A 71,757-nucleotide genomic window follows, 5' to 3' on the forward strand; every position below is an offset into this window, starting at 1 on the left:
TTTCCCTCGCGGCGCCCTGGACGCCGGCGGTTGAGCGCAGCGAGCGGGCGCGGAAGCCCTCGGGTGCCCGGCTTCTCGGCGGGCCCCGTTCCCTAGAGGGCTGCACCTGGGCTCACGGAGCCCCGGGCCTCCTAAGTTTACTTTCCTGGCTGGACGGAGGGTACCTTCACCCGCTGTTTTACCCCCCACCCCGGGGGCAGTCGTCGGATTTCTCCCGCACTCCTGCATTTTATGCCCGGGAATCACGTTGAGTCCTTACACCCAGTTTTGCGAAATTGTTTTCACTTTGGCGCCGCGGGCTCCGGGGGCGGGCGGGCGGGAGTCGCCACGTCCACCCTCGAAGAAAACAGGTTTCTCGCGTGCTGACCTCCCACCCTCCCTGGCAGGTGTGCGGGGCCTCCGGCCAGTTCGAGTTGGAGATCTTGTCCATGCAGAACGTGAATGGGGAGCTGCAGAACGGGAACTGCTGCGGCGGCACCCGAAACCCGGGGGACCGCAAGTGCGCCCGCGACGAGTGTGACACGTACTTCAAAGTGTGCCTCAAGGAGTACCAGTCCCGCGTCACCGCCGGGGGGCCCTGCAGCTTCGGCTCGGGGTCTACTCCTGTCATCGGGGGCAACACCTTCAACCTCAAGGCCAGTCGCGGCAACGAACGCAATCGCATCGTGCTGCCTTTCAGTTTCGCCTGGCCGGTGAGTGACGGACTCGGGGAGGGAGCCCCGGCACAGAAATGCACCCACGCCAGACTTTCCCTTACGAACGGGATTTAAAGACTTGAAGCTTGGCGCTAACCCGGGAAGTGTTTTGGGGTACGGGAATAGGAAGCTGAAATCGAGTAGTTAAATCTCGGCAGGCTGTATAGCTGCCGCCTTTTGCTAAGCGCACAAACGTGGGGACTTCAGAGGGCATTGTGGAGCAAAGTTCTGAGGAAGGCCTATTTAAACTTGCAACTGGAAGGCCCTAGAATAACCCACTCGAGCCAGGGAGGTCATTGTCGAGGATCTCGCAGCCTAACCAATTAAACCTGATGCGCTATGAAAGCGGACTCGTGCAGTTCTGGCCTTCTAACGCGGTCCAAATTGGCACCCTCCCCTTTCCCGTGAGAGGCGGGGATGCGGGTGTGTCCTTCCTGGAGGGTGTGGGGGAGTCCGTTTCCCGCTGCTCCCTAGAGATTTTGGTGCGTGTGGGAGAAAGCTCTGGCCAGGCCCGGGGGTGGCCGCTGTAGGGGGGTCTCCCGGACTTCGTCAGTTGTAGGCCCGGGAGCCTCCGCCCCCTGCCGGCCCCTTCCTGCCCTCGCCCCCGCGCGTTGTGGCCCTTGTGGCCTCACTTCCAGCGGTTCCCGGACCCTGGAACAGCTGTGTTTGCAAACTTCCCGGGAAGGGCGGGGGTGCGCCCTCGTCCGGCTGGCTTATGGTCCCCGCTAGCGTTCGGGGGTGTGCCAAGGCCTGGAAGGGACAGTCCACTGAAGCAGTCCTTGAGGATGCAAGTACTTGAGCCCCCCACCCCCATGCCACCCCGGCGGTGGGGCCCGTGCAGAGAAGCCCTTGCAACATCCCGAAATGGATAGGCAAAGATGAGTGCTGATTGCAGAACGGGAGAAAAGGGGAAAATGTTGGTGCCCTCTGCCCTGCTCCTGTCCAGGAGACAGGACTCCTTGCCAAGGCTGGAACTTGGCCCAGTCTGTGTTGGGAGGGTGGGTAGTGGGAGGGGGAGCGAGGTGCCTGGGGGTTGGGAGGAGGGATACTCTGCCACGTGCTCAGACGGGTACACTCTGCTGCCTCCTACCCGTGGGCTGGGGCTGTGATTCAGAACTCTGGGGGGGGAGTGGAGCGTGTCCACCTCCAGGTGTGTGTGAACCTTGGGACCCACGTTTTTGGGGACTGGCATTATAGAAAGTGCCTTCTGCCGTGGGTGGATGAGATAAGTCAGTTATCAGAAACCTGCCATTAAGGGGAGCTTATAAAAACTTGTGGTATATGGCGTTTTCTGCAAACCGAGAGCTGCTTCTGTTGTGGGATTTTTTTTTTCAGAGTGTTTATCTTTATGTTAATCCCCTATTAGGGAGAACTTTAAGCTAAAGAAGACTGCCCCTTAGTAATCTGGGCCCAGGTTGACAATGCACACTGATTGTCCTTGAACCGGTGTTTGGAGTTTAGGGGAAAGGGGCCTGCAGGTGATTCCATGCTGTGGAGAATCCCTCCAGAGCCCCTAGCTTTTCTCAAGACCATAAAAGGAATCTGATTAGTGATGTGGAAAAGCTGCAGGCCTAGCTGAAGTTCGCTTTGGAGCTTAGGGTCAGAGGATTGCTTGTTTGAAAACCAGGAGCCTTGCTCCCCTGGCTGACTTGGGAAAAGTGACCTAGAAGGTGTGTCCCCTTTTGACACTTGGCAGAGAGTCTTGGATGGGGACCCAGCGGAAGCAGCAACAGCAGCAGCGGCAGCGAGTGAGGGCAGGGAGACGATTGATTCGCTGGTGCTCTACTGTGGTTTCAAGCCCCAAGGGTCACCGACCATGAAATACTCTCAGCTTTTCTAGAATGGGAAGGTGGCTGGGGCTACATTAAGTGTGGTTTTTTTGAAGTTGGGCCAAATGCGTGTATCACTCATAAACACGTCTCCACCCTGCCACCCCAAAAAAGGCCTTCTGTGAAATATAAGCTTGACTTCCTGAGAGGAATTGTAGTTTAGGTGTATTGTTTTAGTTTATTTTCCCGAGTGTGGTTAGAGAAACACCACAGTCTGAAACTTTCAAGAATGACTCCAGGGTGAGTGTTAACTGAAGTGAAAGCACTTAGGTAGCTGACGGGCATTGAAGTAGACAGTGCGACTTCATTCAAGTGTGGCGATTAACTGTTCATAGGCATATCTATTTAAAACTGACTTCCTGGCTAGTTAGTAACTGAATTTGATTCAGAATTCAAGCTGTAACAAGGGGGATATGTGGTTTTTTTTAAAAAAAAAAAAACACGTAATCAGTTTGGACTTCAGTCACCTAAGCTACCAACGCTTAGTCACAGTTACATTTGTTTTTGCAAGGGCTCTCCCAAAATTGCTGACGGTTGATCTATAGTCTGGGGTGCAGGTCTGTTTGGAAGGTCTCGTAATTCCTGTCTTGGAATTATGGCCCCATTCAAACAACTGTCCGTGTTCTGGAGACGATCTCTTCCTCTCCAGAGGACCCAATAGTTGGGTGAGATATAGTTCACAGCCCAGTGCCCATATGAAAAGCTCTGTAGAGGTGAAGCTGCTGCTGAGTCGTTATGAGTATCACCTCCCTGGTTTCTACTGGCCAGTGCTAGGGTAATGTTCATCTAGTCCCTGTATCCTTGATACTCGGAGAAACATTTGACTTGAAGTAACTAGCCTGATGTATGATCCTCCAGTGGGGAAATCCCATGATGAGAACATAGATTGTGAGAGGCAGTTGGGCACAATTGGAAATGATTTGGGAATCATTACTGTAAGCTACTAAAATGTTTAACTTGCACCTTCCAGAATGTAGTGTTAAATTCCAGTAGTGCTTATTTATTAATAATATAATTAGCATTACCTGGATCCAAATGCTTTAAAAACTCCATTGCTTGATGTTAAAAAAAAAAAAACTATAATAATATTAGCAATAATAATCAAAACTCCATTGCTGATCCTGAGTAAAATAGATGTAGGGAAACAGTTGAGACCCCTAGTGTCTCAGCCTCCTAGCTAAATCCTTGTGACACTTATAGAAAGTTTCCTGATCAATTAACTTTTTTATGACAAGCCCAAGGAAATGTGACTTTTGCATACCAGGGTCATGACTTTGGCCCTCTTCACGCTTAAGACCAGGAGTTTGGATAATTCACCTGCCAGGAGGCTCATCATAGAATGTGCCTGGGGAGTCTTTGCTTTTATGCCTTCTGCTGGTTTCCTGGTCTCTGAGCCTCTGCAGGTGTGTGGACACATGGAAGACAGAGGGATAGACTTCTCATTTGAGCTTGTTCTTTTACGAAGCCAGTACGTGCAAGCCATGTGGTCTGCCTGCATGCAAACAAATAGCAAACGTGTATGCGCTCAGAGCAAGGGGCTTGCAGTGTAGAGAAATCATCCTTTGTCCTAAGATACCTACCTCAAACTAAAGCAATGAAATGATGTCTGTTTTGAAAGCGGGACTTGGATGTAGAACTGAGTTTGCATTGCTCTGTCTGCAGAATGGCTGCTCTCCAAATGGAATCCCTATTCAGGATAAACTTGACTTATAATATTCCAGGTGTCACCTTTGTGTTTCTTCCTCCTTGTTGTCTTGTTTCTTAGCAACTTTCCAAACTTCCAGGACTTACATGAGCTTGCAACCCACCAACCTCACACTCATAATTCTACAGAGACTTCAGACATTTAGAAAATGGGAAGCTTTTGGCATGGAGGTTGTTAGGGGAATTGGATGAGTAAGAGACAAAGGCAGTGACCTCTCTTACAGGCTCTTAGTTTTCTGGAAAACCATGGATTTGAATCCTGCTTATAGTCTTCACAGCAAGAAGCAATAAGAGACATTTTGGGTGGAAAGTATATGGGAAGTTTAGTGTGGAGGAAAAATGTTATTCATGAAAAGAGGAAGCCAGGCAACAGGAGTCTTCATGTTCCTGAGCTGAAAACAGGAATGCAGACAGAGGTCTTGGCTGGATTCATTAGTGGCCGTTGACCGATTGTAGAAGGCCCAAAACTTGGTTCCATTGTCAGGCTTTCAAGATTACAATATAAGAATGCATAATCCCTGGATGTGATGCAGTTAGCATGATAAATCCCTAACAGCTATCCCTGAGAATTCCGCCTTGATAATCAACTTCTAGAGACGTTTCCTATCCGCCCCCCACCCCACCCCACCCCACCAAGAACCACAGTTAGGTTCCCCATTCTTGAAATATTACAATTGGCTGCATCTTTTAAATATGTTAAAACTATTTAAAGCAAAACAAGCTAAATGTATTTTTCAGTTTTAGGATGCTTGGGAGGTGATGATTCTTGTGTTTTCTAGAATGGTAGTGGAGGTAGGGGAGGTTGTGAACTGGGCTCAGAAGTGGCCCATCCTTTTCTTAGAACTTTGACTTCCTTGCTGGCTCTGACCACTGTGTGGACTGCCTTGCCCACAGCCCTTGTTTTTAGGGTACTAGTGATATTTGTCACTAGTGCAGTACATGTTCGTGGAAGGAATTCCACAGTGTGGCTCCCAGTGGTTAAAAGTGGTATGCAAATAGTCAAACATTCAGAGCCCTCTACCAGCTAGGCCTAGTTTTTATGCTCTTTTGGTAAATAAGTAGAAAGGCTTCTTGTTCAGGCTTGCTCTGTGTGAACTGGACCGTTGTGCTTGGCTAGCTTCTTGGTATTCTATCTATTAACCTTGCCACCCTTTTGTAACTGGTGCATTTAATTATCAGTGGGATGCTTTTCAAACAGGTAAGGGTAATGATGGGAAAGGGGGTGGGGGCATCTCATTGAGTCTCAAATCTGGATATGAGCTTTGGGGCCCACTCCGTGAGTCTTTGAGGTGGGCTTTCATGAGAAAATCACCCTTTGTAACTAGATCGGACTCTATTGAAATGTCAAGCCCTGCTGACTAAATTGCTTTCTATGACTGAAGTCTCCCTAGCTTGGATGCTTTGGGGTAGCTGTCCCGTTTCTCAGGCCTTACCTTGCCAGAACTCTACCATCAGTGAATACTCAGTGCGAGTGCCCACACGTGAAATTTCTAAAGCCTGTTTTTTGTTGGTTTAACATGTTTTGTGACTGGAATATTTTATATTCTGGCCACCCAGACACAGGCAGGACAATAGTGTGGCCGAATTGACTGAAATGAGGATTACAGAGAATAATGAGGCCTCTCCAAAATCAATGCTAATACGGGCCAGCAACAGGAAGCGACAGTTGAGTCAGCAGAGTGCAGTGCCTCAGACAAACTCTGGGCTGACTGACTCCATACAATGGCCTCATGGGCACAGGGGGCATTCCCAGGGTGCCGTTCCTCGCCTGGCCTGTAGCAGCGGCCTGGGGTTTGGGACGCGGCTCGCGTGCCGTTTGGATGGCGGTTTGTTTGTGTCCGTCAGCCTGGCAAGAATGGAGGCAGCCGCTTCTCAGGACTTGGTTTGGCTGCCACTGTTGCCAGGAAAAGGAAGCTCCCAGTTGCCAACACAATTACCTTTGTTTCTTACATCCCCCTTCTTAATGTGGCAATTAAGTGCTTACCACTGTGCCCGGTGCCAAGGTAACCACCGTGGAGTGGGGTGCAGCCTTCCTGCAGCCTCGGCCCGGGATGCCTGGGGCTCTAGAAGCCAGGACCTCCATGTAGATGAAATTCCACAGAATTCCTCCCAAAGATCATTGTGAACACCAGCAGCTCCTCTTAGCTCTTGCAGGCGAACAGGATCAACCCCTGTGTTGTCAGATTTCCCTGGTGGGAAGGGACAGAAGTGATTCACTGTAAACCCAGACTCCAGAGAGCGACTCATCCTTCCTGCTTTGCCCCTGGGCTATGGTTCTGGAGAAATTTCAGGAAAAAAGTAAAGCCAGGTGACTCTTGTCAGTCCTGTTTTTATAGTTTGAAACCAAGAAAAATACAAGCATTTGCTATTTCTGGATTTTGTGTATGTGTGTGTTTCTCATTTTGAGTGAATGTTAAGTTGGAACACTTGCCCTCTCACCTTATCTCACACCCCTATCCAAGTCCTGGGGGTGGGGGGTGTGTATTTCATCCTGGAAGTTGGGGGGTCAAAATCTGCAATGGTTAATTGGGCGTGATGTGATCACAGCAGATTGCTGGTTTTGAGCTGGGTACCCCACTTTGATGGCATAAGGTATGCGTGGTCTGGATCTTGAGTTCTGGATGTAGATGCTGGGATACACAGAGGTCAAGCGTGGGCCTGGGAAAAATAAAGTTCCCTAGCAACTAATAATCATTGCCAAATTATCTTGATTGTTGATCTATATTGTGGGGATGGAGTGGGAGTATGAGTGCCACCTAATAGGAGCCTTGGAGGGAATCCTTTTCTCTGGAGGCTGGGTGGAGGAATCCTCCTGCCCCAGGAGGTGAGTCCTGGATGCATAATCCCATCTCTGAAGTAAAGGAGAGAAGAGTGGTTCAGGACTTCTTATTTTTATTGAGCCAGGCTTTGTCTCTTACACCACCTTTAGCCTCTCTGTCCCATGGAGAGGTCATTGGTGGAAATCAAGACATCCAAGATCCTGAGCTCTGTGTGTCAGCCTGTCCCTCAAGGTGGGGCAGTGTTGGTGAGCACCTTCAGAGCTTCCCAGCTCTTGGTGGAGATGGGCCTGCAGCCTTGTGCAAGACCAAAGGGTGCCTTCTTCCTGAAATCTTCAGCAGCATGAATACTGCCGTGCCAGCTCAGTCCCAAGATCCTTCCCTTTCCTTGGGGTTTGTGGGTGTTATGTGTTTAGAGCTTTTGCAAGTCTGTCAAAACTGTGGGTATCAATGCATTCAATCAGAGGATTAATTACACCAATATGTTAAAGAGCATGGGTCTCGACGTCACTGGTAAATGAAGGGCTTAATTATACAGAATCAGCTCCACATCTGGCCTTATTCTGACTGGACTCTTGCCTCCAATCAGTAGAGAAATATAATTTCTTGCTGCTCCCAGGGAAGAGTCCTGTAATTGGTAGGAAGACATAGGAAACTCAGAGGCTGTAAATAAGGTGTAACTTTCACTAATAAAATATTAACTATGACAACAATGAATGTGGACCTGTGGCCACTACCTGGAGAGGGCTGGGTACGTGCCCCGGCTTGCCTGGTTTTGCTTGCTTTTCTGAGTATTTTCCCACAGTTATCAGTGAACGAAATGGAATCCTACTCTGCTTTGAGTATGAAGCATATTTCGGCTGAATTCCAAGGCAGGATCTATCACAAGATATTTTTATATTCAGAGATGACCTGCTGTGTCGCTGTGAGGGGCAGTAAGCTCGCCTTGAGTTATGAATGAGGCTTTAAAAGAAATCATTTTTGCTTCTACCTTGAAGGTATCTTCTCCCTTGGTGACAGCGTGTTTTTGGCACTGTGGCATTATTTAACAACATGTGCCACTATTCCCCATGTATGATATCTCATGGTGGTAACATAAAAGGGTTCATGTGCTTCTTCCCTCCACCCCCACTCCGCCAAACATATTCTCCAGTGCAAAGACTGCAGAAAAGTTATTAAAATCCTGGCATTTGGGGAGACTGAACTCATTCTAAATTACAAATGAAGATTTGAGTAAATGCGGGAATTTGCTAATGGCTTGGATTTGGGGGGGGGCGGGGAGTAGAATTCTGAGATAAGGCTGCAAGATAAAAGGTGTCTTCGGTATAATAGCTGGCATCTGGCCAGTGTCCAGGGAATTTGTTTAGTTAGTGGACTCTGATTATTCCTGGAATGTTAGATCTTATTGACAGATAAGTTCATCAATAAATGCAAGCCGTGGGCGTGCACCATTTCTCCCTTTTGTGCTTTCATCCCTGGAGTCTTCCCCCCAGCCACCCCTAAGTTAGGTTGCTGCTTTGTTTTAGGAGTCCCTTTGCACCTACCCCTCCTGCTTCCTAGAGTCACCTGATACTTGTGGGAGCCGAGATGGTCTCACACAGACAGGGCTTTCAAAGGGGGACTGAAAAGGAAAAGGGGGCCTCCCTGGGGACAACCCCACCCGGGCCCAAAGTGTAACCTTAGCAATACCCGGCTCTCCTCACTAGAACAGGGACCCCCCTGCCTCCCCCTTCCACATACAGATACCTGGTAAGGTCAACTAGGAATAAATGCTTTGTGTTCCTCATGCACTGGGTCAGATACATAAAAAAAAGTTTGGAAAAACTATATGCTGAGTGTTCACCTATAGGGACATGCCTTTTGCCATGTCAGCTTTGGGGCGCCTGCCCGATGACCACAGTGGATCCCTCCAAGCAAAAGGAGGCAACCTGGGGGGTGAGGGGTTGAAAGCACTAGGCTTGGATTCAGATGCCTAAGACTGCCTTTGACAGCAAATAGACTTCATCTTGACTATGTGGTTTCACAAGGATGTGGAAGTGGGGGAGCAAGAAAGTATGACAGTAGAGAGCTGGCCTCTATTTCTGAATACTAAGCTGCTGTTTATCTGTTGCAGAGGTCCTACACTTTGCTTGTGGAGGCGTGGGATTCCAGTAATGATACAGTCCGTAAGTATCCAGCAATGGACTTCTCTCTAAATGGGTGTCTCCAAAGGCACAGTGCTTGGCATACCATACCTGTTCAGAGGTGGATCTGTCTCCTAGGTGCTTTACCACCCCCTGCTGTGTGCCCCAGCACCGCCCACTTAACCCCCTTCCAGGCTAATTCTCAGGGAAGCTTTTCCCAGGAACTTCCCCCTAGAATTTTAGCTGGGACTATTAAGTGTCAAGGACAGAGTCCCAGTTAACTCAGTCCCTGAATATAGGACCTAGATCTTTATCTTTCGGATAGAGATCTTAATGGTTTTACAACTTTAAAACCTTGTAGTCCACTAAAGGATCAAAGTGGTGACTTTTTAAAAGTCCATTTAAATTTTAAGTGAGTATTTAATCTCTCATCAGAAAGATAAAGCCCAAAAAGGTGGCATTGGGCTCTTTGAAAGATCTACCTTGAATTTCACTTGTGAGCAGCAGGCAGGTGAGCTCCAGCTGGCCTGGGGTTCCCACACTGTGCTTGACAAACCTTCCATTGAAGTGCAGCGCCAGAGCCTCTCTGGCCTTCTGAAAGATGACGCTGTTTTGAATGCAGGTTGCTTTTCAGATCTGCTGGGGTGGGTTTAGATGAGGAAGCTGCAGGATGTACCTGGAAGGACAGCTGTCTGGCTCTTTCGTTGTAACTTGACGTTTTCCCTCGCTGGCTGAAATGGCTAGGTTTCTTTTGACCAGCAGGATCTGGGCTGTGGTTATCAGACAGCTTGATTCACGCTGAAATCTGCTCAGGGGAAGTGTTGAGCCAAATTTTTATCTCCGTCCTCTATTCTTCTGAGTGTCTTACCCCTTCAGTTTCTCTGCCTCACTGTCCCTTTGTATTTTTACTTTTCTCACCTTGCTTTTTCCTACTGAATGGAAAGTGCTGCATGTCACAGTGGCCATGGTGAGGCAGGTAGGTGCTGGTGGGTTCTTTTCTGGCTGTGGCTGACTTGTTGCCCACCTCCCCAGATAGCCACACAATCTCTGCTGAGCTCTGCTGTGCCAGACTCCAGGCCATTTGGGTCTGTCTTCATCTGAAGTCCAGATCCTGTGAACTTCTCCCAGAGGGGGCACCCCTGTCCTGCTCTGCGTGTGAGTGTGACTAACCTTGACTGTGACTGATCCCAGTTGGGTTTACAGATCCCTGATTGTTCTACCCTTTCTCCCCTGCCACAAACCTTGGGGATTGTGTGAGCGTTTTGTCACTCTGACCTGCTTACAATGGTAACTAAGCATTGGGGAGGTGGGGGTGGAAGAGGGAGAAATAGGTGCTTAGATATTCTGGTGTGGGCATGGCTTTCTGCTTCCACTCCCTTTTAGAGCTTCAGACAGTCTGTGGGTGAACATATCTGAAGTTGATCCTGGCCCATGCTCAGGGCTAGGTCAGGATGCTGGTTGGGTCAGGATATTTGGTAGGGATATGACAGCAGCTTTTAGCACCTGCAGGGCCTGTACTGGGCCTTCGGTCACCCCAGAGGTAAGATCGTTGAATTTGGTGCCTATCCAGAGCTGCTCATAGTTGTTTGCAATTTTTAAGATTTATTTATTTATGAATACAAGAACCAGAGTATAGTCCAGAGGTGTGGGAAGGTGAGAGGATTCAGAGACAGAGTGAGGAGCAGAACAAGCAGATCTACTGAAATACATTGCTGAGGGGAGCAGCAGGTGAGACGGGAGAGGTCTGCTGCGCCATGTGGGTCAGCTCCCTGGCCAGGGATTGAACTCATGCTGCAGTGACTGCAGGTAGCTTCGAAGTGCTGAGACTTAACCCCTGGTGCCACCAAGGAGGCCCCAGTTGTTTGCATTTTGGAGTTTCTCCATTTGGGGGCTTTTAGGGGTGTGGCGGAATCACTGCTAAAACACAAAAATGACTGGGATGGAAATAAAAGGCTTTCAGGCCTCTGTTATTGAAAAGGACTTATTACCACAAAGTCACAGCATCCCTCTTTCAGGTTATTGCAGTTCACTGTGTGAACCCCAATGAGGAGGGGTGGGGATTGGCTGGGAGTGGTCCATACACTTGCTTCTTCAGCCCCTCTTTTGCAGTGTTTCCCAGGTATCTTGAATTCAACATGTTCAAAACCAAATTTGTTATTTTCCATCTGTAAGAGTAGTCTCCTGCCTGGGATCCATTCTAGAACACTCCGTATCATAAAATAGAAATCCAGAAGTCACTCTCAGTGTATCTCCATTTCTCAAATCTCCAGTTTCATTAGAGCCCATCACCTTCCACCATCATCCTACTGCTCCCTGGGTCAAGTCTCCAGCTGCGCATGTCTGAATTTCCCTGGTAGCCACACTGGGCTCTCCCACTGTACTCTGGTCCACCTCCAGTGCTTCCTCTATCCTGACCTTTGGTCTTTCAGAGCACAAGATTTGATTGTCACCTTTACTAATGGCCATTCGGTTCCTTCCTGTTCTCTGCTCAGACCTTTGACCCCCTCCCCGCCCCCCACTAAAGGTCTCATCCAACCTAACCTAACCTGCTCTGTCTTACAAACCCTATTGTCCATCTCTTCTGTATTCTAGTCAAACCCCACCTGTCACATTCTGTTCTCAGATGCACCTTTCTTTCCTGCCTCAGGGCCTTTGGAAATGCTGCTCACTCAGCCTGCGTATTCTTCCCTCTCTGTCTCTCCCAAGGGGCTGTATTCCGTGAAGGCAGAAGCCTGGGAAGTGTAACAACCCAAATGGAGTTGGCTGTTCTTTGGGGCCCACTCCTGGCTTCAGCTTAAAGGCAGAGTCCTGTGTTTTAGGACAGAATTCCTTTTCGTGCCAGCTCTGTGGTGGACCCTCAGGAACAGAGCCTGCCTCAGGGGAAGTTGGGTGCTGTTCAGATATTAGAAAATGGTGTCAGGCAGCTCTCCTGTTATCATCCACCCTGAGGTCACTTTTCTTACCGCTCAGGACTACAGTGTGTTAGGATCCACATTTTTTGTGTTGAGCTCAGGAGCTATGCACACACAAACAGGCATAAAACCAGGTTTCCTCAGAGTTTTGCCTTCTTGGCTAAGGCTCCTGTCTGGATTGTGCGTTGGTGTGGTCTCATGTTATGCTCAGACTCGCCTCTCATCACCTCCGCTGCCTGTAAAGAGGCTGTTGTGGGTACTTGGTGCTCCATTTTCATGCATTGGAAGATTGCAGGAAGGCTTGTGATATCCTTTCCACTCACAAAACTGGACCTTCAGGTGAACTACCTCAGATCCATTTATGATGCTTTAGTACATTAGGTCATGAAATTCAGGTGATAGCAGTTTAGGAGAACTAGGCAGGAGACTTGCTCTGTAACTCAGATGGCAGAGAGCGCATCACACTCAATTCTGACTCTTGCCTCTGAGGAAAAGTCTGTCATGCAGGTGTGAAACTAGTTGTCTGGATCTGTTAGCCCCATCAAGCATTCTGAAATGATTGTCTTCACAGCATTTCCTGGAAACAAGTAGAAAGTGTACTAAGCTCCTGAAAATTGCCTGTCCATCTGCACCTTTAGGATTGCCCTGGACCTTGTCTGAATTGTTTGTTGTTGACACCTTCTTGAGAGAAGTTGGAAGCCTTTGAGCCCTGGCTAGCGTGTCTAAATCATTCCTTTATTAAGAGCTCATAATCACATGGTAATAACCCACTACACTCTTTAATGAACCAACAGAACAAACACAGTTAATGGAGGGACATTTTTGTCATTCTTTGGCCTGTGTTTATTTGCAAAACTGAAGTTAAAGTGTTACCCACAAGTGGTTCTGTGCTTGTTTTGGGGTGCAAGTCTGTAGGTATGCGGACTTGTTCAAGGCTTGTCTTGCCCACACGACAGTTAAACCCAGAGGGTGAATTGTTGGGGCAATGTTGGAAGTGGAACGTGGATGAAGCCACCTAGAGTCCTCCTCTCCTGGTCACTGAGAGGGTTTGCAAAACCTTGTAAAGGAGCACAGGCCCTGGGCCTAGAAAAACAGGAGTGTGGGTGGGTAAGAATCACAAAGACATGGCGAGTTAGTCCTAACACATTCTCTCCAAGGTGGCCTTGAATTTGACAAGGTGGTGAAGGGTTGGTGCTGGCAGGTTTAAGAAAACAAACACAAAACAAGTTGGGTGCTGACTTAGTGCCTTCCTTCCTTCTCACATCTCTCCCCTTACCCTGGCACCTGTGTTTGGAGCTATTTTTGTACCTGTCATTTCTCTTAGACGAGATTATAAGTGACCTCAGTGCAGGGACCACTTCTTCCTCCTGGAGAGACACTTGAGCTCTGCACATGTTTGTTGTCTTCAGAAAACCCCTCAGTTGATCCATCTCTAAACTGGGATGAACTTCCCGCCCACCTTCTGGGCAAAGGTAAAATGCCTCAGGTTGGCAGCAGGGCTATTTCAATGCCAACTTAAAAGGGGGCCAGAAATACTTGGCTTCTCATGAAAATTTGGAAGTAGACAGAGCTTTCCAAAGTAAGACACAGAATCCTAAAGCTGCAATTGAGAGATTATTAACCTTTATGTCAAATAGTGAAATTTCTTCCAGAATAACATCCCATAGCAGCTACTTTCTATAATATGTGAAGAGCTTCAGCAAATCAGTATGACCAATGATGTCATAGAAAAGTTGGCAAAGGAGAGAAATAGATTACAGTTGCCAGGAACAGATACAATGGTTTTATAAACGTGTGAAACGGTGCGCACCATCACTTAATTAAATGCTAATTAAAATAAGAGATACTTTACCTTAATCAGACAAAGATCAGAGAGTTTAATAGTATACGATGTCGGCACTGCTGTTGGGAAATAGTTTCCTGTGCTGGTGGGAGGACAAATTGATAGACTCCATTGGTGACGGTGTGGGGTAGTCTGGACAGAAATGAGTGGGCTGTGCACTTTCTCTTTGACTCAGCACTTCCACCTCTAAGATTTCTTATTGCCAGAACCACACACATGGGCAGGTGTGTTCAGAGATGTCTGTTGTGACTTTGCTTAATAGTGAAAGGACAAAAACTTAAATGCACATGCAAGGAACTAGGTAAATTATCACATTGTATTTCTAGACGATAAAATACTATACAGCCATTAAAAAGGTTAAATAGGTGCTAGTGGTGATTGCTTCATGGTAAGTGGGCGAACTTTTCACTTTCTGCCCATTTTTACTGTTGGATTCTGTGCCCTATGCATCTGTGGTGATTAAAAATAGACAAAATGTCTTAATGTGAACGTTAATTAGGGTTTTGTTTTGTTTTTGCCTCTAGAACCCGACAGCATTATTGAAAAAGCTTCTCATTCAGGCATGATTAATCCCAGCCGGCAGTGGCAGACACTGAAGCAGAACACAGGGGTTGCCCACTTTGAGTATCAGATCCGTGTGACCTGCGATGACTATTACTATGGATTTGGCTGCAATAAGTTCTGCCGACCCAGAGATGACTTCTTTGGACACTATGCCTGTGACCAGAATGGCAACAAAACTTGCATGGAAGGTTGGATGGACCCAGAATGTAACAAAGGTGTGTGAGCATATGCCAGGCAGGTCATTCAGCTCCTAGTGGCAGTTATTTCAGGTGTCAAATTTTCACTCCAGCTGCAGTTAGGTGGCCTATTGCTCTCCCAGGTGAGGTGAGGCTTTGGCTATTTTATAGATCTGAAGCATGGAGTTGGTGAGGGTAGAGACTATGTTGGTGTCCCCATAGCGAGCTGCTATGTTCTGGATGCTAAAAGCTCACAGCCACTCCTGCAACATTGTCCTGATGGAACAGACACCTCCCCATGCTCCACCTCTAGCTTACTGTCTGTAAGTGACCAGCACAGGGGTACAAAGGCCAGCCCCTCTGCTTTAAGTCTGAGCTCCAGTTCAGCTCCAGACCCTCCTCTATGATCAGATTGAAGCCAGCTTCTGAAAGCTGAGACCAAGTCCTTGCTCAGCAACTTCCTCTGGTCCATCTGTGGACCTCAAACCCTTTCTCTGACACCTAATTCCCTTCTCAGAGTCTTCCTCTGCAGGAACCCGACCTAAAGTTGAGGTCAGGTGGGACTGGGTTAGCCCAGCCACTATCTGAGCAGGATGCTTCTGTAGGAAGTGAGAGCCCTAAGCTCAGGGCAGCTTTGTGGGCCATGGCATTATGTGTGAGTAGAGAACCTACCTTCTCATACTCCAAAATAGATGCTTTTAGATGTACTCTACTCTCCATACACTTCTAGAATTCAGCAATTCTAATTCATAGCAACTTAATGGGTCATTCTACTTAACCATATAATAGGCCCTCACAAACTTTAATGTACTCTGCTTTGCATTATTGGGTTAATCCTTTCAAGATAAATTCAAAGAATAAGTTTCTGAGCTCTGTGGAGTGGGGCAAAGGGAGAGAATTTTACAGGTCTCCTGGGCAATTCTGTTTCTTAATTAGAGAAGGGTTTAAAAGAATGGCAATCCTTAGATTCAAATGACACAACAGACACTGGAAGCAGTCAGTGTCTTAAAAATTAGCAACAATTACTTAGACTTTTAATATAATGTTTGGTATTTTCATGTCTTTAAATTTTTAGCAAAGGAAGCAGAAATACTTGCAAGGCTGCTTTGGAAAAGTACTGCCAGATCTGGCTGCAGGATTAACCTGCCAAATGAATCCAGCCTGGTTGGCTTTGTTAGTCCCCTGGTATTTCTGAGACATCAGGCATGGGGTGGGGGGTGCAGTTTAAGGAGGCTGGGGCTCATCTGAATGTGCCCTCCTGTGACAGAGTGGGTGAGATGGGAAAGGATTACACCTCTTTCTTCCTTTTGGTGAGGGTGGGAATTGACAGAGGTCAGGCTGGCTATTGTTTAGAAAGACTGGATGAAGAGGCCCTTCCCCCAGGGACTTGCCTGCATTTTGTCCCCAAACAGTATCATGTTTTGAGGCTCTGCTAGCATGACCTTGATTTTAAAGCTGGATTTGTTATTTGGGCAACTCCCATCTTTCTCTTCTAACAATGAACTGGATATGAGATCTCTTAAAATCATGGATTTTGTAGGCTTAATGTGCTAGGCCATTCTCATGATGGGCCAGTTCCAAGAAACTGGCAGAGTGCTGATGTATCCTTCTGTTTCTTACAGCTATTTGCCGACAGGGCTGTAGTCCCAAGCACGGGTCTTGCAAACTCCCCGGTGACTGCAGGTAAATCAATAAATCATTTCTTTTTTAAATTTTGCTGATTACTCCCTTAACGTAAGAGGGGTCTGACTTTACTGTGCCTGCTCCACTTTTCCTTTGGAGGACAAGAAAACGTTAAAAAAAAAACCTCAAGTAGGCACATCCGAAGCTTATTGAATTAAACCAGCTGTCCAGTGGAATGCACACACTTCGCTCTTGGAAAAAAAAAAACTTATGGGCATTGTCAGTGACTTCATGTATTAACTGTTCTGTAAATTGATAACACTTTTTATAATCTTCCTCTTAAAGGGCTAATGGACTCAGTGGAGGGAGGTGGGTTGGTTTCTTTTGGTCTCCCCCTCCCATGCCTGGTTTTCCGGCTCCCAGCCCTCCCCCATGGTTCCCATCAATAGGCGAAAGTGGAGCATTCTTTAGAATGGGATTAGTGCAATCTCCTGGCCCCTTTGCTGGCGGGAGCCAGGCCGGTGCTGAGAGGTTAATGGCTGTGTTGGAATCTTGTCAGTGAGGCCTGATGAATGTAGACTTTGCTGTGCCCTTTGAAGTCTGTTCTTTTATGGTCCGGGACAATGTGTAAGCAGGGCAGGATGGGGACCTACGACATCGTCACCAGTGCAGTTTTGGGAACTTCTTGAAATGTACATTATGCCAATTTGAGAAGGGCTTGTTTCAGGAAATACTGTTGGTGTGAGGCATTTTTGACACAGTCTTACTCTTTACGCTTCCTCCTCCCACATTTTAAGGATTAACGGGTTTAATGTGACACTGAATGGGTCCTTTGGGCTTGTCACTGTTGCCCCAAAAGGTCCTTTGGTTTGAGCCAGGGGAAGGTAAGGACACATAGTCTAAAACTAGTGCATCTGAAATCAACCTGGTGACTGGGCGCTCTGCACAGAGCAGACTGACTGCAGAGGCCTGGGCTGTGGATCAGTGCCTGCCTTTCCAACAGACTCTCGGCAGTGCAGCAGCTGCTGGCCCGACCGAACTTGCAGAATCACTGTCCACAAAACTCAGCACCGAAAGTGTAATCTCCCCCAATCCACTGGAAACTGTCAAAATGCAGATTCCTGGATCTGGCTCAAGAATCTGTATTTTGACAAACCTCCCACATGATGCTGTTGCTCGGTAGGTAAATTCTGAATATTGCTGCCATATGGAGGATTATCTGTAGCTTTACCTTTCCAGACCCATCACCCCATCTGTTCCCTCTTGTGCCACCAGGAGCCCTAAATTCTGAGGCTTGGTGCTATAGTGGGAATCAAGGCAGCAGGAAGTAAAATAAAAGAGCTTGTCCTTAAGCTATCCCCTGCTACCCTTCAGAATGAGTTTAATTCCTGGAAGACTGAGGGGACTGCATTGGTGTCAGCTGACTACTGCTCACCAGCATTGCTGTCAAGTTTGAGCCGGAATCCACCCTGCCTTAACTCTTCCTAATTAAGGGTGTTCTGGACACAGTCAGATCTGCAGTGCTATTAGCCACTCTGGGCCTGCTCCGAACTCTGATGAGTATCAGCAGAGGCCAACCTCGATTTCTGCTACTGTCATCAGAATAAACACATTGCTGCGCAGGGGAGGGCTGTCCCAGCCAGAACAACAGGCTTTGTTTCCAGAATTTAGCCCTTTCTCTTTCGAAGTCTCACCTCCCACTCCCTGCCCAGACACGCACTGATGCCCTTATTTACTTAAGGTGCCACTTTCCCACACATCATTTGCATCGTCTCCCAACCCATCTTGCCTGCCTGCCTTGAAAAATCAAAACAGAACCTTCTAGCTAAGGAAGTTCAGCTAGTGTCCTGCTCCAGAAATAGTTGAATGGCAAGCTACCTGCAAGTTGTCCTTTGGATTATGTATTACAGAGGTATTGTTTTTTTGTTTTTCTTTTTTTCTTTCCACATGAGAAAACTTTGCTGGTTTTGTTGTTCTCTGATAGACTTAGATTCCTTTTTCTGGGTGCACATGCTTGCTTTATTGCAAGCCTGCCAATAATATCAAACTTAATTATGAATCATCATATGAGGAAAGTCTCTTCAATTTCTCATGAGAACCTTAATCATATATTATTAAACTGGGATAACTTTGTGGATGCCTCTTTTAGGGTCAGTATTTTTATTTGTTTTCTTTTGAAGTCATCTGTGGCCTCTTGTGGTTCCTTTTTTATGCTTGGGGATTCAGCTCTCATTAATTAAGAGGGGAGGTTGGGTCCTCAGCTGCCTCTTCTTGCTTTTATTAGGCAAATTGAAGAGGTGTAGGGATCCTTAATTTGGAAGGGAATAAGAAGACTGTAAGAATATTGCTGTTTCCAAGTCAGTTCCCTTTTTCAAGCTGAGAATATTGGTCTTTACAGAATGGATTCCTCCTCCCAACTGCCCACTAACTTGATTGTCCATTTTTTTGAAAGATTCTAGCAGATAATTTTATTCTTATTTTACACCATTAAGTAGTCACTTGTCATTCAGACTGATGTTCCAGCTTATGTGTACCGAGTCCTGATTAACTCACAGCACACCTTCTGGTGGTTTCTTGTGTTTGGGTGTGGATGCCTTGTTTTCAGAAGTTAGGAATGGTTAGTCAGTATTCTCAGGGGTTAGGTGGATTGTCAGTTGTGGGTGATTAGCTATTAGCTAGATCCCTGTAATTTTCCCATGACAGGCTAGCCTGTCTCCAGCTCTCTGGAAACCAAAGCCTTTCCTCTTTGGGGGGGTGCCTCTTTTCCAGAATTACAGCTGGGTAATGGGGTGTCCATGTCTTGCCAGGCCTGGTTCCTCACTCACCTCACCTTCATCCCATCCCATCCCCACCCCACCCACCCCTGTTTGTTAAAACTTGATTCTTGAGAAGGCAGTTAAAGTTTCAGAGGGCTTGAAACTTGAGGGGAACGTGCTTGAGACCCTGCCCTCTCTCCTACCCAGGTGAAGGTTTATGTTTGTGTTTTTGTTTGGGGATCAAAGGCACCATTTGGCTTCTAAAGAGTCCAGATTAATGAGGCGCTTATGAAGGAAACTTGACTCCCTTCCCCAGTACTAGATAAACTGAGTTGACCTTTTTTTTTTTTTTTTTTTTGCAAAGTGAGAAATAACTATAAAATACATTAGCATGAACAGCCAGAGTCGTGGGTCATAAATTATGTGTAGAATTGGTTCCCAGTGCATTGCTTTCCTCCCTCCCTGCACAAGTGGCGATAGAGATCCTTCCCTTTTCTTTGCCAAAAAGAGGATGGTCCCTCCTCCCAGGCCCTCACCAAGTCCCCCCTGGCTGATTTCATAAAGCCTCATCTTGAGGCCATTTCCTGCTGCACTTGGTGTCTGGTTGCATCTTTGTGTGCTGGGGTCATGACTTGCTGTGCAGACAAAGAGTTGGGTTGAGCTGCTGTGTAAAAATTGTCGAAAGTGCCGCATTTGTGACTTTCACATGGCTATTGTCACCAAGTGTCCTTTCCGATTCCCTGTAGTCTGCCTTCCGAGGCCCTGGGGTTGATTTATTCCACACCCCCACCCTCGGCTCTTTGGTGTGAGCCTGAGAAGAGTTCTCTTGAGAGCCTGAGAGCTCGGTGCTGGCCTCTTCCCAAACAGCTCTCCTTGGGAGTCACTTGGGAGGGGACCTTGGCCTGATGATGAAAATGTTTGTTTAGCGGGAGCCCCCAGACAAACCTAGGGAGCCTGCCATCCTGTCACCAAAAAGCAGAATAGGCCTGGACTTTGCCTTCTTCCCTTTTAATGGCACAGATGTCCCCGAAGCTGCTAGGCACTAAAGGAGGTTGTGCTGTCTGTCCCCAGGTGCCAGTACGGCTGGCAGGGTCTGTACTGTGACAAGTGCATCCCGCACCCAGGCTGTGTCCACGGCACCTGCAATGAGCCCTGGCAATGCCTCTGTGAGACCAACTGGGGCGGGCAGCTCTGTGACAAAGGTAGGGCCTGGGATGTGCTGGGCAGGGGGTAGGCGACGGGATGGGGCAGTGAGAGGTTTGGGGAGCTGAGTGGTTTTCATTTGGGGTTTGCTTATATTTATTTTTCATGTTTTTTTAATATAATTTATTTTTTAAACATCATTTTGTGCCTTTTTCCATCTCAGTTGTAATCCCCGTGGGCTTCCCATCACCAAAGCACCCGTGTGCCATCACCATAGTCCAATGTACTCCTCCCCCCCTCCCATTTTTTATCCCCTTCCCCACCCCACCCCTGTAAATTGTCTCTGGTATATAGTTGTTCATTATTATTTTTTTCCCTTGGCACTTTATGCTCCTGCTGTGAGTGAAACCATCTGGTATTTTTCTTTTTCCTTCTGGCTTATTTCACTAAGCATGATCTTTTCCAGCTCCATCCATGTTGCTGCAAAAGGCATGAGTTTATCTTTTTTTTTTTTTTTTGGTTGCTGAGTAATATTCCATTGTGTATATGGACCACATCTTTTTTATGGATTTACTTACATTTATTTTTGCAAGAACTTTTATTCTTAATCTGTCTGCATGCATCTTTTAACACTATAGTATTTGGGGGGTGGTGGCCTAGACATGCAGCAGGTGTGCGGTCTTTCTGGGCTTCTCTGAATGACTTCTCTGGGGTCTTTTTGGCAGATCTCAATTACTGTGGAACACATCAGCCTTGTCTCAATGGGGGAACTTGTAGCAACACCGGTCCTGACAAATACCAGTGTTCCTGCCCTGAGGGCTATTCAGGACCAAACTGTGAAATTGGTAAGTGGTCCAGGGGAATAAGATGCCTTCAAGTTTTCTGTACATTCAGCTTAGAAACATTTAGGACTCAAAATATCCTGTAGAGTTGATATTTCTGCAGTTCCTCTAGACCTCCTTTGAGATCCTTCAGGTTTGTGGGTAATGCCGACTAGTGTATGGAAGGTGATACCGTCAGGTGCCATCTGATACCATGGCAGCAGCTTTGGGGTGTCTTGGAATGTGGCTGGAGACAGTTTAGCAAGAAAGAGGACTTCCTTTCTTCCCCAGATGCAGCAGGGCAATATCACATGCTTTTATTTTGTGAAACCAGTTGGAGCTGGTGGCCCATGTATGGGATGGGCTTAGGGGGACGGTGCTCTGGGGAGAGGGAGTAGACAGCATAAAGCAGGCAGACTTGCTGACTGGCATCTGGGTGTTTTGCAGCGGAGCACGCGTGCCTCTCTGATCCCTGCCACAATCGAGGCAGCTGCAAGGAGACCTCTCTGGGGTTTGAGTGTGAATGTTCTCCAGGCTGGACAGGCCCCACATGCTCCACAAGTAAGTCTGGGTTGCCCTGGGCCCGAGGTGGAGGCTTTGTGTCTCAGAATACAGGGCTGCAGCAGACATGTGTTCCACATCGGCCTCAGTGGCAGTTTGTTAGGGAGAGACTGTATGCAGGGCATACAGACTGTATGTTACAGGGCAGGGAGAGAAGGGCACCCCTGAACCCTCAAACCTGCCTACTCTAAATAGGTTCTGCCATCTGCAAGATAAGACATAAGAGGTTTAATGGAAAGGAATGTTAATACAATGAGTGTGCAATACAGAAAAGACAAAGAATATAGGTTCTAAATCAAACACCCAAAGTTACCCATCCCCTCGTAGGTAAAAGTCCACCCAAAAGGGACTGACTGGCCCAAAGCAAAGCCTGAAAGCCCGCCACAAGGCTAAAGCACCTTCTGGCGGGGACCTATAGGAAAGAGTCAGAAATGGCCAGACAAGTCTGGGAGGAAAAGAGCAAAATCAAAATCAAGATAAACACTGCCACAGTCAACCTCCCCCAGGGCCCTCACCCACATCTGTTTCAACCAGTCCAGGGCCAACAAGCAAGCACAGTTTCTTCACATGTCTCTCTGGCCCACGTTTCCCCCTCAGGTCATCTTCTGGCTCTCCATCCTGCTTCTTTCTTCCTCAGTCTCCTCTCCAGATTCCTCTCTTTTCCAATCAGTTCCACCCTCCTTCTGGGTGGTGCAGGGAACCTGGAACCTCCTGTTTTCCTGGGGACCACCCTGTTATAATTAGTCTGGCTTTGGGGGCAGGGGGCCATCTGAGTTGACCTTGTGGCCTTTGAACTTAAGTCTCCTGGTATCCCTGTCTGACCGCAGTGTTAGCTTTGTGTCTGCTCCGGGAAGAGACTTACTCATGAAACAGCATGTCCTTTGCCTGTGCCCCCTGGGTGTGTCTCTTCTGAATCCATCACGGTGCTTCTCGCAACCATGAAGGGCTGGCTGCAGGGGACATTGGCACTGCTGAGTTTTGTCTTGAGAGTTGGGAGCCCTGAAAGAGTGACTGTGAGGTCTGTTTGCCATCCAGAACATCCTGAGTGCTTCTCAAGTCTTTGGGCCTCATAGATTCCCTTCAGAACTGGGAAGTCCATATTGTTTCACAAGCCGGGTTTCTGAGGTGCTGTCAGGCCTGAGAACCGCTGTTGTCAGCACTCCAGGAGCCGTGCGGGGTGTGGTGCAGGGTGTGCTTTCTGGGGTCAGATTGCCTGGGTTGGCACCAGGGCCTTCTTCACACCCAACTTGTGGGACTCTGGCCCTGTAATCCCCCACCCAGACCAGAGTTGTGAAGACTGCGACTGGCTTCTCCTAAGTGGGCACTTAGTTAATTGGAAAGCCGTTGTAGGGGTGGGGGATGGGAACTCTGTTATTTTGGGAAAACTGTGAGCAAATGACAATAAGGTTTTCTGCTTGGAAAGATCTATTTTCCTTCCTGTTTATTAGCCAGCGAGAGACTTTTTCTTTAAAAGAAAGTAGAGAGAGGTGTGCCAGGTTACCAGAGGGCCGATGCCCCGGGTATCCAGCTGTCCCTCCCCACCCGCTTAGGTCGGGATTAAATGAACTGGGGCAGTGGGGGATTTGAAGCTAAAATCGGACCTCATCGTCACTGTGGCAACCACTAGAGCAGGTGTCTGGCTCTTAAGGGAAGGCCCTTCATGGGAGGGGTGGGTGGTATTAACTGATCTAATTGTCAAGCAGAATGAGATGAAATTGCCAACCTGCTCCCCTTTTTGTCAAACAGACATCGATGACTGTACTCCAAATAACTGTTCCCACGGGGGCACCTGCCAGGACTTGGTGAACGGATTTAAGTGCGTGTGTCCACCCCAGTGGACTGGCAAGACATGCCAGTTAGGTAAGAGTCCTGCTGCCATGGAGGGCCTTGATAGAGCTGCTAAGGAGGATGAGTGTGGGAGCAGTGGCGTGAGTGAGTTTGCCATCACCCGAAGAAGCAATTTATTATGGCGAGTCCAGCAGGTCTGGGAGAAATAACTCAAAATGCAAATGCACTGGCTCTCAGGCTCGGTGGGAAAGTCGTGGGATTCCTTGAACCATGTCAATCGTCTGTCCAAGGAGCGTTCAGCTGGGTTCCAAACGGGAATGATCTCTTGAGGAATGAGCTGTCTGCATTCTTTTTGCCACATTTAAATCCCAGCAACTAGGCGGTGTGTTGTTGTGCACAGAAATGCCTGACTGGTGGCTTTTGGCTACTCTGTCCGGGCGCTCCTTGTTAACCAGCAGCCGGAAAGTTATCAATTAGCATTCCTTATTGGATAATAGCTAGGGAGAGGGATCAGATGTTCCACGAACAGGGAACCTAGTATCTCTTACTTAGCCAGCCAGCTTATTAAAATGTCTCATTTCAGACAAAAACTCTTATTAGTATGGTATTTGGGAAGGGAGAAGGGAAAATGGGGGGTGGGGGACAGAATTCTTTCTCAATGCTCATCCTTTTCTTTCAGATGCAAATGAATGTGAGGCCAAACCCTGTGTAAATGCCAAATCCTGTAAGAATCTGATTGCCAGCTACTACTGCGATTGCCTCCCAGGCTGGATGGGTCAGAACTGTGACATAAGTGAGTGACCGTTTTGATTGTGATTTTCATGAAACTTGGGGTGTTGAAAGGCAGGCTCCACTTCTGCCTTGACAGTAGGAGGAAAATGTTCTGGAGGGAATGTTTTTGGAGAGGGAGTGATCAAGGGAGAAATGAAAACATATACTTTATCACGCTCATTAGCTGGTAAAACGGCCATATTCTGATAAGGTGCTAAAACAATGATGTGAAGTTTCACTGGCTTGATCTGGATGAATTAGGGAGGGTTCCCACCCAGCTTAATAACCTTATCTCACAGGAAGCACACAGGAAATCTGATTTGAAGCTTTTATCTGTTCTGGGCTGAGAAGGCTTTTCAATTAAGCCCAATTTCAATGTAAATTGCCTCTTTAATATGATGACTTGTTTATTTTTTAGATATTAATGACTGCCTTGGCCAGTGTCAGAATGACGCCTCCTGTCGGGTATGTAAATCTTTGCTTAAATCAAAACCTTAAAGATTGACAACAAATCTTTAGATGTGTGTGACCTGGGAGAGCTCTGTCCCTGCAAGATTTAAAAGTGCAGGTGAAAAATGAGTTTCTGGAAATGTCATTCAAGTACATGTGGCCCAGCCTCCTGGGAGTCACGTTGAAGACATGCGTGGAGAAATTCCTCTTTAACACATTTCAAGAGCTTGGCCTTTGACTGGTTCAGTGAATCAGCTGACCCATAACCTGCTAAACTGCTGAAGATCTGTCTTTGTGGAATACATGGAAAAAAATGCATGTGTTTCTCCCCCCTCCTTCTTCTCCTCCAGGATTTGGTTAATGGTTATCGCTGTATCTGTCCACCTGGCTATGCAGGTGATCACTGTGAGAGAGACATCAATGAATGCGCCAGCAACCCCTGTTTGAATGGGGGTCACTGTCAGAATGAAATCAACAGATTCCAGTGTCTGTGTCCCACTGGTTTCTCTGGAAGCCTCTGTCAGGTGAGTGGCGCTAGAACCTCTGAAGGCCAAGTTATTACAGTGAATATTCCTCCTCCTGCTCCCCCCACTCCCTGCTCCCCACCTCTGACTCTGACTGCGACTCTATGAAATCTGTTAACCTTCTATTGACCAGAGATGCTGCTAAACAAGTGCTCATGGGAGGAGATCGAGGAGTGATTTTTCTTATTCCCCAAGTGTCAGTAGCCTGTCAATTTGATTTTGTGTCCATCGTGTCCTCTGTTTGGGCTCAGTCCCACTCTCTCCTGTCTTTTCAAGTGCTTCCTGGGCAGTCTATAGGACAGAACTGAGTATCATGCAGGGTGTTCTGAGAGAAGCCGATGAAGGCCTCAGTCCAGTGCCTGCTGCCCCAGGGATGTTCAGATCACACCTAGGTTTCACTTTGTTTCCTTTCCCCCTTCCCTGCCACTGGTCTTTGCAGTTGGACATAGATTATTGCGAGCCCAACCCCTGCCAGAATGGCGCCCAGTGCTACAACCGTGCCAGCGACTATTTCTGCAAGTGTCCGGAGGACTATGAAGGCAAAAACTGCTCCCACCTTAAAGACCACTGCCGCACGACCCCCTGCGAAGGTACCTTCCTGCCACCAACCCCTCCCCCACCCCCACCCCGGTCCTGCCTTGCTCCTCCTTTCCCATCAGTCACTGCCCCAGGACAGTCTCAGAAATAGTCTGAGGTGAGGAGGTGGGAAGCCAAGACAGTCTCTTTAGGCCTTCCTGCCGGGAACCTCATGTACGAGTAGGAGAGAATGTGAGGCCACGTTAGCATTCCCTGTATTGGGGTGGGCAGACGCACGTAGCTGAGAAAAGTTCCTCAGTGTACCAGTCAGCAGAACCACTGTCGTGGACACAGCCACAGGAAGGTTCTGTGTCTGCACCGTTGGGTTCCATGACTGGACTTGGGTATAACCACTGAGTGGTTAGAACAGGAGTAGTGCAACTAGAAACGTACTTTAATTTCAGTTCCCTTAAATAACCACCTTTGGCTGCTCTGTGAGGAGCACAGTCTTACAGTTCCCTAAGTTCTTCCTTCCATCTTGCTTCAGTACAAGGAAATACAAGCTGGTTCTTCTTCCTTAGCAAGTGTCCACTAAATTGTGGCAGTGTCCAGGCTAGGACAAAAGGGGACCACAAACACCTAGGCTTCTTGGCTCCATAGGGAGAACATGTTGGGGAACTTTTTCTCTCCCCACCTGAGTCCAGCCTTACCTGTCAGTGTGCGTGGCCTTGCAGGGCCTCTTGACTTCACCCCCATTAGCCGGGGGAGTCTGACTCCAGAAAGCAGGCGTGGTGTGCCCAGCTCCTTGGCTTAGGGGAGACATGTCATGTGGGTCTGTGGCTGTGATCTTACCCTAGTCTGTCTTCCAGTGATTGACAGCTGTACAGTGGCCATGGCTTCCAATGACACGCCGGAAGGGGTGCGGTATATTTCCTCGAATGTCTGCGGTCCCCATGGGAAATGCAAGAGTCAGTCGGGAGGCAAATTCACCTGTGACTGTAACAAAGGCTTCACTGGAACATACTGCCATGAAAGTAAGACCCCTCGCTGGGGAATGGGGCGTGGTGCCCGGTCCTGCTTCTCTCCAACTCGGGGAACGTTTGAGTTTTAAGTCATTTCCTCTGAGACTAGTGAGTGTTTACCACTACATCTAGGATCTAAGCCTGAGGTTCTGCTGAATTTTTGAAATCACTGCTGCCTCTTAGCCAGGAGGTTATTTTTAGAATGTTCTAGAATCCTAATAGTTTGGGTGACCCTGCTTTCATAGGGGTTTCTTCCTCAGCCCCTCCAAATCTCTTCATGTAGGAGGGCATGAGATAAAATAGGACAAGACATTCTCTGGAGGACCCTGTGTAGAAAGACAGTTTGACAGTGGAGTCGTTGAGGGGCTGTTGATTTCCTCAGGAGGCAGCTGAGAAGCCCCAGAATAGTGACTGGCTTTAGCATTTCTTGTCCATCATTTACCTGTTGCTGTTTGTCTTCCTTCACAGATATCAATGACTGTGAGAGCAACCCCTGTAAAAATGGTGGCACTTGCATCGACGGTGTCAACTCCTACAAGTGTATTTGTAGTGACGGCTGGGAGGGAGCCTGCTGCGAAACCAGTGAGTCTGGGTCCTGGGACCGATGCCTCTGGGATGCAGGGGGTGACGTGGGAGAATCGCGCGTCAGCGTGGGCAGTCTGTCTTTTTTAATATGAGCCTCTGGAACTAGATCCCAGAGGGTGCTGCAGTGGGCCAGCTGGGCCATGTCTCACTTGCATTTGTTATAGCTGATGGCCTCAGCAGACAGGGACATGTGCGAATGCTCTATAGAATTAGACTGTTCAGTTAGGATAAGACCTATACTTGCTTGAAGGAAAGTAGTCATCTTTCCGTTCTGATTGCAACTCTGATGTAATTTCTGTGGGAGTAACTTCCCTGCCTAACTAGGGCATGAACAGTGACCTGGGTGGGGTCACGTCTGCTCCTGGAGAAAGGTGCCTGTTCAGCTGGGCTGCTCACTGGTGCTGGGCTATAGGTAGGGGCAATGGGGTTGAAGGTGGTGTGAGTGGGCCTGGAGGGCCTCAGCCCCATATCCTCTCTTCAATTCTAGACATTAATGACTGCAGCCACAATCCCTGCCACAACGGGGGCTCCTGTCGTGACCTGGTCAACGATTTCTACTGTGACTGTAAAAACGGGTGGAAAGGAAAGACCTGCCATTCGCGTAAGTGGTAGCTGGTGGGGACCCTGTCTTTGGATCCCTGTCCTTCTCCCTTTGGTGAGGGGGGCTCACACGGGATTTTCTTCCTTCAGGCGATAGCCAGTGTGACGAGGCCACATGCAACAATGGTGGCACGTGCTATGACGAAGGGGACGCTTTCAAGTGCATGTGTCCTGGAGGCTGGGAAGGAACCACCTGCAACATAGGTAACCTGCTTCAGGGGGGGCTCACGGGGGGACATGTGCACCTCGCAGCTGGGATGCTCTGAGTTTGGGTCTTCCCCCTCCACATTCCCTTGGGATCCTCACGGGGGTGTTCTCTTGTCTTGCAGCCAGAAACAGTAGCTGCTTGCCCAACCCCTGCCATAACGGGGGCACCTGTGTGGTCAACGGGGAGACCTTCACGTGTGTCTGCAAAGAGGGCTGGGAGGGGCCCATCTGTACTCAGAGTGAGTGTCCTTGTCCAGCCTCCCCACAGCTCACGCCCCTGCCCCCACCCCGCTCGCTTGTGAGGCTGCAGGAGCATATCCTGAAACCCTCGGGGACTTGCACTGGAAACCAGAAGCTGCGCTGTTTGATGTCTGCTTCTGCATCACCTGGGTCTGCCCTAATGACTTGATGGGAGGCAGCTCTGACCTAGGCATGAGAAAGTCGCAATGAGATAAGTGGAGACAGATGGCGTCTCCATTCCCAGCTCTGGTCTGACCAGCAGCCTGTCTCCTTCCATTCTCACACCCCTTTCCCACCCCTAGCAGGGCCCCTTCCTGTGTACATGTGTCCCATGGCAAATGGAACAAAGTGGTGCAGGCCTGGTTCCAATTGAGCAGAGGTCTTGGTGCACATTTGGCTGGTGTTAACAGCTTTATCATTTGGGTATTATGGAAATAAGTAGTGGTGTTTCTTAGGGCGGAGACTGCTCGCCTTGTGGAAGGTCTTGCTATTAAATTCTTTTTCCTTGGCAGATACCAATGACTGCAGTCCTCATCCCTGGTAAGCACAACCACCCTTTAAACCGGTACTTGTCTGTTACATGCGTGGGCATCGCGCAGGGAACTTTTTTTAAATGCAGCTCGATTTAGGAGGTTGGGATGGGGCTGCAGACCCTGCCTTTCTAACAAGCTCCCAGGTGATGCCAATCCTGCTGGTCCATAGACCACACTTTAATTAGCCAGGTTGTGTCTTCATTTAGAGCAGAGATTCTCAACCTTGGCAGTGCATGAGAATCACCTGGGGAGCTTTTAAAAGTCCCAGTTCCTGGGCTGCAATGGAGACCTGTGAAATTAGACTCTCCAGGGTTGGGACCCAGGCCATAGTGTGTGCGGCCAGGGGTGAGAGCCAGCGACAGTCACTGCGGTGGATGTCTGTGATTAGCTGGCAGCCAGAGCGAAGGATCGGGAGGTTGGTAACCAAGGTCTTTGCTTGCTTCTCAGTTACAACAGTGGCACATGCGTTGATGGAGACAACTGGTACCGGTGTGAATGTGCCCCGGGTTTTGCTGGACCCGACTGCAGAATAAGTAAGAGCGGCCCCCGGCTAGTTCACCCTGCTCCCATTTTCCCCAGCAGCCTTAGATATTTCACCTTTAAAACAGTTACGGCCACAGTTCCTTAGAGCCTTGACAACTAATCTTCCCCTCTAGCTGACATTAAGGTGCCCCTCAGTGGACCTGGAGGTACCTGCTGTTCCTTCCCTGGGTGGCACAGCCCTCCCTGTTCTAGAGAACAGCGCACCAGCCACACATTTTGATGATTAATCTACTCAGAGGCCCCTAAGGAAACTGTTTTTTGTTGTTGTTGTTTGTTTTTTTCCCTGTGACTAACATGAAATTATGGGCAAATAGATATTAACCACAACTATGCTGGTACAGGACAGAGCTAACGCGAATGGAAAGGGGGGTGAGGGCTGTGGTTTCCAGAGGCTCCTGCAGGCCTTGGAAAAATGATTAAAACAGAAAGGGGGTGGGCGAAGGCAATGCAGTTTTTCAGTCCTTATTCTTTATTTTGAGCTGCCTTTTTTACATGCCCTTTTATGAAGGGAAAAACAAAAGGTGCTAGGATAGTTGGGTTTGTTATTCTTCTCACCAGATTATTTAAAAATTTCCTGATGCCTGAGGTTCCCAGTCTGAGATTGACTGGGCTTGAGCTCTAGCTGGGCATGCACTCTGTGTGTTCCATGTTGCTAAATCAGGTCTTGGCTGACTGCGGCCAGGGGCCAGTTCTGGCCCACTGCCTGTTTTGTAAAGTTCTGTTGGCATACAGCCACCCTTGTAGATGTGCTGTATGGTTGTTTTCATCCTGTGATAATAGAGTTGGGTGGTCAAGATGGGACAACATGGCCTCCACAGTCTAAATGAAATATTTACCATCTGACCCTTTTTCAGAAACTGTGCAGGCCCTTGCTCTAAATCGGAGAAAAAGAAAACTTATTTCACTGCTGCCTCCTGAAATAGCTCTCAGCTGTTTCAGGAGTTAGGCTAATGCTGGTCTTTAGGGGCAGTGACTTGGAGTGGCCTTGGGAGCACTGATCTGTTTGAATGCTGGTTGTATGACAGACTGATCAGCTTTTCTATTGTTACTTCAGTAAACAGAAGAACATTGCAACCTCCCATTGGAGCTTAAACTTGAACCCTGTTTCTCCTAGATATCAACGAATGCCAGTCTTCACCTTGTGCCTTCGGGGCAACCTGTGTGGATGAAATCAATGGTTACCGGTGTGTCTGCCCACTGGGGCTCAGTGGTGCCAAGTGCCAGGAAGGTATGCAGGTCTGGCCTCAGCTGCACGTGTCCTGCAGACCACGCAGGCACTGAAGCTGCCATTTTGAAGGTTTATGAGTTGCTGCTGTGCTCGGAGAGCAGGTGGAGGGGACAGTGGGGAAAGGGAGATTTGAAGGATCTCCTAAACACAGGGCAGTTGTTGGTTTTCCTCTGGCAGCCAACCTCAATTCTGAGAACTCCTATCACTCCCCCTGACATCACATTGGCTGAAGCAGGTCATGTGGCACAAGCAGAGGGGAGGGAAGGCCACTTGCCCATCGTGGGAGTAACTCCTGCCACGTGTCCCGGGGCACGGTGTAATCATTTCCTAACAGGGAGGGAGTGAAGACTTGAGATAGGAAAGGAAACTCCTTCCGCTCAGCGTTCTCCACCTTTCAGTTTCAGGGAGATCTTGCATCACCATGGGGAGCGTGATTCCAGATGGGGCCAAGTGGGACGATGACTGCAATACCTGCCAGTGCCTGAATGGAAGGATCGCCTGCTCCAAGGTAGGGCGGCGGGGCCACTGCAGGCCCCGTGTGTTCTGGAGCCGCTGTGGAGCGTTTCTCCTGAGCTTCCCACCGCCATCTCTCCCCCAGGTCTGGTGTGGCCCTCGGCCTTGCCTTCTGCACAAAGGGCACAGCGAGTGCCCCGGTGGGCAGAGTTGCATCCCCATCCTGGACGACCAGTGTTTCGTCCGTCCCTGCACTGGTGTGGGCGAATGTCGGTCTTCCAGCCTCCAGCCAGTGAAGACCAGGTGTGCGTCTGACCCCTACTACCAGGATAACTGTGCAAACATCACATTCACCTTCAACAAAGAGATGATGTCACCGGTACGGCGCAACACCTTTTTCAGTTGGGGGAGGTGTCTGCTTGGGCTGAGCTGGGGTGTCATAAGCCAGGATCTCGTTCTCCTTCGCCCAAGCAGATTTTGAATGTAGCCTAACTGCCAAGCAAATATCAGCCTTCTTTTCATTCTCCCAACATCTTACATGTGTTTTGATTTTAAATATCATTTTAGGGTCTCACCACAGAGCACATTTGTAGTGAATTGAGGAATTTGAACATTTTGAAGAACGTTTCTGCAGAATACTCAATCTACATAGCTTGTGAGCCTTCTCCTTCTGCGAACAATGAAATACATGTGGCCATTGTAAGTATAAGACCTTTCGCACTTGATTGCAAGATAGTTAACAAGGCAGTGTCCAGAAGGTGCCCGGGTGTGGAAAGCCAGTGTTATGTGCACTTGAAATGCAGTCCAGTCATCCAGAAAAAAATCTACTGTTGACTGTTCCTTGGCTCTCTCGTCTGACGAGTCTTCTTCTTCCAGTCTGCTGAAGACATACGGGATGAGGGGAACCCTATCAAGGACATCACTGACAAAATTATAGATCTTGTCAGTAAACGTGACGGGAACAGCTCACTTATCGCTGCTGTCGCAGAAGTGAGAGTTCAGAGACGTCCTCTGAAGAACAGAACGGGTAGGTGTCTGGTGGGATTTTTGTCCTTCCAGTGATGACTGTCACGTGGATCTTCCACCCTCTGGTAAAACCACCATGTGGGAGTTAGCCCGAGGTTTGTTCCTCAGGGAGCCTCCCACTTCACTGCTGTGTGAGACCCGAGCCAGCTGCCTTGACCAAGACCATGTGGGCAGGTGCAGAATCTGCCTTGACTTTTTCCCACACCAACAAGCTGTGCTCCAGTGAGCAGGGGCCCCTGAAGAAAATTCAGTGATTCCAGATCAGTTTCTAGATCTGAGTGAGCCCAGGACTGTGCCAAGAGGTCCTGGTGTGCTTAAAGGCGCTATTCTAAGTGTCCATCCTGAGACATTGATTTGATAGGTGCCTTGCAGGCCCTGCAGAATGTCCATCTCCAGCACCATTATTCCAGCTGGGTGCGTATGAATGTGTGGCATTTGCTGTCCACGCTTGGATCGTGTTTCTGATAATTCTGAAAACACGATTCTGTAATGAGCTGATTCTGTAATGAGCTGCCTAAGTAGACAGACTCCCCTTGACTGAACCAGATTCTGCTCTCCCCACACAGAGCTGCAGCCCTGCCTGTCTCCAGGGATAGACTGGCAGGTTCTCCAAGGGCCCTGGTCCCAGCACTTGCTTATCTGTGAAGTGTGAAGTGACAATATGCAGCTGTGAAAAGGGACTTGTCCCCACCATGCCCCTTTTAGGGACTATAGACAGCACCACTCACTGTTGGAATTCTCTTATTCCCATGATTTTTTTTTTTTTTTTTTTTTTTTTGAGAGCTAATTGGTTTTGTGCTTGCCTTTCAGATTTCCTGGTTCCTCTGCTGAGCTCTGTCTTAACCGTGGCATGGATCTGTTGCCTGGTGACAGCCTTCTACTGGTGCGTGCGGAAACGGCGGAAGCCCAGCAGCCACGCTCGCTCAGCCTCCGAGGACAACACCACTAACAACGTGAGGGAGCAGCTGAACCAGATCAAAAACCCCATCGAGAAGCACGGGGCCAACACGGTCCCTGTCAAGGATTACGAGAACAAAAACTCCAAAATGTCGAAAATAAGGACACACAACTCCGAGGTGGAAGAGGACGACATGGATAAGCATCAGCAGAAAGCCCGGTTTGCCAAGCAGCCAGCATACACGCTGGTAGACAGAGAGGAGAAGCCCCCCAATGGCACGCCAGCAAAACACCCAAACTGGACAAACAAACAGGACAACAGAGACTTGGAAAGTGCCCAAAGCTTAAACCGGATGGAGTACATCGTATAGCAGACAGCAGGCGCTGCGCCACTAGGTAGAGTCCGAGGGCACTTGGGGCTTGTAGGTCTTTAAAACTGTTGTCATATTCCAGTCTGAGGCTGTTGACTAGAATCCCTGTGTTAATTTAAGTTTTGACAAGCTGGCTTACACTGGCAATGGTAGTTTCTGTGGTTGGCTGGGAAACCAAGTGCTGCGTCTCACAGCTATGCAAAAACCAGTCGAAAGTGCCATGGTGCACACTCGCTCCCTGCAGCCGACACATCTCGGATCAGGCTCCCAGGAGAATGCCCGGCCCCTAGGCCTTGAGCTTCCACTTCTGCCAGGTGTCCCGATGGTGATGCAGTCTTAGGATCATAGTTTTATTTATATTTATTGACTCTTGAGTTGTTTTTGTATATTGGTTTTATGATGACGTACAAGTAGTTCTGTATTTGAAAGTGCCTTTGCAGCTCAGAACCACAGCAACTATCAAATGAGTTTATTATTTATTTTTTTTATTGTATGTTGTTGTTGTTGGGGGAGGGGGGACTTTGATGTCAGCAGTTGCTGGTAAAATGAAGAATTTAAAGAGGAAAAATGTGTCAAAGGTAGAATTTTGTATAGTTATGTAAATAATTCTTTTTTATTAATCACTGTGTATATTTGATTTATTAACTTAATAATCAAGAGCCTTAAAAACATCATTCCTTTTTATTTATATGTATGTGTTTAGAATTGAAGGTTTTTGATAGCATTGTAAGCATATGCCTTTTTTTTTTTTTTGAACTTATTTTCTTATTACGTGTTGCCTATAAGCCAAAATTAAGGTGTTTGAAAATAGTTTAAGACAATATAGGATGGGCTTCTGTGCCTGGAAAACTGGTGGATTTTTTTTTTTTTTTGTACGACGTCAGATGTTTAAAACACCTTCAATAGCATCACTTTAAAACACGTTTTAAGGACTGACTGAGGCAGTTTGAGAATTAGTCTAGAACAAGTTGCTTTTTTTTTTTCTGCTTTAGACTTGAAAAGACAGGCAGGTGATTTGCTACACAGCATTTTAAGGGAACAAGTTGAGCTATGATTTACCGTAGCCAAAAATGAGTGGTTGAGTATCATTAAAATTACAAAATTGTGTGACGTGGGAAACACACTAATCTTATTTTGTAAATTCTGATTTCTTTTCACCATTCATATGTAATACTGAACCACTTGTAGATTTGATTTTTGTTATCTACTGCATTTAGGGAGTATTCTAATAAGCTAGTTGAATACTTGAACCGTAAAATGTCCAGTAAGATCACTGTTTAGATTTGCCATAGAGTACACTGCCTGCCTTAAGTGAGGAAATCAAAATGCTCTTATGAAGCTTAAGCTCAGAAAGGCTTATTATAAAACAGAGTAATTTCATTGGCTCACCATTGAGACCGTGAAGATACTTTGTATTGTCCTGTTAGTGTTATATGAACATAAAAATGCATCTTTGATGTGTTGTTCCTGGCAATAAATTTTGAAAAGTAATATTTATTAAATTTTTTGTATGAAAACACGGAACAGTGTGGCCTCTTCTGAGCTTATGTAGTTCTGTGGGGCTGTCTTAGGCCTCTGCCACCCCACTGCGTCTCTTCTGGTAATTGGGGGATGATAAATCGCCTGCTTGACAGGGGCACAGAGGAAGAACTAAAGCCTTTTCAGCCACAAAATTCATCTGAAGTTCTCAAAAAACCCAGGGGCTGCTGTGAAGCAGGCATGGGGAGAGCCCCATCTTGGGGGCCTTGATTCCTTGTTATTCAACAGCAAGTGTGAATAGGGCTTGAATAAACACCACTGGATTAATGGCCTGTAGTGTGGAGGTGAATTGTTTGTGAGCACTCACGGGAAATGCCCACCACACTAAAAGGGTTTTAAATAGTTTAGAATTGCTATTCTATGATTGATATTCCATGGATGAAGAGGGAGATTGAATGCTTTTTCTTTTTTTTTCCCCAACTACTTGGATTCATTTAATGTTCTGCCATCATTACAGGCCACACCCTCGTGGCTTTTGTACACACTTATACCTCCAGGGTGGTTTCCCCCTGACACAGGAGGTAGTTACCTACCAGGTTTGGGGGTCAGGGCCTATCTGCTCACCTCCTAGTTTCTAGGGAATGTTCCACTCCCAACCTTGAGGGGGCTAGGTGCCTGGCCTTCATGACAGTCCAGAGTCTGCTCCACAGACCTCACCCATAAAGGGCACAGGAGCTGGGTTTCCTCAATGGCTGCTCAGGCCAGGAAGCCAGCATGGCCCTGCCCCCACATGAGGGGGTGAAAGTTAAAGCCTTGCCTCTGGCACCTCTACAGGGAGGGATGAGCCCAGGACTCGCACAGGGACCACTGCCAGCAGCTGGGAGGAGCTGTGCGGAGTTTCTCTGTTGCAAAGCCAAAGCTTACCCTCCACAGAGCTGCCCCAGCGCTGTAAGTCAGGTCATCAATGCACCTTGTTTTCATGGTGTCATTCTAACTGGGAAGACAAACTTGGAATGGAGGAAAAACTGATGGGATGCTTTATCTTGGGAAATTCTACCAGGCTAGGGGCCATATTCTCTGACGAGCATGTTGTTTGGGAACAGATGGGTAGTGGGCCCAGTCTCCGTGGTTCCCTGAGCATGCGCGGTGGCCATTGAGAAAATGGCATCAGTAACAGTGTTTGGCTTAGTAGGCAGCCAGAAGGACCTGGGCAATGATGAGCCTGGATTTCTGGGACCTCTCCCTGCCATAGCCTGGCAACACTGACACTAATATCCACTTGTAGACAACTGTTTTCTGCAAGGTGGGGTCAGCGGGAGGAATGCACGGCTGACACAGACCCAACCAAGAAGGATGCAAACCCCATCTGCTTTAGTAGAATTCAAACCCCATTCCGAAGCGATACCTTGCTCCAGTGGCTTGCAAATTTGGATTCTGCGAGACCCCTGAATTCCTTGGCTAGTTGCCAAGTACTTTTGTGCCAAGCAAAGAAAAAGGCTTAATGAGCACTGGATTCTTTATTCCAGAAGAGATGTGATCTGAGATTCACATGTTGCTTTAAGGAGCCTCCCATCCAGGCCACTCTCAAGAGTGGGGAGGCAGATTAAGTTCTTATTCCTAAAAGGCAGTTTTCCCCATTCTCCAGGTAGAAATGAGGCGATTGAAGCCTTGGTTATCCTGGGTGTAGGAGAGCGGAAAAAGAGAAGGGCCTCTGTTTTCCTCAGTTGGGGAATATTCAGCTCATTTTAGGTGATCCCTCAAAGAAAAAATTGGCAGTCCAGAGACTTGGCCAACCAGAATCCCAATGTTAGAATATATCATGAAACTTCAGGAAGGAATTCACTCAAAGCCAGTGGCTTTAGGATGGGAAACTCCTGAAATTCTAGTTTTATACAATGTAGAATTGCATCCCAATTAAAGAGGGTATGTATATCTTTATTGGCTAAAGCCCGGATGAGATTACGGGATGAGCAGAAAGAAGCATAACTTGTGGCCAGGTTTCTCTTCAATGCAGATTCCCAGGTACAGCCCGAAGTTTCCCAGAAGGGGCCTGAGGAATCTGTAGTTTCAACAAGTTCTCCCTTCCCTCCCCAACTTCTGCACTGTAAAATTTGAGAACTCTACTAAAGTACAAGCTCTTCACTAATTACAATGTTTTTCCTCCTTGTTAAACTGAATTAAGTAGCCTGGAAGCCAGTTTGTTGCTAAATTACCACCTGACATCATTTTTTAAGTCAAATAATTACACTGCCCCTTGAGCAAGTTGTGGTCTAAGTGCTTCAGGTTTATTGGTTGATCTGAGGGGTCAGCAAGTCAAAGTTAACTTATTTGGTAATATTTCTTAGGTAGTGAGAGCCAGATTGTGGGTTTCCCACCTCTGGAAACAACTCACACCTGCCTATTTTAAAGTGCATAGGCAGCTAAAAATCAGTTGCCTTTAAAGAAAAAAAGCTGTACAGGCTTGCAGACCCTTGCAACTTGGGCTCAACTTGGGCCGAGTGATGTGCCATCATTTCCGCTTGGGCTGCCGATCTACTTGCGTCTACTGGGAATGAGAAACAGGAGTGGAGAGGTTCCTGGTCTGGGAAGACACATGCACATGGGTTATGGGAAGCCTCCTCCAGCTAATGTGTATTTATACTTTGTAAGCTCTGATTCATCCAAGCATTGGAACAGAAATCTGCTTCCTGAGGTTCTGTTTTTAAATAGATAGTTTGCAAAAACAACAATTATTTTTCTTAACATTTTTTTTCCACCCCACAAGCAGCTAAACTCAGGCTATGTCAGTCTCCAACAATGCAAACAGGCAGCTTGGTTGTCAGAGGTAGAAGGGTACCCGGAGGCAGTTCGGTAAGGTTTTGGCCCCAGAAGTCTTAAAAACAAAGTTGAGCAGCCATTAGGGCAATCTTGTTGCATCATTCAAATCCAGGAGATATTTCTGTGTCTATTAAAAAAACGATTTTTGTTTTGGGAACAACTGCCTTCCAATGGCGGCTACAACAAAAGAAAACCAAGTAGGGGTGATGCTGGCCAGACTAGGGGGTACCATTCGCTGGCAGCACAGGAGCCCTTGCAGCTGCATGGCACCCTCTGAGACGGTGTCCAAAAGGGCGTGGCTCCCTTGCTTTGGACACAAATTCTACCTGTATGACTTGCTTGTACATGCCAAGCACAACCTTTCTGGCTTAGAATGTGTTTCTTTCAAGTCCCAGGCAGCTTTTACAAGTCTTAAATTATGTATCATTATGCACAGGTCCAGTATTAACCTGTGATATGCAAGTCTGGAAAATTAAGTTGGAGAGTAAAGGCTCTTAAATCCAATAAGAGTCTCGAATTGGGGCTTGCCGGCTGTCTCCTCCACCCTTTTCCCCTCCCCCTGTAAATATCCACATCAGGGCACCCAAGGGTTGAATTATCCAGGGAGCAAAAGCAGATGCCAGCAACATGAAAGTAACAGCTTTGTTTTAAAGAGAAGCTCTGCTGGCAGGGCCAGTGGGGCTCCTGCAGAATCCCTGAGGGACCCACAGGTTTGCAGCTGGCTTCCTAATGATTACTCTGGCAACCCAATGGGCTGGCCCCCTCTCTGTTTGTACCTGAGGAGTCAAAAGCTGCTTTATTTCATACTTGCTGAGAAATGTGCAACTGATAAGTCTTCATCATGAGGCTCACAGAGTGTTCCTGTGATCAGAAACCTTACCGATGAAAGTTTTTGTAATTTTTTTTTTAACCAGAGGTGAAACTGAAGCCAAGAGAGGTTCAGGGACTTGTCTGAAGTCACTCACAGATTTAGCAAAAGACAGGACCAGAACAGAGTGCTCCTGCTTCCTGGGTGGCTGTGTTTTCTGCCTCTTCTGTTTTCTAGGTCATCTCCAGATCCTGGTTCAGATTTCTAAGGTGAAGAACTTGGGGGGGGGGTGTCAGCATTTAGTAAAAAGGGGGTGCAGATCCTCCAGGGAAGCTGTTAAGGCAGTGCTACTGATCTGACTTGTGCCTCCTCTGGGTTTTGCCTAGAGAGTAACATCTTGCTAAATCCAAGAGTAATAGGTGTTTTCCAAACCAGAGGCAGATTAAGCCCTGTCTCTTTGTAGGTGGTTCCTTTGTTCTTGGGCAGCTTCAGATTTCCTTCTTAGTTTCTGCTTCATAGAATTATAAAGTGAATCACAGGAAAAGAGGCTCAGAAAGGAAGTCCACAGTCCCTCTGCATGCTATTGCGCTCTGCACATGCGCACGCACGCACGCAAAGCGCTCGCTGGCACTTAGGAACCACAGTGCTACTCTGCATCGAAGGCAAGGCGCTTGGGAGGGGCCTGGCTAGTGTCAGGCAACTGCAATTATAATTAGCCCTCATCCCACATTCGCTCGCCACTCCCACACCCTGGGAGGCTACTTCCAGGTTATCACTGAGAAAAGTCACCTGGACATTGAGAAATAGTAAAGACCGAATTGCTTGAAGGTGATGAAGTTCGCCCTTTGTGCTGCAGGGCCAGCACAGACAGATCTGGAAGTTCCTGCAAGCGCCTGTGGGCAGCTCTACTTCCTCTAGCAACACCCCAAAAAGTCAACACCCCCTGCTTTCTCCCCACCCGCTGCTAAGGGATTAGGAATGTATCCACAAATCATCTTTAACCTGTTTGTCGTGTCAGAGTAGGCCAGAACTGTACATTATGCAAAAGTTTCCTACGTGCGGAAGTACCCAGGATAAAAGACTTGGAAAAATCCCATCTTAGAGACATACGTAAATCCTCCAAGTTTGGGGTACTATCAGATACTCTCAGGGGGCTTTCTCTTTGGAAGTGTTTTTTAAAAGAGAACTCAAGGCATAAAGCAGAAAGGACAAGCATAAATGTAAAGTCAGCTACAAGTTTGCACAAAACTAAGGAAAAAGTGTAAAGGAAAGGGAATGGGAAGGGGAGGATGGGCAGGGGGATCAGTATTCACCACCTCTGGTTTCCTTCACAATCACAGCCTGGAACATGAGTCCTCTATCCACTGCTCTGTAAAAGGAGGTTCTGCATCCACAAGGGCCTGACCAATTGCTTAGACACCTTTCCGGGTGCAAAGCCTGGCTATAGGCTGAGTTGGCAAAAGGGAACACTGTGGAGCCAGACTTCCTTGATTCTAAATACATCTTCTTCCCAATTTCTGGCATTGGTTTTTCACTCCCTGTGAGGCATCAAACTTAAACAAATGAGGCCCTAGAACAGAGTTTCTGAGCTTTGGGATTGGACCTACCTGGATTCTAGGCTGTGTCAATTTACCAACTTGGGAAAGTTTTTGAAATTCTTTGTCTTAGTTTCCTTTATCTGTGAAATGATGACAATAAATATGTGCCGTTAGCACGCATGAAAAAGCCAGTGGAAGAAAGATCACTCTGTTTTTTTCTAAGTAGTGATAATATACAGTGCCCATTAAAAGACTAGGGAAACCATATAGGTTTCAATGACAGTCTCCATTCTCACCCTTCACTTGGGCCCCTGTCAGACAAGAACTAAGGGCTGTCAGATGTGGGAGTAGATGGAATTCCAAGATGGCCCCAGAGATTCCTGGCCCTGGTTATTGGGCAAACACTAATTCAGGAACTGCTATGATGGGATTTTACAGATGTAATTAAAGTCCCAAATCAGTTGGCCTTAAAATATGGAGATTATTCAAGTGGGGCTGTGACTTAATCACAGGAGCTCTTTAAAAGCAGTTTTCTCATCTCTTATTATTAGGGAAATACAAATCAAAACACCAGCTGTCACCTCACACCTGTGAGAAGGGCTGTTACTCAAAAGATAAGAGACAAGTGTTAGAGAGGATGTGGAGAACCAGGACCTGTTGGTAGAAATCTAATTGATGGCATGAAGATTGCTCAAAAAATTAAAAATCAAAATTCATAAGATCTAGGTATCCTATGTCTGGGTGTATACCCAAATAAAAACACTTAAAAAACACTTACTCAAAGAGATATGTCTACCCCCAATTTTACTGTAGCATTCTTTACAGGTAATAGCCAGGAATAGGAAACAACTCAAGTGTCCATTGACAGATGAGTAGATAAAGAGGGTGTGGTATATAGAAACAATGAACTGCTACTCAGCTATTAAAAAAAAAAAAGAGGAAATCCTGTCATTTGCACTAATATGGGTAAACCTAGAGGGCATATGCCTAATGAAATAAGTCAGAGGGAGAAAGACAACCACCATTTGATTTTTCTCATAGGTGACACATAAAGAAATACAACAAATGAAAGAAGAAAAAGAAAAAAAAAACAAGCTTTTAAACTGTAAGACCAAATTAGTGAGCATTAGGACAGAGGGTAGGGAAATGAGTCAGTAAGGTGGAAGAGGTTGTATGGTGAAGGTTAGAAGTGAACCTTCATTAGGGAATTTAATATATATAGATGTTGATTTACAATGAAGCACACTTGAAACTTGTCCTATCATGCACTGTGACTTCACAGAACAATCAGACAGATGCAAAATATGAAAGAGATTTTGTGCAAGGGAGGTTTTTGTCCATTACTGAGTGGAGGGGTCCTAAAAAGGAGGAGCTAAGAACAGCTCCATAAGCTTTGTGAAATTCCCAGCAACCACCAGCAGGACAATGGGGCCCTTAGTTTTATGACTGCCAGGATCTGAATTCTGCCCACAACCTGAGGGGATTTTGTAGTGGTCTTTTGCTAGTTAAGCCCCCCAATGAGGATACAGGCTGGCTGACACCTTGATTTCAAGTTTATGAGACCAGAGCAGAGAGACCAGCTAAAAGGTGTCAGAAACAGAATAATCAGCATGTGCAGTTTTAGCTTGCTGAGTTTATGATAGGTAATACTTGTATAGGTACAGCAAGCTAATACAGGTCTCTTCGAAAGGGATGTGGTCTAGGCTATGTCTCATGTAGGTGCTGTATTTGGTTTTGACTAATCATCAACTTTTCCTTGATGAATTTAGTACCTGCTACCAGTGTAGCAGAAAAATGAGCCTATCTAAGACAATTGTGACCTACAGAACTATTAAAAAAAAACAAACAAACCTGGTATCCAATTTAATCCACAACAATGTGTGATTTCAGAGGGTAGACAGTTCTCTACAGCCTCAAAACAATAAAAGAATATAGTTATTTCTTCTGCATCTATCCCTCACCCCCATCACTTTATGAGGGCGAAAAGCACTAAGCTCAGCTACCTGGCCTGATATGACTCCAGGACCACACCCTCTGCAATAAGTAACCTCTGCCCTATAAGGAAGTTCCCTTCTTGGCAACAAATGGTGAAGACCACGCAGTGGATGCTTCCTCTGGGCCGAGCAGGGGCTACATGCCAAATCCCATTTTCTCTTTAAGTTTGCCCTCAAATGGTAGGCAGCTGGCCTAGGTGAAGATGTACAGGCAGCAGCAGAAAATGAAGGCTTCTCTCAAGTTCAGTGAGCTCTTCTAAAATATTACCAAGACCTTAATGAGGATCTGGTCCCAAAATACGCAAAACAACAGCCAAAAGCATCTCTACAAACAGGACCCAGAACATGCAATTTGATAAATTGGTACTGTGAAATAGTATCTTCAAAGGAATGCAAGGCCGAATCATGTAGAAAACATTTATAGATGGACAGCCTGCTTATCTTTGTGCCCAATTAGACTTTAGGTGAGATCCAGAAGGTTCTTCCTGCTGGAGGTTCTTATTAGCATCAAATCAAGAAACCTGGCAGCAGATCCCTGGCATCTTCGACACCCTGAGCATTTCCCCTGGGAAGTGTTCTCAGATTGATGGGGTACTTTGCAATGGAAAGCTGAAAGTAACTAAGGACATTTTTTTCTAGATACCCCCGACTCTGCCCATGTAGTCTCCCCTCTGTTCCGGCCAGTGTCTGAGCTGAGCAGACTCAGAAAAACACTGAGAAAAGGCTCTCCGGGGAAGCATTTTAAAGGGAATATACAAATCAAAGCAGTGCTGCCATTGCACAAGCCTCAGTCCACTCTGGCTCTGTGACAGGAAGGTCTTTCCAGACTCCTCCTACTGGGACACATCCCAAAAGCCCAGCCCAGTCTGCCACATCAAGGCTGGAGGTTGTCCTAATTTACCACTCTACCTTCTCCCTCTGACAACAGCAATGGATGGGCTGGTATTAATCCTCTTAGACACTGACAGTGGGTTTGGGAACCAGCTCTCTGCATTCTTCTCACCAACTGAGCATGTCAAGAAGGAATTGGGTCTACGAAAATTCCCAGTCAATCCATCACCTGCCTCCTCCAGAGAAGAGTCCGACAGTCTAACCCACAGTTCCAGGTGGAGAGAGGGATGTGAGGCAGTGAGGGGAAATAAGAGCTCTGTGTGTGTGTGTGTGTGTGTGTGTGTCTAAGCACAACAGAGACAAGACTAGTAATAGAAGAGTGGTGAGAGGGCGTGGGAGACTGGGAACTTATTTATAAAAGCTCTTCTGCCCTAAAGCAAGTCAAACTCCCTGCTGAGGAGTTGCTTTTTCTTCCTCCCTTTTGAGTCTTGTGTGCTGAACTGACCTCCCCCCCATGGAGGTCAGCGCTCCCAGCTCAACCGGTGCACACTCCGCCTTCTGGGGTTTGATTGCCTTAGATGCCAGAAGAAGAGAGAATTCTTCAGCTCTAGTTCGAGAGAAAGGCAATAGTAAATCTCATGATTTTTTTTTTAAGGAAAATATATATACGTCATGATATTTTGGGAATTGTGGAGAAAACACAAAGTAAACATAAAAACTGTATATCACCAGCTAGTCCTCTCATACAGACTACTTTACCCCCTAAAATAAATCAGGCTGGGTAATGAATGAGGTTTTAAGAAATGTAACTGAACTTAAAATACAAGGTCAGCATCTCATCCTAGGTAATCCTTTGGAGGATGAGAAATTCTCCTGATTTTCCCACAGGGTTATTTCAGATGTGCTTTCTGAGCCAAACTATTTTAAAAGCGTTCATTCTTCCACTGCCCTGCCAAATGTGAACTTGAGATTCACACGAACTTTTTGAGAGCTTATTAATGATATTAATGATCATGGATCAAAGGCAGCTCTAGACAATTATTTAGGAGCTTTAAAAACTCATCTTCTATATAAAGGTAATGGTTTCTCAGTGCTGGCAAAGATGAAGCTGTGCTGTGATGTGTTAGGTCTAAAGCAATAGAATTAAGAGAGGGGCTTTAAGTTGAAAACAAAACACACCTCTTTGTATGACTCCTGCTACCTTGTCACCAAAGCCTTTCCTATTGACTTGAAAGTGGGTACACTTTTGATTTGTAGAAATTCCCTCTTTTAAAGGATACTCAGCTCCTAGTAACATTCAGCATTTAATCCTCCCTCCCCCCCTCCCACAAATGAAACAATAGTTCTTAACTATGGCTTCTCATGAGACATCTTATTTGAGGAGCTTTTAAAACTGCCAATGCCTTTGCCAAACCTTAAGGATTCTGATTTTACTAGAAGCCACTCAAAGCATTTCCAATGAGTGGTCAGTGTCAAGTACCCATTTTTAAACAGATGGACAAATCAATGCATGGGAGAGGTATATCTACCTCAAGACTATAGTGTCAAGTGTGATACTATAAATGCAGCACTTAAAACATTAGAGCATTTTAAAGCCAGAAAGAAAAAGAAAAATACCGGATGTTTTCACTCATAGCAGGAACATAAAGGACTGGGGTGGGGGGGAGAGGGGGATAATAATAATAATGAACAACTATATCGCAGAGACATTTTACAGGGTGGAGTAGGGAATAGGATAAAAAATGGGGGAGGGGAGTGCACAGGACGATGGTGAACTGGTATGGGAAGTCCATGGGGTTACAACTGAGATGGAAAAAGGCACAAAATGATGTAAAAAATAAACTATTATGATAACAAAAAAACCAAAACAAAACAAAATATTAGAGCATTTTATTTGACAGATGAAGAAACTGAGGCCCCGGAGTAAGTCACTTGTCCCCAGGCACGTAAATCATTTCATAGCAAAGCAGCAGCCTGGACCCAGAGTTGGCGGCTTCAGGATCAGGCTGTGATGCAATCTCAAGCCCCTCGACCAAGGCCCCAGGTTCAGTGCAGGGTAGTTTTCTTGTGGGCTTGGCCTCACAGTGTGCCACCACAACCGTGTCCGGACGCCTGAGAGGACATGGGGTCTGCAGTGGTTTTCAAGCTTTCATCACAGTCACTCAAATGTATTTCTCCGACCTGATACTGAAATGCTTCTGAAAAATTATGTCAGGACCCAAGGGGAAATATATTTATAAGTAACCAGAGAGGTCTCTGATCCTGTCATAAACGGCAGAGTAACGAAGGAGCCGGCTCAAGATTGTATTCAGTGCCAAACAAGGACTAGATCCGCTTAGAAAATGGAAATGAATCCACTTGGGAAATGTCAAGATTCTCTGGAAAGGAGTCAAGGTCTCACTCTTTAACCCCTCACAGGAGGGATCTATTTTAGCTCACAACTGGGAGCAAAAGTGGGAACGTATCTGTATTGTAGAGACCACCCCCAAGCCTTATGGGCTTGCTCAAATGCAGAGCTCTTTTGATTATTTTAACAGTGTTCAAGAACCTCAGAATTACTTCGAAATGGCAAAAAGTTCCTAATAAAAGAACGTAATTTTAAAGAGCATGTTCAGAAAAGGGCATTGTGAATGTACATTCCTAGGGTTAATTCCCTTGATCAGAAGAAAAATAACATGTGCTGATTTTTTAAAATAATTTTATTTTTTATTCATACAATAGGTTCATTTCTACTACATACTCCTTTCACTCCCTAGACATGTACAACTATTAACAAACCAAGTGAGAAGATGAGGTGGAAGGGGCCAGAGTTCTCCTGGTGGTTACTGCAGCTTCCGGCATTCTAACTTCATTCAAAGAAGTTCTGGAGAGCTGTCAAATCCACACTGCTAGGCATCTTATAAGATACTGTGGGGTCAAATAGGTGGTTTTTCTGACTTTTGCTCAATTAAAGAATCAAGATATTTGCTAAGTTAGTAATTGCAATGGAAACTAAAAGGTAGCATGTAGTAATATTATGCTGCATAATGAGACTTATTTACATAAGATAAAATTCAAGCCCAGTACTTGAGCAGTTCTCGACAGTTAAAGGCACCAAGTACATTGGTTAAGCTACACATTGACATATATTTGTTCCTTGTCTAGTTAAACAAATACAGAAACCAAATTAGAGGGAGTTCTGCAGATTTCTGAGAATTTAATTATACCACTAAATTGTAATACCAATGATATATATGGTTGGACTTCTATCCTGAGTAATTATCTGAATTAACTTCATTTTACAATGCTTAATTTATTTTGTACTAAGGGAAGCTTTAAACTATTTAAGAGAAATCAGCTTAATTTTGATTTTTTACTTGCTCCAACGTGTTTCAATTCATTAGTGTTTCAATAATAAGGCATGAACTCTCTCATCTTGACAAACCAAGCATGGAAATTTCCTCATAAGAGAAAAGAAGAACTTAAAATGATTTCCATATTCAAGTCAATGCATGCTGGACAGAGATTTTTTGGCTCTTAGGAAAGACACTTGTTATCTCAAAAGGAGGGTAACTCACTAGAACTTGGTGGCAATACTCCAGCAAGGCAGGCCAAGAAGGAATTCAAGGAAACTGGGAATGGTGACACTGTGAACCAGGTCACACTCTAGCACAGAGATTTCCTTCTTTCATGTGCTGTGTCCTTACCAAGTTCTCTGAAATCAAAACCGGCTGATTCAACAGTTCATGCTAAAATCCAAACACGACACCAAAAGTAAAGAGTAACTATGATCCCCTTGTTGTCCTCTTGCCTTTATGGAAAAATACCTTGTGGTATGTCATTCAGACAAGAAGCTATATATTCTCTAAAAATAAAAAGTGGGAGTTATCATGTCTTTTCATTTTTATAAGATGAAATGCACATTTCCATTTCTTCAATCTTCAAATAAGTGAATGAAAAAGCTGACCACTCATTCTCTCTCCCCAAACATTTGCTCCTTTACATTTGACAGTGTGCATGCATCTCTGGATGACAGTTACTCATTTCCAGTGGTAATGAAAAGAAAAATGTGTAAGAAAGTCAGACTTTTGTTGCTTACGTCATTACTGTTTTCATATATTTCTTGCTTATGGGCATTCATAATAAATAAATCCAACAGCAATCTCTTAAAAAGGTATTTGAAAGCATACGGGGTTTTCAGCAGCCATGTCACTGAAAAAGTTAGAGAATTCAAAGTCATAACATCCACTGAACTGTATCTCGCAGGCAAAATTCTGGAATTTTGAATTTGTATAAACTAAGTAGGGGGATTAAGAAAGTAGTTGAAGATCTGATTCTTTCTTAGGTTATTGACAGAGCCGGAAATTTTAAGAATATCAGAACACATGTCACTTCCAGCAGTAGAGAACCCTTCATTTCCCACCTAAGAACCAGCAAAGAATTTTGGCAGACATTTTCCTATTTCTACTTTCAAATATCTAAGACTCATGCAACCAGTCAAGTAACAAGATATCGAGACCTTCAAACATGTTGACGGAAAGTGTCAAGAGGCAAAATTTCTCCAACATGTGGCACAGAGTGGAAGTTCTTTCACAGGTGTGGAAGGGAAGAGCTGTTTCCTTCAGTAGTCCTGCTGAAATCCCACATGATGGCTGTGAGAAAGACCTTATCCACCTACAACCAAAGGTGCCATTTTTCCCTCTTAGGTCACAGTAATTGTTCCTTACACAAATATACCAAACTCTAAAGTAAAAAGAAAATAATTTAAAGTATGTTAACTGTGTTAGCTAGTTAAAAAAAATTAAAATTCTCAATAATTTTCTGCTGCCTCCATTTCAAATATCATTTTCTAATTTCAAGGCAGGTAGCAGCTACTGTTCTGGAATTCTATCCTATCTTAAACTCTTTTCCAGGGGTCTTGTTCTTTCTTGTCTATTCCTGTGTAATAACTTGGGTTAGTATTTGTGCCCTCTGTTTAAACTATTTGGGTAACTGTTTATCCAAAACCAACTGGGTAAAGATTCAATGACATGTTCCTTATGACTTTAATGAAAAGAACACACAGAATAATGAGTCACTCTACTGTTTTCTCAGGCAATTCCCTTTCTGTGTAGTCCCCAAACCAGGCTAGACTCTCCCCCACTGTGGTCAGTATTCTGTTGGACTCCCTCTTCTAAAGAAGCATCTGAGAGGCCCAACGAGTAGGGCCATTTTCTTGGTAAGGGTGGTGAGACTGGAAGGGGATAGGGACAGGTTTCCAGAAAGGATTTAGAATATCCAAAGAATAGCATATATATCCATGGCCAGCCATGGTTACCAAGAGTGAATTTTGAGATACAAAAAATAATGCCAGGAAATATGGCTGCTTGCTAATGAGTCTTACCCTATGATACATTTGGGGAAAGGAGACACAGGGAAGCACAAAATGATCCAGGGAACAACCAGTCAGTATCAAGCATGAGCCTATACTGTGTCTGCTTCCAATTTCTTTTATTTTGCTGAACTTGTTCTGAGCTATTTTTCTGTTAAACCCAATATTTCTAGGAGTATGCTAGACTTTCCTTATGATGAGATGCTACTTCAAAAGATCAACTAATGTTGGAAAGGAAAGAAAGCTGTATTTGATGGGTGGCCTTTGAATATGGTTTCTCCTCATATTTGCATGACACAGGGTTAAGAAAATCTTTAGTAGGTATCCATCCAAAATAAGTTATTGCTATGATTCACCAAGTGACATTTTAGCAAGCCCACTGAGACATTAGTAGCTGATACTGCAAAAGGAAGGCTCCTGTTTTGAAATCTGAACTGCCTGTGAAGGTTTCCAAATGGGAAATTGGAAACTCCAGTCACTGAGCTCCTCTTGGGTTCTGGTCCTTCCTGAACTTAAATCAAAATCTTAGAGGTGGGGGACAGAGCAGGGACAGTCACATGCCTAAGCAAGAGCAACCCTTTCCCAGTCTTGCCCTAATGCAGGGCCAAGTTATTGGTAAATTTCTAGCAATTCTTAGGGTAAGTGACAGCTCCCTGATGCCACGACATTGTTCTATAGAACCTAGGAACCCAATGACCATACACTGAACCCAAGTGTTCTACAAATTTGGGGGGACACCAGGGCGTGCATGTCCACACGTTGGTCCCAGCATATGCAGGGGAGGCCATGGTAACTGGGCTGAAGGAAATAAACACTGGGGAGTCTCCAATCAGATCACTAGAAGTTTCTCATTCAGTAGATATAGGGTGAGGCCGACGATGTGTATTTCTAATACATTTTCAGGAAATTACTCCAATCCCAGAACAAGATGCTGAGAATGACTAGCCTGCCCCATCCCAGCTTGCTTCACTGCTTAAACTGAGGAATGTGAGGGTAAACTGCATCCCTGGAACTGAACTGTATTGTGCAGGCCCACCACAGCATCTCCACAGTGACAGCCAAAGAGGCACATGATTGACTCTTCCTGCAGTTCTTTCATGATAATCTCATCCTTGACAAAGTGAATGGCTGCTCATCATCAAATATTTTTCTAGAGTTGAATGATGTATAAAGTATGATGAGAAAGTAATAATGTTAGAATGTAAGCAGGTAGGTTAATGATGTCTACTTTAAAAGCTAACCTTAACCTTAAAAAGCTAACCTTAAGCACACACATGCACAAACACATGTATCTTCTATTTAAAATAATCAATCTAATTTCTTTTTAAAAATCGCAGCAGCTATATACACAGCACATTTTTCCAGGTTGGTCACTGAAACTTCAGCTATAATTTTGCACTCCTCTTTAGTAAGCTAGTGGTCTCTTTCATACTTCTTTCTCCTCTGGTTGGGCTGCCCTGAGTGTACATAATCTTTCCATGTTTGTGGCTGAGCCAGTTTGTTGTGCCTGCCCTGGCTTATTTTTCATAAGATGTCTGGAGGAGAGATTTTCCAAAACATGCAGCTCCTCATTAGACGCGATTTTTGCCAAATCTTGTTTCAAAAGTAACCCCGGAATTGACAACTCTCAAGTTGGCAAAACCCTGACAGTTGTGCTTTTTTCCACTACTCCTTCTCCCGGGAGTACTCGATCCCATCCAAGAGAAACTCTCCTGTGGAGGCTGAAGTCTTCCGCAGGGCTGCAGTTCCTGCATTTCTGTTGTGTTTTGGCCCCTCGTGGACTTTGTTTTGGACCCGGGGATGCTGACTCACAGCTACAGACAGGGCTCCCACTTCGAAGCCCTGTCTCTCTCTAACCGCTCCCTAGGATGAGGTTTTTGCTGGCTGCAAGTGTCTTCTGGCTGGATTTGATGAACATTTTCCAGCTTTTGAACAGGAAGCCCCCAGTGGCTCTCAGCTGCCTTTATGTAATCCTTTGCTTGTCCTGTGGATTCCAACTGGGACTGGAAGAAGCCTGACCAGAACCCCTCCTCCTTGCTATCTCTGCAATCACTGAGTCACTAGATTTCCCACAATGTCCCTGCTGCTCCATGATTTGTTCACAACTGTTTTTTGTTTCAGTTCATTTCACACTGAAAAAGGAGAAGATATTTTGTTGTTGCTTTGTAAAAGTGTAAAAAGGCATAGTTTTCCATAAATACCCCTTACCACATTTTCTATTCATTACAAATATAGACATATGTTATCTCCCGCTTCTCCTCACTCTCTGGCAAGTCCAGAAAAATCCCTAAGTGTATATTTAAATGTAAACTAGAACAAGCAATTTTCCAATACACTGAGAAACACTTGGATACACTTTGTTTATTGATCGCTGGGTTACCGATGGAGTTACGATAGAGATCATATTTTAACTAAGGGAAACAGATACTATGTCAGATGTTAAGAGTCTGTCTTTGACAGACAGAGCTATTCCCAGACATGGATGCTCAAATATTTCCAAAGCACAGGCAGTGAGTATGTGCATGTATGTGAATAAGAATGTGTGTGTACACATACATGCACTATTTCTATTTGTAACTGAAGAATAATCTGGTGCTTCTCTCAGGCCATTTCAAGGTATTACTCAGATATAATCACCATTTAGCTGGTGTCAGGCCTTTTGATCAACCATCTGGAAAGAGGATTCAGTTAATATAATCTGAAATGGACTAGAAAAAATTCCAGATAGCATGAAAGAAAAGCAGCAAATCATGGCAGAAATGAGAGGAAAGTGTCTGTGCTTATATGTATATACATGTGTACATACTTCAAATTGTCCTTACCACATTTCCTATACCTGAAAATGGAGGCTTGCACTATTCTACACCCCCACCCCATCTTCCTGGCAAAATTTATAAAATAAATATCTACACACACACACACACACACACACACATCCTGTCTTACTTTGAGAACATTTCTCTTGAGATATATACACACACCTTTTCTACAACACACACAACAGATAACACAAGCTTCCCATTGTAAAACCCTCTTTGAGGCGTAGGACAGTAGCTGCAGAATGACAGTTTAGAAACGAAAGCCTTTGACTTCAGCATATATTTGCAAGCTTGTGAAGTGCAAGAAATTTCTTAAACCACCAAATTCCAAACGCTGAAAAGGATTTATTTTGGCTAAGCTTGAGTCTGGAATCAAATATATAGTCTTGTTGTTAATGTTGTTATCAGGGGCATGAGGATTATCATAATTATTATTAGGGTCGGAACAAGTATCTTAGGAAAGGAATGTACTTTTTAGATCTGTTTGTAGTCCCTCCGAAAGTTGTATGAAACACACCACCAACAGGTGCTTTTCATCTTCAAAGGACTTGTAATTAATTACTCCTTGCAACACACCTGTGAAGCAAGGCCTCCATCCTCATTGTCCAGAAAGTTAGAGAAAGAGTCAGGGAGCTGGAAGAGCAAGTATGTGACTTAGGGTAGAGTCAGTGCCAGAGGGGGTTTGTGATTCTACACTTTATTTTGTGTATCCGTACAATTCAGCAGTCAAAAATGAGTAAAAGGAAACACACTGGGCCTACATTTCTCTCAGAGCATTTCTCTTGAGCTTTGCACAGGGAGGAAGTGAACTCTCTGCATACTCAGCAAAATAATCAGACGCTCCATGGAGAGCGTCTTTCCGTCTATTCCAAAAGATAACAAAGGTTCAAACAGAAATCTATTAGCTGAACATGAGAAAAAACAGTTATACTCCAAAAGCCCTGATGAACAGATTTATTTTTGTAAAGATATGTGGAATTGCTTGGTGTTCAGCTATTTTAATGTTTTTAATCTAGTTTTTGTGAAGTGTTACTTCTTTGGGACTCCCAGCCCACACATTACACATATTAAAATTTGCCACAAACAAACAAGACTGTAAAGGGAAGGATGCTGATTCCAAGCGATCTAAGAACTCTAGACCATGTCTTTCATGTCTGTGGTCTAATCAGTGACTAGGCCCAAATCACTGTGCTAGGCATCTTCCAGAAAGACCTATTGGCACAATGGTTGGTACCTTGATTAGCCTAGGAATTCCCCAATTTTCTCTATTTAAAAAAATACAAAATGTGATCTTTGCAATACTCAAGGCTCTATTAAGAGTTAAGCCTGTTAATACTGGTAGTCTGAAAAATAGAAGTGTGATTCTTGGCTACCAAAAAGCCAGTCCCCACCCCCACCCCCAACCTTTGCCCCTTAAGCTATAAGTACCATAGTCATTTAATAAAATTCACAGACTATCTATACTTGCATGTCCCCATGGAAGCTTCATAAGGAAGCAATTACAAAATATAATAACCTCCCAACCTTTGCCAACAATGATCCATTTCATACTTTCGAAATCATACCCTTTCTGTTAGCAAGTAGGTACTCCAGGAGAGGTGTTAACTTCTCTATTTTCTGGAAACCTAGTGCCCTTTTACATCAGATTCCAAAGCAGTATGTTGTTACCACAAAGAACAGCTTCGGTAAATCTTTAGTTCACTACTTGAGACTGACACTGGAACCAACACAGCAGCCTGACAGAGGCCAGCCACCACAAGATGCCGGGATGCCCCACAGGCCAATGTTACGGGCTTTATCCAATCGTTGCCCTGCACACTGAGTGCCAGCCTTCAACTCTTGCTAACCCTGCCCATGGTTTCAGACCTGAACCAAAGTCACTCAAAGTCTTATCCAGTTATCACCCAACACTGTTTTAGGAATGTTACAGCTTTTATTGGATTATTCTGCATTTTGATGTATCTCTTTTTAACCCCACAGGATTTCCTAGTTAACCAAAAAATAAAAAATAAACAACAAAAAAACCTCGAAAAAACTCTGTAGTTTAAAAGATAAATGGACAGACACACACGCACAGAATGAGAGAGATTGAGATTTATGTGTGAAACACTTCTAAACATGCCCTATAAGTACAGTAGATTTTCCCCTTACAACCACACCCTGTAAGTGCTGTATTTTCAGAGCTGAACAATTAACATAAGGAGCATGAGTCAGGCTTTGAACAACTCTGTGGGAACCAGAAAGCCTTTTGCTATTAGGAATGATGTAAATTCCCCAAGGCTGGAAGAAGTCCACAATGGAAGGCAGACAGGGTCATAAATAACAACAATGGATACTGCATAGACCACGTAAAGTATGATACCGCCATAGTGACACTCTCTTCAAATCTCATATTAGATTCAAACACCGCCTTCATTTATTTCTTAAACTTAGTTTAAAGACCACTACTATTTCTTATGGGAACTTCAAAAACTTCTTTAAGAAAGAGGACAATTGACTCTCATCCCAAATTCCTCTGACAACAAACAATGGGGGCAAATGTCTTTGGGAGAAAAAAGCTAACAGAAAAAGTGACAGAGTGACAGAGGGAAATGTCCAGTTCAGAAAGTGCAAAACCTGTGACTCAGTCTTAAAAAAAGAAAAGCCAAGCCAAAAGAAGAAAAAAGGCAAGGCGAGGTCTACTGCTTACAAATTAAAACCACATTTGGCAATTTGTTGAAGGAGGCATATTTACATTTGTATGAAGGCTGGGTGGGCAGGAGGGAAAAAAAGATTAGAATCCGTCTTCAGCCCTTGAACTGTCAGATCTCATTAGAGATCTCTCATTCTGACATTTCTAGGGTCAACTCACTCTCCTTTGTAGCGAAATCAGCCTCCAAAGCCCCCTTGCTCCCCAAACAAGGATTCCAGAGGAAGCAGCTACCACCTGGGAACAGCAATTCCCAAGGGAATCACCCTGATTTCTAATGGTGTCTCACATCTGGTATCAAAATGCAATCTGTGCTTATCCAGAGGCAAACCCTAAGGTGCACATGGCGTAAGCTGAGAAAAGTAGCAAGTGCTCCCAGTTTGCCTGGACCACACCAATCCTTCTGATCTGCCCTAAATAATGACCCTGACATTGCCCACAAATCGAGACAAACCAACATAACCAAAGAGGCTGCCAGCTGGCTATCCAAAAATCAGAGTGAGTACCACATGTGGGGGATTCAGGATTCAAGATGTAAGTCAACAAAGAGGGTCTCTTTGGGACTTTGTCAATGACTCTTCACAACATGGAAATGAGTTCTGAGTCTGGCTAAAGAATACAATTCTCTCTATATATTTATCTATAGAATAAAATTCTCTCTATATTCCCTGATCACCTATCCTATCCCCGACCTCCACTTATCTTTGGTAATATTTTGAAGATTTTTGTTTTGAAGCTTTCTTCCTGTATACTGTATCCTGTATACTGTGTCTATCTATAGTTCAAGGCAAAACAAAACAGAAGTAGGGGTGGGCTACTGACCCAGAAGAAGACTCATCAAGAGAAATCCCCTCCTCAGTCACTTAAGCAGCCCAGGCTCCCAAAGCAAGGGGTGAGGGATTTTTCCATCTCTGGGGATGCTCAGGAGACCAGGGGGTTTATGGCAGGTCCATGACATTCACAGTAAATATATCCCAGTACATGGCTGAGAAGGTCAAGCAGGTGAATATGGTAATGGGTAAACATCACTCCAATATACTCTATTCTGACTTGGGAAACACATTTTAAATGTTTGGACTGCAAATGAGATTTCCCATGACAATGAGCTGCACAACTAAGACATGTTTCCTGCTTCTAATCAGAGAACACACTAGAATGAAATGTAGTCAGCAATACTGATTGATGTTCATGTAACAGAGAAATTGTCTAATTCAAGGAATTCACTCCACAGTGACTGAGAACTAAATTTGAACTGAATACTGTTGGATGGATGAGAAGTCAAGAGAGAAGTGACCTAAAAAGACATTAAGAAACACCTGCTCTCGAGTTTACAATCTCAGCAAGAAGTCTGTAAAACAGCACTGGGCTGCCAAGGGCTAGTGAGAAAGACTGACTATATTAGAGGTAATGAGGGAGTTTTTAAAACAAAATTCCCAGGACCCATCCTGGAAGCTCTGATTCATAAGGCTGAAATGGAGCTAGGAGATCTATATTTAGGTTCCCAGGTAAGAACTGCTGATATAGAAAACAACATTCAAAAGACCAGAGCCACAGATAAACAGATTAAAAACTGGTACACTGAGGCCAAGTTTGGCAAGATGTGATTTAGTTAGCTCACACCAAAATCACTTGAGGTGCTATGGATTCTCCCCTAGAATCTACCTCATTTGGATTTCTAGTGAGTGAGGGTCAGGTCATGTGGATTTTAGGTTCCACAGTGGTTCTGCTACTCAGCAGAGCTAATGAATTTTGCCCTAAAGAGGGATGAAATTCATTGACAGTTGAACAGAGTCTGGCAGAGTCACCCAATCAGGCAAGACTGGACTCAGTATAAAGCATTCCTTTGGAAAGAAAGATGTGGACCATAGTAAAGGTATCAGTTCTCTTGGAGCTTCTATCCCAGTGCAGAAAACAAGACACAATAACATGTATAATATATCAGGTGTGACGATATTATGAGAGATACTGCTCTAAAGCGTCATGAGGACAGTTTTCAATGTGGTGGTCAGGAAAGGCTGTGTTTGATCATAAGGTGTGCTTTATGTAGAGACTGAGCAGAGTATGAGCTATGTGAATATATTGGATGAGCATTTCAGGCAGGAAAACATGAACACCAAGGTTCTGAGGATAGAGCATGCCTGGAAGCCAAAGGAACAAGAAAACAAAGAAGGGGAGGGAGTCAGGAAGCAGGCAATCATGTGTGTTGGTGGGGCAGGCAAATCAAGTAGGGCTTTTATAAGAATGGCACCTTTTATTCTAGAAAAATGTGATTTTTTCCCCCAAGAACAAACATGACTTGATTTTTTGAATGGGTCCTGTGGAGTGAGTTAGAGGGGCAAAGTGGAGGTGGGTGGGGAAGGGGGGGGTCATTGATAAGGCTACTGCAACAGTCCACTAGCTGGGTGTGGAGGCAGTGGCAACATGTCATTATGTTGGAAATATAACTTGAAGGGAGACCCAATAAAATGTACAGACGGATTGGACACTGCAGGTGTGAGAAAGAAAACAAATCAAGGGCGACTCCAAGATTTGTGGCTTAAATAACTGGTTGAAGGAAGTTACCCTTTACTGGTGCAAGAAATTCTGAGAGAGACAGGTATGGGGAAGTAGAACCAAAAAATTAATTTTAGGGATGTAAATTTTATGTGTCCTCCTGAATAAATGAATGGAGCTGTTGAGCAGGCAGTTAAGATAGGAGGAGAGAGGCTAGACTACAGCCACAAAGCTAGGAAATCCAGAGAGATGATATTTAAAAGTATTTGTGAGGATGAGCTTCATTTGGAGTGAATCTGAATGAGAAAAAGTAGTTAAGAAAATGAGGAGGATCCAGGAAAATAGTTTCTGAGGGAACCATCAGTGAGGACAGAAAAATATCAAGGTAACAATTGGCTAGAGGCAAGAGAAGAATGCTTCTGTGGAAGTGACAACTATGTCAAGGGTTGCTAAGCTGTTTAGATTGAAAAGTCATCATTAGATGACTTGACAATAGCAGTTTTGCGTGAAGTGTTGGGACGCAGGACTAACTGGGTTGGGTTTAAGAAAGAAGTGGAGACATGTGGAAACCAGAACTCTCCCGTAGACCTATCATGCATAGCTTTAAATTTTCTACACAGCTGTTGCAAATATAAAAGTAAACTCAAGTTTATATATATATAAATATATATATATACATATATAAAATCTAACATATAAAATGTTATATCTAATAGATATAAAATAGTGAGGTATTTTGTGTTTTATAGTAAGTGTTGAAACCTGGTGTGTATTTTATACAGCATGTCATTTCTAACTCCCCACATTTTAAATGCTCAATAGTTCAATGTGGCAGTAGCTTTAGGGCTGACCAGCATAGATCTAGATGATAGGTTTGAAGGGTAGCAGAGGCATGAGATGGTAGTTGCATAACAGGAGGTAGTTAATAGAAAGTCACCAACGCCTCTTAGACAAGCATCCTGGGAAAGCTGTGAACAGCTGCCATGCGCCACACTCTAGCTGGGTGTCAGGCACTGCTTCAGTAGCTTTGCATGTACCCATCAATGTCGCACTTCAGACAGCTTGATGAGGCGGGTAACAATGCTATTCACAACCGAGGGATGAATGCTGCTGGCCAGGGACAAAATTCTTGTCCCAGGATTTAGATCAAAATAGACAAAGAACAAGAAGGATAATGTACATCTGACCAACACGGCCTCTCTCCAGCACGAGTTGGAGACACTGTATTGTTCAAGCTGGAATTCAGTGGGACAGATTGTTGGGCCTTGATGTCAGGTTGATGGTCGCTCTAAGAGCCCACATCACAGCTCACCCCAGTCACACTGCCTGCCATAGTGTGGGGTCCCTAGTACCCTTCTGCCATGGTTGGGAGAGTATGTGAGGTGCTAGCCTACAAAATTCTTGTCCCAGGATTTAGATCATGCTGCCTGACATGAGGGTAATTAAGAGAGGGGAGATAATGAGAGAGAAAAACAGAGACAGAAAGAGCCTTTAATGCTCTTGAAAGTTGTCTTCATGGTAGTACTCTGTCTTTATCTTTTGAAAGTTGGATCTACTTTTCAAAAGGTACATGAGTTTCTTGTCTTTTATTTATTCCCCAGTGAAAATAACAAATAATCTAATCATAAGATTTTACAAGTAATTTATGGTAGAATATTAGAATAGTCGTTGATTCACATTCAAAATGTTCCTGCTTCTGAGAATGATATATCCAGTAGTGATCAAATCACATCAAGGTTTATGGGGTGAGAGGAGGATACAGAGATGAAAGGGCCACAGGCCAAGGTCCAGTACTTTACCTGCTTGTCTGAAAACCAGTTTCTCTGCTCCCAAGAGGGTGGGCTTTACATCTACTTTTCAGGGTTGTTTGAGCATTTTAGATGCCGTGATGTGTATGAAGCATGCTTCAAAGACTGGAATGTGTCTAATTCATTTCCTTGACCTTTTTCTAAAAGAAAACCTGACGCCTATACAAACTATATGGAGTTTGTCAGAAGGGAGGGTGCCCTGCATGTGTAAGGAGCTTACAACTTCTCTAAGTCTCCCTCAGTATTAAGTAGGCAGGTATCATCCCAATTTGAGACATGAGAAGAATGAGACTCAAGAGACTGTCTAGGATGATATGTTCCATCGGGCAGACTAAGACAGGAAGGCCTGCCCGCCATTAGTGTTCTGCCACTCTGTCCAGCGGATCACTTGCCACCATGGTCAGAAATGGAACTGTAGTAAGAGTGCTGGGCAGGGAGTTGAAAACTGTGGGTCTGGCTTCCTTAGTCCCAGCCTCACTGTGAGCTCTGAGTAAGCCCCCTTGTTTCTTGGAAAATCGGTCTCCTAATCTATTAAAAAGGGATGATAAAAATACCCTGGAAATAACACTCAGATTTTCTTCTTGGGAACCATGTTCCCAGTTCCCATCCACTCCCCAAGCATTTCAGGAGGTCTAGTCCTAGTCATGATTCCAGAAGAGGAATTGTGACCCACTCCAGGCTTATCAGAGTACTGGATTCATGAGCCTCACAGAAATGCATGAATCACAGGTCTGGGAAGAGGTCTGTTCTTTTTTCCCATGGACCAGAAGTTGCCTGGACCAACCCATGTAGGCTAAAGAATAAAGTCAAGAGAGTGGAAGGCAGAGACAAAAGATGTTGAGAAACAAGCTCGATGACATTCTTTGTGCCTCTGATCAATAAGCCATACCTGAAGTCTGGCCTTTTCAGGCACATAAGCCAAAAACCTTCCTTTTCTGGTAAGCCATTTTAAGTTGGCCTTCCTGTCCTTGAAAACTAAAAAGTTCAAGACTGATACAATCTCTTCTCAGGTTTGTTGCACTGAATAAGTTATTGTATGTGACAGCCCTCTTCAAACAATTCAGCCTTTGCAAACAATAAAAGCAGAGCAAACGTAATGTATGATCAGCTCTTATTTGGGGTGGGCAAATAATAAAATTAAACTATAAAATGAGCTACTTTCAATTTTTGACTTTATAATGAAGGCCAAAAGAAAAGTCATTCGAGTACTGTAGTATGTGTGCCATATGCTGACTTTCAGGAGCACCAGCATTCTGAAAAGTGACATGACATGAAAGGAACTTATAGAAAAGCAGCCCAACTAGAACAAGTGACATAACGATGACCACAATGCTAGACTGTATTGCTACATAGTCACACAGAAGCCACAGGCCTTAGAATGAGGACAAGGTCTCTCTTTCCAAAATTTTATTTCTAATTATTTTCTTAAATTACTTGACAATAAGGTATGAAAGTGAAAAGAGCAAAATGGACGAGACAGAGTCATAAAGAACCATTATAAGGCCCTCCTTGGTGGCACAACGGGTAAGGATGCAGCACTACGAGCTAGCCGCAGCCGCTTCAGTGCCAGTTTGATCCCCGCCCAGAGGTGATCCACGTTGTGTGGCAGAGCCCTCCTGACATGCCCACTGCTCCCCTCAGAGTATATTTCAGTCTATCCGCCTGTTCTGCTCCCCACTCTGTCTCTGGTGAATCCTCTAACCACCCCTGTACTCTCTGGCCTGTACCCCAGTTCTGTATGCATAAATAAATAAATTTTCAAAAAAGAAAAAGAACCATTATAGAAATATCTATATAGACTCAAAGTAACTGAATTAAAAAGCAGTAAAATGAAAAGTGGTAGCTCATGAATCCCACTGTGCACTGAAGTCATCTTCTCCCAGGATAGTGCTGGGGCGCATATGTACTGAAACAGCATAAAGCTGGGTGTAGGGACCAGCACCTGTAATTGACCTACTGAGATGCCCATCAGGTGATCATGATCTTTCCCACTTGAGAGATGAGCAAATGGACTCCCAGTGAAGCCAAGCCATTTGCCCAATGCGCTGTGAGGTTAAGTCTTTTGCTCCATTCAAGTTCTCTGGCTCTGGTCCATCTTCCCAGCATTCCATTTATCTGTCTTCCCATGACATGTCTTGCAGAGAAAATAGATCACAGCTTTGTAATGCTACTACAGCCTGAGTTAGTAGCAGTTAGATTTTTTTTGTTTGTTTGTTTGATCTGAATTGATGAGGATGAAACCACCTTATGTGGATCTGGGGAAGTACCAATAAATTATTGTAAAGAAAATGAAATCAATGAAAAAAATCAGGGAAGTTATACTGCAGGAGGTGCACATTTCAAGGGATTTTCCAGTTAACATTCACCTAAGAGAATCTAAAAATATGTCCTAAACAACTTTGGGACCAACAGTTGAGTCTGATGTTAACATAAAATTGTAAGGAAATTCGTGTGCTTTAAAGAGTTCATAAGTTTGAGAGACAGTAATTCTTAACAATAGTGGGAGAAGGGGAGGAGAAAGCTCATTGACCATGCTGAGAATTGAATTAAAGCTACTTTAATTTTGACTTGAAAAATAGAAATATATATATATATAGATATATGTTTTTTTTTTTAAATTAGGGAACTGATGAATCACAGGTTAATAACATCCAGTTTAAAAGTAGAAGGTAAATAGCTGTGAAAAATACTCAATGGGAAGGATGCCAGTTAGAAATAACTCCTTGCTCAGAAATCCCTTCCTCCACAGACCCCTGTGGGTGAAACTGCCATACCTGCAGGAATATTGGCTGTCCTTCTTCCAGGTTGGTGAATTTCCCCCTAGCATCTCCATGGCAGACCTTGTGCCTGGACAGGATGGGTAAGGACAGAGGTGGTGGCCATGCAGGTGGCAGGACTGCCCAGAAGAGGGATCACTGTGGCCCCAGTTGCTGGGAATGAGGCAAAAGAGCCAAAGAGAAGATTTCACAGATGACTGTCTTATTTCAAAATTCTGCTCAGAGCTGGCCCTCGCCCAAGAATGCAGAAGGGACAGCTCTTGCTATTTCCCTTGAACAGAAAGAGCAAGACCACCTCTTTCTGAAGCTCTGATATCATGATAGTAATAGCTTCTGCGAACTGGACTGGGAATATCACCCCATTGATGACATAGTTTCCTTGGGAAAATGAGCAGTGAGTTCTAAATCATCTGTTTACTAATGAACTTTCCAAACATCATTCACTTGCACACGGAACTCGTCTTTGCTGTTGCTTGGCTGTTCTGATGACTGTGTGCAATTTCAGGGATTCAAGACTGAGAAATCTGCTGTCTTCCAACTTCAAAGTATCCCAGAGAAGTGACAGACATTTTAACTAGGTGGTCTCTACCATTCTTCCTCATCTCCTGAATGTTGGCTAACAGAGTTCCCACTAAAGATCACAGGTTCTTCTCACTCTAACCCTTTTTCTGTCATTGACTTGTTGGCTACATGAGAGTTTCTCGCTACCTTTCTTGTACTTCAGTTTTTACAGATACAAAATGAAGCTGGGTTAGCAAATGGAGACAGACAGACAGAAAAAGCAACCTGTTCCTTTAGCAAAATGATATGTGAAGATGGATATTACCCTGTATTTTTCTCATTTGTAGCAAAAAAGGGTAAGATGTATAGCAATCTGCTAATCTGGTGTTAATACCATTTAAATTAAGTCCTCCTCAGGGAAGAACAGAAATGAAGAAGATAATTATTAGTATTGCATAAACACTTCAGAGTTATAAGACATATGGATATCCATTATCCCCTTTGGTCCTTAAGAAAACTGAGGAAGACTGGTACTGCAGGTGTCTCTGTTACCTCTGCTTAACAAGTTAGGGGATGGATATGCTCAGAAGCCAAATGACCTCTCCAAGGTCACTGAAAGGGTGAGGGGAGAGACTGTAGTCAAAGCCAAGTCCTTCCAAGTCTGACCCCTTTTCTACTTACTGTATCTCCTGCTGTGTTTTTCCTAATTCAACCTATCAGATAAATGACTGGCAAAGGGGGATTATAGGTCTCTACTTTAATTCTCTGTTGACCATGCTCTGACCCTGAGCACTAGTAACATCTCACTGCAAAAGGGAAGGGCAGTCAGCCTGGGGCTTCAACAGGAAAGAGGAGGAGGTTACTGAAATCCTGCTGCTGAGGGGGCAAAAGAAGAGGCTGGTCCCTGGAGATGCCTTCTTGTCAGGTGAAGCCTGCCAGCGAGGCCTTGTCAGTAGAGGCAGATTGAGCATGCTTATCCCTGGAACCATGATTAGTACAATACTGGTAATATGCAAAGTAAGAACTACCTCACACCACAAACAAAAATAAGTTCCATAAAAATTCCAGGAGAGGCCCTCCCTTGTGGCGCAGTGGGTTAAAGTACAGCACTAAGAAGCTAAAGCCACTTCAGCATGAGTTTGATCCCTGCCCGCCCCAGAAGTGATCCACATGATGTGGCAGATTTCTCCTGTCTCACCCTCTGCTCCCCTAAGCAGTGTAATTCGTTGATCTGCCTGTTCTACTCCCCACTCTGTCTCTGCTGAATCCTCTCACCACCCCTGCACCTCTGGCCTGTACCCCAGCTCTGTATACATAAATAAATGAATCTTTAAGAAAAAAAATAACAGGGGAAAATGTAAGTAAAATATCCACTTTGGAAAAGCATAACACAGAGATCATTAAAGGCAGAGCTCATTTGAAAAACACACATTTGAGGGCACAAACACCCACCACACAGCAACAGCATACAATTGAGAGGCAAGAATAAACCCACTAGATTATTTTCTTCATGATATAAGATGTTTTATATAATAAGAAGTTTGTGAAAAACAAAAATCCATAGAAAAATTGTCGCAAACCCATGCTTCACAAAGTATTGGATTTGAGTTAAAATAAATACACCGTGACAGCACCGAGTCTATGTTATGGAGGGGGATGGGCTAGGTTATGAACAGATGCTCTCTGGGTTGGGAGTTAGGGGTAATTTTTATTTTATTTGTATATATTTAGATCCTACACTTTTTGTACAATGAACATGTACATTCTTTGCAAGTGAACATTAAATAAAAAGCTAAATTCAGAACACTGTGGGAAATGTGAAATATGAAAAGGACCTCTTCCCACTCAAGGAACTTTTCTTGGTACAACAGGAATTTCTCGCTAATGGCTTCCATACTATTAATAAGATGAGAAAAAAAATATTAAAGTCTAGGCTACATCATGAAAAACCTTGAATAACAAGCCACAACTTATTCCTTGTTACATAGAGTTCTTTTCTTGAATGATAAGATTTATAAATACACAAAAATTGCCTCATAAAAGTTAAATAATTCTGTCTTCAGCATACTATATAGTATAGAATGAAATTGTTAAGTAGTGTATTTCTTCTAATCTAAAAATATAAGCCCTAAATTGTTTCTTTATAATTTCTATTAATCTTTTTTTAAAGATTTACTTATTTACGCATACTGGGGTACAGGCCAGAGGTGCAGCGGTGAGTGGATTCACCAGAGATCAAGTCGGGAACAGGACAGACTGACTGACAGATACACTGCTGAGGGGAGCAGCAGGTGAGACAGGAGAGGTCTGCTGCACCATGTGGGCCAGCTCCCTGGCTGGGGATCGAACTTGTGCTGCAGTGGGTATGGACAGCTTCATAGTGTTGTGCTTTAATCCACTGCACCACTAGGGAGTGGCCATTTCTTTATAATTTCTATTAATCTTTTCTAAGATTAAAAACTACCTCAAGTTATTTTTAGTCATAACTTTAAAATCTAAGGGTAAAGTTCTTATTTGTGCAAAATTATTTTTTGGCTTTTACTTAGCTATATTTGTTTCCTCTGATAGAACTGAGTGTAAGAAAGGATTTGGAGATAATTTGATAATTTCTCTCTTGACTGAGAGGAGGGCTAAGGTCCACGGTGGGTCAGTCTCATACAGCTGAGGACTACAACAGCAAAGCTAGAAAAGGTCACTTCTCACTTTAGACTCATTTTCCTTTCAATTTTATATTAAAAAAAAAAATAGGAGAATTCCTTAACATGAAATATTTGTTCATCTTGAAGATTTATCCATGTTAGTACTTCACTTGTCTTTTATGAAGAAGCCCCAGTAATCCTTCTACTGAGATGATGCTACAGGGGGCTGATGCCATGTGGTGGTGGCACAGAGTTCGCTCCAGAATGTGATGGCTGTTTTTACAATTTGGCTGCAACTCCAAAGGAGCATGGAGCAGAGAATCCAAGTAACTTAATGGAGACATCTACATTTGAGCAACACTTTTTTTTTTTTTAATTTTAAAGGATCATAGATTTTTGCAACTCAGATTTGAAAGTAAGACAGTGATCTAGAATTTTGAGCTTCCCTTTTTAAATGGTAGAAAGGATCCAGTTGAACCATTCAGGGGCAGAATGGACACATCTTTAAGCAAAAAGGAGGCTCTATTTGAACTATATTTTTAGGTCCCAAGGATAACTAACCTTCAGTACCCTTGCCCAGACAACAAGCTCCTTGAAGGCAAGAACACATATTTTCCTTTTGTCTCCTCACCACTTACAAGAGCTCCTGGCAGAGATCCAGCACTCACTAAATTATCTTAAAATGTGATGGTAAGAACAGATGGGAGGGGTCTCAAGAGACTAGAAGGAGTGGCTGTCACCAGTGCTGTAGAGAATAGTAGCTTTGTCTTGACCTGAAATGTCCCGGATATACAGAACACTCTATGGTTATTTACACAATAAAGATATTTGGTTATTTACTTTAATGGAGAAATAAAAATAATAAACTCAAAATTTCAAAGGCCCTAGGACTTTACATCTGAGGATGAAAATAGTTTTTCAACATAGGGATTTGGGTTTACCAATATGATTGAAAATATTACTGGAATAGATTTTAGCTTAACTAAAAATTAACTTTATGTTCCTCATAATTCTTCAGAAAGAGGTGAGGAAAAAACCTAAACATAAAAAGCCTCAAGGAGACTTCCAAGCTCCATTTCCAACAATAGGTCAAAAGTAAGGCTACTAGCGCATCTAGATTTCTTAGGAGAAACTGTACTAAGAAAAATACAGTGACTCACTTTATAATAATGCCCTTTCTTCCTAAAGTACACATCATGATCCCCACATCCCTGCACACGGTCAGTGCAGTGCTCTTGCAAACTGGAGCATCTCCCTGCACCCCTCACTCGTGGACAGAGGAAAGCCCCCAGGGACAGCAAGGGGCAGACCTCCCTGGTGCTGTGAGGGTAAGGGGGCAGTCTGGCTACACTCGCTTGGTCCCCCAAAGGAGGGGATTACTCTCTTTGTACTGCCTGATCTGGAACAGCGGTTCTTTTGTGTAGTCATCTTTAAGAACCAGGGAACTAAGTGCAGCTGGCTTCCTTGTGTAAGAGCTGAAAGAATCTCTTAGCAGACCAGTTCTGAATAGGCACTCCCAGATTTCCTAACCAATTGTCATTTTTCTTTTTGAGGATCCAAAAAGAAAAGAAAAGAAAAGAAAAGAAAAGAAAGACAAAGGAAAAGGAATCCTCTACTGGGCTGCAGCCGCAGGAGTCAGGCACCCTTGCTCAGGTCCTGGCTTACTCTCTTGTGACTGTGAAAGAGTGAGCTCAATGAGTAGTTTGAAAGAAGTAACTGAAGTTTACTGCCAAAGAATACTCAACTGTAACTACTTAGGAAGTCAATTTCTCAAGCTTTGCCAGATAAGATGCATCTTGAGAATAATTACCAAGAGAAAAGGAGATGGGTCTTGACTTTTGGGGACTATCACTTCTAACATATAAAATAATGCAAAACTTTAAGGAAGCTCTGGGCATCTAAAGTAGACAACAGGAAGTAAAAATACCTTCACTGGGACCTCCCTTGTGGCTCAACAAGTAAAAACGCAGCACTATGAAGTGATCACCAGCCACAACAGCCAGAGTTCGATTCCAGGCCAGGGAGGTGGCCCACATGCAGCAGACCTCTCCTAGCTGCCTGCTGCTCCCCTCAGCAGTGTATTTCAGTACATCTGCCAATTATGCTCCTCACTCTGTCTCTGGTGGGTCCTCTCACCCCTAGCACCTCTAGCCTGTACCCAAGTTCTTCGATGTATAAACAAAAATAAATCTAATAATAATAATAATGCCTTCATTTCAAAGAAGGCAGTTGGGGAGGGAAGGAGTGTTTATTGATCCCTAAATAGCTGAGACAGGCAGGCTATTCAGAGATCATACATCAGTTAGGACAGGTTCCAAGGCACCTATGGGCAAGTGGTAGGAATGGGTCTTTGTTTAACCAGCACATCTTATTGTTTCTAGGGACAAGAAGCTTGAGGAAGGGGTGGGCTATTGCCCTAGAAGGAGCGGTGGTGCACAGGTGAGTTAGTTAGCTGACGGAGCACCCATGGGCTGTTACCAGGGGTGGGGTGTTTAGGAGTGTTGGGCTTCAGCTGACTACTGTGCGTGGCTGGGAAAATGTGCACAGAGGTAGCCGATGAGACAGAGACCACATTTAGAGGATCATGCAAAACAATGAGAGATTCTTCTATCAATGGTAATTCTGGTAGTGTTGTCACTACGTATCAGAATATTTTGAAGATAAGAAAACCGAACTGGCTCAAACTAGGCAACTTTTCAGAATGAAAGCTCTTAATATTTAGAATGTCTTCCTGGTTTTAGGAATTATATGGCAGCAACTACAGATAACTTACATCTGTCTAAATACCAGTATGCCCCCAAGGAGGATAATATTTCATATGTATTGAGATGTTTCAATTTACCCTTAATAATTTAAGATATTTAGTATTAAGATTACATGTCATAAAATGTCTAATTTCTTCTATATTTCATCTGAAAGCAATAATAACTTGTGGTATAGTTAGCTGTTGTTTTCTTAAACCACAGATCAATTTCTTCATTGCTCTGAGAATCAGTTAAGCTGTATTACAATGTATGCCAATACATTACTACATTTGTGTTTATTAATTCACTAAGGTAACTCAACATCCTGGAAATATTTCAAAGAACAAACTTTTAATAATTTTCACTGAATTTGCTTCACTTATTTCATTTAATGTGTATACTTAGACTTTTATTGACTGATGAAGAAATAAGGGTCACTGTTTTTTTCAAAGCTCATCAACTCCAAACAAAGGAATTTAGATTTAACTATGAATTCTCTGCTCTTTTTCTTCACTTTTCCTGGGTCTCCATTCACCCCCATAGCCTCTAAAACACTCCCCATATTTATTTATTTAAGATGAGATAAGGGGCTGTTTCTATCCATGTGGGCCAAATTTCAAATTTCATATGGATTAAAAAATAATAAACAGGAGTAATCTAATATTCTCATAAATTAGTTTAAAAACATAATAATCATGTCACACTTCATATCCAGGTTTTATGTCTGCAACATTTTCTCTTTGTTAAAAATATAAGTCATACACCAAAAAATATGAAAAAAATAGTTTATATATCAGCAAGTTCAGAAAGATTGGACTGTGATCCCAGCAAGACATACACATACACACATACTCTCTCTCCAGCATATATTAAGATTAAGAGAAAAAGCTCAACAATGAAACATTATAAGTCATTTTTCTGCCTCTGTAACTAGACAACTCCAATGAAACAGAAATAGAACAAGATAGAGCTCAAGACTAAGCATGAGAAAACTGAGAGAGAAAAATGAAGCCTAAGAAATAACACACTGGGGAAAAGTACTGGTTCTCATGAAAATGTCAGTGATTCACCATGGAATAAAATTCAAAAGCCACTGACCCCAAAGAAAACTTCCAGTGGAAACATGTGGATTTTTGCTTCATTTCATTTAAAGACTGCTTCATTTCATATAAATGCTACATAAACACCATCACAGTTCTTGTGATATGTTGCTTTCTCTTTTAAAACTGATTGGAAGATTCACTGCTGATGACATTAAATCTTAAGGAGTCATCAGCAAACAAATCACTTCAATTAATCAATATTACAATATAGGACAATTTTGGTCCCTTAAAATGCTCGTTGACTGCTCAACAGATGAATAATGACAGAAGACCATTATTTTTTTTTCTATTTTTTACAATAACGCATCAGTTAAGCATACTTATCTGTTTACAGAATTTTTTTTTTTTTTGTACATACCAATTCTTCATTCTGAATTCTGAATTGCCAAAAGATCACAACTGGAGGCAAGCTGATTTACAAAGACCACAAATCTGTCCGGGACGCATGCAGGTCTGTGGGAAATGAAGAAAAAAAAGTTACTGGAGGCATCGAAAGAAAACAAAATATAAACACAGACATGCTCGGTCCAATGTTTTTAAGTGATAGCAACAAGCTTGTGTACGCGTAAGACATGTGTCTGTCCTGGTCCCTCCTTTCAGTGTCTGCCATCAAGAGGGAGGGGAAAACCTCAGGGGAGAGCCCTACAGGCTGCAAATTGGTCCACCTGAGCCCCCGGACTATTAAACCATGAAACCTCCAGGCAGGGCCTCTGCACTCTTCCTTCCGTGTCAGTTGGCTGTTTTGAGTGCAGAACTCACATTTGGGAAATACAGTATCATTTTTTAATGAGTACACAGACTTACACAGACTGAGAAAGAATATTAGATAAAATCTAAAAATATGACTCATCACTGTTATTACAAGTTAGTTCACTTATCATGTTTTTGCTCAGCTGGTCTTAGAGAGATCCCCTTAACTAGAGGGTAAACTCTCAATCTGAATCAGGCTATGAAAACAGCAGTTTCATTAATTGCAGATTAGGGATCAAACTACTAAGGAAATGGTTAAATATGAAAGAGTAAAGATGATACAGCTATACCATAGTCACAGTAACCTATTATTACAGCTTTCAAGTCAAACCGCTATCCAGATGGGAAGGCGAAATGAATCCCAGAATCCCAGAAAAGGTCATCTCCTTGACCTTCAATGAAAGAAATACGAAGTGATAAAAGCACACTAACCTGTTTTTCTCTCATCTGTCTACCACCCATTTATTTTCCAGCCTCTACCCATATCTGGAGAAATGTTTACTGATGCTAGCAGTGTATTTTCTGAATGGGAGGGGGGGTGTTCTTTCCCCTCCTTGGCTTGCCTACTTTTGTAATATGCACATATCATATATTTATAACAGAAATAAAGCATTTTTGGAAGAGAAAATTTTCCTCTTAGAAAGGAAATTTTAAATCAATTTTTAAAAATGAAGATATTATGTTATGAATCAGATAAGTGAAGCATTTTGCATATATTGCACATTTTCAGCAATGAATGACATGAGGGTCCTGACTGCTGTAATCCACAATATATTTCAATCTACTGCACTCTGAACTCAACCATGAAGGTGTCAATTATGCAGACACACAACTTAAATACAGTCAACACCTTACACATCTTGGTTAGGTTAAATTACACCAAAGACTTAATGATTTGATATTTTTAATGAGTTGATGGTCCAGTAACAGCTCTCCTTTTACTTTTCCTTGGACTACTGCAGTCTCCTTGGTGACTATTCTTTCCCATTCTGATTCATCCTACTCAGTACAAGAAGGTTAACAGTGCTAATAACCAGCTCCCCTTGTCCTGCAGAAAGCCCAACTGTGGCTTCTTACTGCCCACTGTGTGACATGCAAACATTCATTTCCATAACTGAGAACAAACCTATCATTCTGGTCTTACCCCTCTCCCCAGTCCTCTTCATGTAGAAACCCACATTTCACCGGGCCTAGGTAAGTTTAAATTTAGATTCCATGTTGATATTCTATCAGGCTAGTTAACTAGAGATGAACTTTGAAAAGCCAGAAACACTACATTATCAAAGAAGATAACATTTATTTATTAGTTATTGAAATACCATATTAGAAAAATTGATAAGTTGCCTGCTTCCTATTTTATGGAAAGGGAAACTGAGTTACAGAATTCATTTGCCATAGATTCCACTCCACAAATACCATAACAATGAAACACAACTAATTAGTGGATTAGTCAGAATTCAAAATAATCAATTCTATCAAATAATTTCTGTATTTCATCCTTCTACTTCTTCCTCTGAAAAATAAGAATGTCAAAATGACAGATTTTGAAAATTTGGTGCCTGGAATTTTAAAAGCAGTACCTGTACTTCTTTCATCTGATCAGGGCATAATGAAGATCTGTATTATTTCAATGTATATAAAGATTCTGGCAATAGCAGAATTGCCTTCCCCATGATGAAGGCAGCCAGGCTATAAATTTAACAGATAAATTAGAATTTATCTCATTATAACTTAACTGGCTTATTTTACTAAAAGAACTGACAAAATGGAAAGGCTCATTAGGAGAGTAATAGATTCCTATGACAAAGTTAAGAAAGTGCCGATAATTGAGAAAATTCCAAAAGTAAACCTCCATACAATTAATTTGAGTGTCCCTGTTTCATATCTTACATGCTAAATTCATCCAAGGAAGTTCAGCTAGATTTCTTTCCAATGCTCAGATCAACTTGTAGAATGGTCATTAGTGTCTGACTTTATTGTTGTTGGCTGAACATGTTTGACATCATTTCCTCAGTGGCCATCTCACCGGGAAGTGGTGGGGGAAGCTGGCCTCATCACACATCTAGAACAGGCTCGGTGGCTCCGAGCCGGGAAATATTTTCTCGTGCATACACTTACTTTGTGTCCCAGGGTCTTGGGGTACATACACAATGATGAAGTGATTCATAGTTTAACTGCCTGTGGAGTTACTCTGGAAGCTCAATGAAAGTTCTGAGATGTAGCAGAGAGAGGGAAGCACAGCACGGCCCAGTTCACTGCTCTCAGGAAGTACACAAACTTAAAGAAGGAAACTTAAAAGAGAAAGAAAAAAAATGTCTGGAAGCACTCTTATTTAGCACTTCGATCACATGACAGCAATGAAGTAAGAGTCTTCATTCCTTGATTTTCTTTTTTCATTCCTTAATTTTTATCCTTTCTTTAAGACAAACAAATTGTGTGAAACCTCTGATGATTCCAAAAATCAGTTTCTTACCAGCAGTCTGAGAGGTCCCATAGCAGTAAAGATAGATCCCTCTCTTGAGGAAATAAGCTGTGATTTGAAAGCCATCGCCTGTGAAATCAAAGAGAGCATCGCTAGATTATACACGTGTTTGCCACTGAATCACATGGGTCTAATCTGCCATCCAGCATGTAGGCATCAATAGTTATTTAGCTAGAGAAGAGCAAAATTTAAGAGGTGGGGTAAACGCTGCTATCTTAGCTCTTTCAGAAAGCCTGGCTGCAACCCTTGGAATGACCTCTAATCCCCAAGGTGGCACAGTCACTTCATCTAAGAATAAATGGGGAGCTCTGACTAATAGGCCTGAAAATCAAGTCCTTCATAGGGGATGAATTCAGGCTGGGCTGGGGCATGGCTCTTGGCCACCGTCTTACACTTGTTACCTAAACACTCAATAAAACAATCCGTTAATACCTATTTGAAAATGGGTGTATTTTTGCCTGTAAATAAGTTATTCTAATTCAAGTACACTAATTAGAAGGATGAAAAGAAATATTGTATGAGGAGTTCCCACCAAAAAAGAGAGTTCCCTAATTCATCAAAAAGTCCTAAATGTAAAAGACTGAGAGCATGAGGATTGTCATGCACTACTGGTAAAGTACACATTAGTGCAGTCACAAAAAAAATTGTCTGATGATCTAAAGTTCAACTTATGCAACTTATGAACATACAGTGTTCACTGTATGTAGTCTCGAACTGGAACCAATGTAAATATCCATCAACAGTAAATACTTTTTTCAAATTAAAAAGGTAGGGAGAAGTTTAATAACCATAAAGTGAAAATTTACATTGCCCCCCAAAATAAATGAGCCACAACTACAGATCATATTCTGATA

The 71,757-nt window shown here is 44.3% G+C and overlaps 1 protein-coding gene across 1 annotated transcript; it reads left to right on the top strand.

The window, feature by feature from the left end:
- The first annotated feature begins 407 nt into the window (after positions 1-407).
- JAG1 (jagged 1) lies at positions 408-35,155 on the top strand. The gene is made up of 25 exons (XM_012728356.1): positions 408-692; positions 9,119-9,170; positions 14,408-14,662; positions 16,246-16,306; positions 20,074-20,204; positions 20,871-20,990; positions 21,414-21,527; positions 23,274-23,387; positions 23,995-24,108; positions 24,505-24,551; positions 24,887-25,060; positions 25,500-25,650; positions 26,446-26,610; positions 27,067-27,180; positions 27,671-27,784; positions 27,874-27,987; positions 28,113-28,229; positions 28,743-28,770; positions 29,211-29,296; positions 30,421-30,534; positions 30,933-31,042; positions 31,133-31,366; positions 31,555-31,686; positions 31,864-32,014; positions 32,824-35,155. The coding sequence occupies exons 1-25, from the start codon at positions 429-431 to the stop codon at positions 33,279-33,281; spliced, it is 3,534 nt and encodes a 1,177-aa protein (XP_012583810.1). The 5' UTR covers positions 408-428; the 3' UTR covers positions 33,282-35,155.
- Positions 35,156-71,757: the final 36,602 nt, after the last annotated feature.

This window comes from Condylura cristata, unplaced genomic scaffold, assembly GCF_000260355.1.
Source record: "Condylura cristata isolate star-nosed mole 26May11 unplaced genomic scaffold, ConCri1.0 scaffold00022, whole genome shotgun sequence".
NCBI lineage: Eukaryota > Metazoa > Chordata > Mammalia > Eulipotyphla > Talpidae > Condylura > Condylura cristata.

What these genes read in the sequence shown, in the direction of transcription:
- JAG1 (XM_012728356.1), top strand. Translation starts at nt 429, where the DNA reads ATGCAGAACGTGAATGGGGAGCTGCAGAACGGGAACTGCTGCGGCGGC. An exon ending in GACTGCAGTCCTCATCCCTG is followed by an intron (nt 28,771 to 29,210) that starts GTAAGCACAACC and finishes CTTGCTTCTCAG; the next exon opens with TTACAACAGTGGCACATGCG. An exon ending in ATGAAATACATGTGGCCATT is followed by an intron (nt 31,687 to 31,863) that starts GTAAGTATAAGA and finishes TTCTTCTTCCAG; the next exon opens with TCTGCTGAAGACATACGGGA.